This window comes from Nesoenas mayeri, assembly GCF_963082525.1.
Source record: "Nesoenas mayeri genome assembly, chromosome: 3".
In the NCBI taxonomy this organism is placed as follows: Eukaryota; Metazoa; Chordata; class Aves; order Columbiformes; family Columbidae; genus Nesoenas; species Nesoenas mayeri.
This window is the reverse complement of record NC_137544.1, coordinates 69493396-69565484: the sequence shown is the minus strand read 5'-3', so window position 1 is coordinate 69565484 and position 72089 is coordinate 69493396. Positions and strand designations below refer to the sequence as shown.

Here is a 72089-nt window from a genome sequence, read left to right as displayed (position 1 = left end):
CTGGAGGGAAAAATATTTATATGGATTTAAACAATATCAGGAGATATTACTATCTTGCTGCCAGCTCTGTCGGCAGTTTAAAAACCCTGGTAATTATGCATTACTGCATGCCGAAGGCTGGTGTTGACTTTGGATGGCTAATCTTGGTCTGCAAAGTGAAATGAAAGCTATCTTGCTGGTACCAAGGGTACCAAGGCATCAGTCAGGGGTTAAATACATCCCAAGGTTGTCAAGGGAGGTGAGTGGCTTGGAAATATGCAGGGATGCAGACTTATGCCTTGAACAATTTTATAATAAACTACTGAATGCTATAAAGCTCTACAGTAACCCTGCTATACGTTCTCTTCTGGTAGCCACCCCTTCATAGAATAATCTTTCTTCTGCTCCTGCCTCTCTTCTCATTTTCTCTTGCTAATCACTTTCTTCTTTCTTGGAATCAGCAGATTCTTTTCTCTGATTTTAATGTTGAACTGTTTACCTACCTACAGCTGTTTTTCAAAAAGGATAATCACTGCATTTAAATTGAGTATAAATTCACAGGCTTTGATTACATACAGCACTCTGAATTTTACACAGGCAGTAAAATTGGAGACAGTACGTTGTTTTGGAGTTGCAAGTGTGGAAAGAAAATGTTAGGAAGCCTACCTGATCAGAGCTCTTAAAATGCAGCCAAAGCAAGTTTCTTATTGGGCTACCCAACTGGAGACCAACAAAAACAAGACATTTGCACCTAACATTGAGATATCGAGAGACTGGCGTGTTACTAAAAAGGTTAGAAGGAGAGATTTTCCCCTTCCTGCACTGGAGAACATCAAAATAGATGGATATTCAATATAGCAACTTGTCTTGATCACTGTGGTCATTAACCATAGCTGTTCATGAAAATTCTGTGTCCTGAAGGATGAGATAAATGTTTCCTATTACATTTTATCTCGATCACACAAGCCTGGGGGACGTAAACTGTCTTTCGTTGGTTAAAGGACATTGTGGCATACAGTTCTGCCATTACATTATTGATGCCTTTTCACACTTCTGTCAGAATCAGAAAACATAACACAGGAATCGAACAGTTTTGGTAAACTATTTGAAACTTTGGCTATAAGTAAAGGGATATGGAAATTGAAACTTTTTCTTTAATATTTTTAATGTAGCTATAAAAAAGACTGAAGTGGCTTTTGAGTTTAGGTTGGACTAAAAAGTAGGTATTGGCCCTCCCTCCAAGCACAATATCAGATGCAGAGTCCACTTAGTACACTGTCCCAACTCCAGTAATGAAAGGTAGAAAATGCTTAGGGAAAATTTATAAGAAATAGGGTAAATAAAGCATGGATCTTCCCCTTGCAGCTCTTCCAATTCCTTACTGCACACTTTATCTGGTCTTTCATTTAGGATATAACCAGCCAAGTAAGACACCGAAGTTTTGCTGCTCTCAAGGTGTCACATCCAAACAACAGAGTAACCCAGCTTTGGAAGGCTCCTCTTTGCAACTCAGTGCTGTTCATTATTCCCTTATTGTCTGCCCAGCTCAGCACACACAAACTGCAAATAAATGATTATATGAAAAGATGAATTCTGGGACCAAGAAATGCCTTATTTTTCCAGAACTTGTGGGTTTAATCCAACAGCAAACTCTGAGGCTGCATGATCATTGTGTTTTCTTGAAACACTAACACATAATTCTTCACTCCCTGCTTGATTTATTGACTGCAAATATTAGCCTGTATGCAGGTATTGTCATCTGATACATTTGTTTTAGTAGTCAGTATAAAATGAATTGACTTCTAGAAAATGCATATCTGTTTCACAGCCAGGCTGCAATACAAAATATATTCCTAGTTCCTTTATTTATTATTTTTCCTGTTTATTAATATATGACGTTTGAAACTATTAGTCTTACTGAAGCCAGTAGGATTGCCTGGGCTAAGGAGCACTTTAATCTACACAAGGTTACCGAACTGCAGTCTTTGTTACCAGCCTAAATTTAGGAGGAAAATTATTGCAGCAGCCAGAGAGCAAAGCAAGATGTGAAAGACGACAGGGGAGGGTGATGCTGCTGGGTGGCACAGCAGCAGGAGGGGCAGTGCACAGGGCGTGCTAAAGGCTCTTGAAAACTAGTCCTCAGGTATCTCCCCAGGGTCCCTTATCACTCAAATCCTACATGATTACTAGCTATTCTGGTCACTTTGGCTTTAACTGCCTTTTGCTTTGGTATCCTGGTTATAAAATGAGGGTGACATCAGCAGTTAATTCTACTTGGTTGTTATGACAATAAGTATGTTACATGTTCAAAAACTGAGGTGAGTAATCCAAGAAGTCCATAAGAAAAATGACAAATCTGCATTTAGTCCAGTGCTTAAGCAAGGTGCAGGAAACAAATGAAGGAGCATACTGACAAAGAGCTTTCCTTTGGAAAACAGAGTTGGAGGTTACAAAAGTAAATCGGTCATTGCAAGTACAGAAGCGAAGGCAGCTTTACACACATGTATTGCCCCGCAGTGTCTTAATTATTGTGACGTTGTTCTTTAATTTTGTGTCCTGTTTTGGTCAAAATATGCATCTCTACTTCTGTGGCTTCACAGAGATTTAGGAGAATATAGTGTATGTCTCAGTAAAACTGACCTTCAAAGGAACCATTACACCATGGTTTTCAGAAAAGATCTTAATTATCAGTCTACAGCTGTTCAGAACTTGGGCACAATCTGTTGCCCTTTGAAGGGATGTGCCCAGGGTGGCAGCACAGTCCACCTAATCAGCAGTGACAACGGCACATTTAAATCATGCAGAAATTAGAGGTATGATGAGGGGGACAGGAACCTTCTAATGGCATGATTGCTTTAGCACAGGGAACTGATGCTGACACTTGGTGGTGCTTGGACTAGAAATGAAGCCTTGATGTGGTGAAGCAGCAAACAGTGAGAGACAAACTGGTTGCTAGTTTGTGGAAAGTAGAGCTGTCATAGTTGCTGAGTGTAGTAATGACAAAAACATCTTTGTTTCAAAAATTTTGACATGCACAAAAGCAGGAGGGGAAAAAAAAACCCCACTAAATCACCTGCTGTTCAGTCCTTCTGAGGTTTTAATTTTTAATCTATTGCACCAATGTCTCATTGTCAAATGTCTCTGAGATATTGGTATGAATAACACTTTTAACTTCAAGTATCAAACTACTTTTCTATCTGTTTCTGGGTGATGTAAATACCTGCCAGAGAGAGACCACCAGGTAACATAGATTAGCCAAGGTGCTTCTAACAGCTCTGAGATACTGAGGCTGAGATGTAGAAAAGAAAGAGTGATGAGAACGCATGAAAGTGAGTACACATAAAATGAACAGAAGTCTGTAGCTTTAATTTTTAAAGGATACAGTCCTTGTTTCTGGCCACAGCATTTTTGCATTCTTTCCTGGCACAGCCAGGGGTAGTCCTGACACAAGCAAATCAGTCTTAATTGTAGGAGGTGCCTTGCGAAAGAGAGAAATTTGAAGACGTCTGAATCTTTAAAAACTATTTGTACAGAGTGTGTTCTCTCCGAGGAGAAGTCCTGTCTCAGCAATTGCGAAGGAGCTGTTGCAAGACATGTTTAAAGATATTGCATTTGTTTGTTTGTTTGTTTGTTTGTTTTTAATGTCAGATACCTTTAACAAAATCATAAATAACAGTAGGAGATTCCTGCCTGATTTTGTTCTTCTGAGATTTGTTTGTTTTAGCACAGTAGGGGAACCATTTTATCTCCAGGAGTCCTGGACCCTGGCACATATGTCTAATAAGCATTCGTTAGTAACTTAGTGATGCAGGCCAAGTCATTGTGTTGGTTTGAACAAAAAAGATAGAGAAAAAAAAAGTACTTACAAGGTATTTTTACCAAGTGAAGTATTGCATAAAGAAAGGAATTATGTGACCCCTTATCAACATGTAAAAAAAAAAGAAATTATGGATTTGTATATATACATATCTTTATATTTAACAAGGAAAGTGTTATGTACTTGTCAGGGAAATTAAGGTACATTTTCTCCAATAAGAGAACCAAGCTTAAAGCCTACAGGAAGTTTATTTTGTGTAGAGCTTTATGTAGATACTGTTAAATGTAATGTGAGAGTAGAAGAACAGTCAAATTTCACAGGAGGGGTCATAGCCAGGCATTTTATTATTTGTTTACACTATAAATCCCTACATAAGTCTCCACAGTTAAGACATGAAAATGCTATTAAAAACTTGCTAGAGTTTTAAATGCCTTGCTGAATGGAAGTAAGAAAAGCAACAAGCAATCAAGCTCAACCTACAAATGTGTCCTGTAAAATTGTTGATAAAACCCATTTCCTCCCAAAGCAGAAGAAAATTATTCTCCCTGGTTTAGGCAATCCAGAGAGAATTCAATGGTGAAACTGAACTCCAGGGATTCACTTGTGGTCCCATGTTAGCACAGCAGTAGGAAAAGAACATCTTAACGTTGCAAATGGTGTTTGATGCACCGAAAGCATTATCTTGATACCTGGCTGACTGACACAGCTACCACAGCCAGAAATGATGAGGAACCACGTCCTTCTCTGACATTTCCACAGCAAGGGTCAGACTGATCACTGGAAGGGCAAGTAGTAAGAGCTGGGGAGCTCTGGCAAAGAGTTCTCCTTCTCAGAGGAGCTGGCATCATCTCTCAATGCACCCACAAAGCAAACTGACTGCAAGGATGTCATACCTATTAAAATTCAGGTAGTTTTCAAAATCTCAGGTTCACCATCAACCCTGTCTTATATTTTGCTTCTATTACATTTTTTTTCCTCTCTCTCTTTCCCAGTCTTTTAATTGTGTTTTTCCTTTTCCAATTTAAAACAAAGACAGGTCACTTATCCATGTTCCCTGATTAATGCAAGTGCTCACTGGGAAAGACCTTACTGCAGCCTGACAGAGAAGCAGTTGGTAGATTAACAGCCCATCTTTTGACAAACTTTACTGAATACAAAATAAAAGGAAGAAGATAACTTTTCAAAGACATTTTAATTTGTGTATTTAACTTTCCCCAGCATTTAAAAAGGACTCTAACAGCAGAAGTGGGTGAGAGCTGGTTGGTGTCCCTATGGCAGAAAGCCCAGCTAATGGGGTGTGCTCTGTAACTGTTTCATCTGAGCTCCACCACCACCTTTGGATTTGATCTTGCACAGATCAAACTGATCTTCTCTTGAGGTGAGAGGACATTAATTTGTGTTCTTGCTTTTTTTCCCTTATTCTCTGGTGTAAAGAATATAATCTAATATTTTCTTACTTCTTCTTCTAGGTTTCCTTCTTTCTAAGTGTTTCAGTCTGCTTCAGCCTTACATACTTACCTATGGTAATTTGTAATACTGTTATACACTGTGTGGTTTCAGTTCAATTAAATGCCTAAGTGTTTAACCTCTTTCCCATACAGCAATACCTGAATACGCTAATAGCCAAGCACTTGTGTTAGAACTTCCTTCAGTGAACACTGTAAGCCAAACCAGCTAACCCAGAAAAGTAATTTTTGCATAGTTAGGCAACAAAGTGCTTTTACCATGCTATTAAAATACAGCTAAAAAGCGATAATAAAGAATCATAATCCATTTACATTTTCTACAGTATTTCACTACACTGCTACAACATGACAAAAATAGTTTGTGTCATGAAAGACCCGTATAACAGGAAAGTAATCATATATTAGTTTATTTTATAAATAATACACATTCATTCAGCCAAGGACTGCCTGATAGACCTAAATAAGTGGAATACATTTTTCCCCCAGGTTATCCTCCTGTAAATAAATCCCAGTGCCAAGAACAGGACAGACAAGTAGCCCTGATTTCAACTGGCCTACTCACATAAAAGAAAAGTATTTTCTTACACAGCACTTACTGCATTGGTTCTTCAGGTATCAGGCTGTGACAATGATACAGGAAACTGAAAACTTCACTGCCTTTCTCGCACCACTGAGAATGGCTACATACAGAATTTGAAAAATTTTACATATATAAATCCATATACATAATTTGGAAATTTATAAACCAGTTCCATACCTCTGTAGAAATACCTGGCATAGTGGAGATTAATTGTCAAGATAAATGGATATTCCCCTCACATCAGGACTGACAGACCTTGAAAACCCATCTGTCAGCAAACTCTGTGGTGGATTCTTATTGCAGATATTAAGCCAAGATGACCATATCTAGTCCTGTTTAGAGATGAGGAGGAAAATATGATGGCCACTTTCCTGACAGGCAATAACTTTTTGTTAGTAAAGCCATCAGAACCATCAGGTAAATATGTAGTTCAATACATAGCATACTTTCAGGCATGCATATTATTTACTCAATTGCCTGTTAAAAGTCTGGTTTGTTTTAATCTGTTCTATCAGTCAGTGATTTAGAAATTTCATTAGTTTGGTTTGGGTTTTTTTTTTCTGAAAAATAAACCTCATCTCTGTCATACTGACACTTTTATGAACACTATTTTTCAGATTATGTTAAAATCCCCTGAAGTCTCTAGACACTCCGAAGGTGATTACCTAACAAGCCATTTCATATAATCAAGTGTCATACTTCATTCATGTACACAATTTTTTTTTTACTTCCCAGGGAGAACAGCTGCATGGCTGCATGAGAAAAGGCCCTGCATCAGTAAAATATTGCTATTCAAATACTGATTGAAAAACATCTGGTCAACCTGTCATTTTATTTAAGTTCTGAAACTAAATCTTCCACACAGCACAACAGTCTGAATTCCAAGAGAGTGAGTTTATTCCTAATAACATAATCCTTTAGCAGCAGAGAACATAACTCATATTTTTTCTGAAACTGAGCTAAAAAATAACATTATTTCTGAACTGAAACCCCATATGCTGTGTTTCAGCATAGAACAAATGGTTTTCTCTTAGTTTGAGACAGATTAGCATGCAGTTTACAATAAGCAAGAAGGGTCAAAACATATTTTAGATTTAAAAGAATCTCCTTTTCCAATGCAATTTATGTAATATCCTGGCTTCTGAGAATACACCAACTTGTTCTTCTCTGCCACTTATTCTTTAGGAACCTGCTTCCCTGCAGGAGTTTTATAATGATAAATTTTAACTCTGAAATTTAAAAATGCCTTAAAGTTTTCATTAAAATTTAGAAGACTGCCAGTACCATCATTTCTGATTGGAATGGTCAAAATCAGAAACTGTTAATGAAGGGTAACATGTAATTTATTTTCTTCTATGATAAAACTTCATGTGCTCTCATTTTTATACTACAAGAGGACTTCAATTAAAAGTCTGTCTTCTTTCCTAGATGTAAGAACAAAACACTTAAGTGCACAGAGGAAATGCAGCCCTGAGCCCACCTTTTCAGTGACAAGATATGTGGTTTATATTTTTCTAATATTCTCAACATGAATTAGCTGGAGTCAGTTAAATGTGGTGATCAGTGAAATACTGCTCTACACTTGGTGTTGGAGGGATTTAGGATGCGGAAATTAGAATCTAGCAGAAATTCAGAACAAAAAAACAAAACAAAACATAAAACAAACAAGTAAGAAACAAACAAACAAACAAACAAGTCAAATCCCACAGTTCTGTGTTTCAGACTCCCAAACCCACATGGAAAGAAAAGCATCCACAGGGAAATCACCCTGCAAAGTCACATTATCTTGGTTTTATTCTGTGACACTGAACAGATCGATATCTCTCTGCCTCCAGCACAGTTCCTTCATTTTCTGTTTCTAAACTATCCCTTCTGTAGTCAGTAGTCTCACTACATGCCTCCAAAAATAACATCCCCCATCTTCTTTGGCAACTTCCTTCACAAAATAAAAATAGCTCGTAATTAAATACTAAATGAAACACTGCTTAAAGCACCTTGGGGTGCAGAGGACAATGATATGACTCTCCTGTCAGGGGTATGAGTGATGCATAAGAAGTAAATAGCACTCCACCACAGCAAAATAAAGTACCATGGAAGACGTCACAGGCTTACAGTGTTCCCCTGTATGCTGCTCTTGGCATTTATCAGCTAGTGATACACCCAAACCCCCATTTCTCCCTTCCTAAGAGGGATATAAATCTAAAGGCTCTCATGAGAGTTCCCACTAGACCTGCTTATAAGTGTTGCAGAAGAGCTGGACATTTTGGGTAGTTCTTGCTTGATTTATTAAGAAGTAAGAATTTAAAATAGTTTGACTTTTTTTTCTTACATTGAATTTTCTTTGAAAGGTGCTAAGGACTACAGTCTCATTTGTTCCCTTTACCAAGCAGAGTACCTGAATTCACTTGCAGTCCACTCACTTGAAGCAAAATGCCAGGTTCTTTTCGTAGTTCTTGATCTTGTTTTAAATGCAATTGTTTGCTTCTGCCAACTCATAATTGCACAGAAAGGTTGATGCCTGTGACTGTGAAAGGAGGTTTTCTATCATTACGTCTAATGGCTGTTCTGCTCTGTTGGTGATTACTCATTTACCTCTTATGTTTGCAGCTCTTGGCAGCAGTTGCTAGAAGACTTGCAGCAGTTCAGTGTTATTTCCTATATGTCTTTCACAGAATCATTTGTTTACTGTTCCAGGAAAACATCAACATCATAATGCAATTTATTTCTCTGATTAATGAGAGAAGTAAATCCACCCATTTTTCTAGCTTACATTCATTGTATTCAATAAGCTACAGTTGTAGGTATTCAAGAATATTTGAATTGATAACACACCTTGAAATTTTTATCCCGATGTGGAAAAGAAAACATATTTACATTATTAGTCTCACTTTTACCTACCACCTGCTACAGGAAACAGAAATATTAGGGAAAAATAATTTTGCAACAATAAAATATGTTTGGCAAAGTGATGTTTTGTCTCTGTGTGTTCACTGTGACCCATGAGGAGGCAGCCAGCTTCTGTCTGCCATGGGCAATAGGTCTGTCATTGGGGAATATAAATTACAACACTCTCTTTGTGGATCCCAAAGCTGTGCCCAAAACACTGTCATCCACTTCAGAGAATAAAATTTGCATTCCCTGACTAGTCCATTTTGAAAGTCCATTTAGTCAAACAGTCTTTCTCTATAAGGGCTGTAGAATTAAATGATTACTTAGGAAATGTGAAATTGCCCAAAATGAGTCCTGGTATTTCTGAAGGCAGTGCCATGGACATAATTGGAAAGATATGTCTTTGCAGAATATACATTTGATCCAATCAGTACTGGTGTAAAGTATGAGACCCTAAATACTTGGATGACAGTCTGCAGCCATAAGAGGCACCCATACCCCTGCCTTTGTTTTTACCAGACAGTTTTACACTTAAAAAGAAGTTAATTTAAGCCTTAAAGATAAAGCTTTTTCTTGAATTTTTAGAAGGAAGAACTTAACTGCCTCTTACTGAATAAGTAATGATTCAATACATCTTAATCAGAGTATGTGTCCTTCAGAGAGTGAAGGTCTTGTGAAATTTTACCTGCAACCCATTTGTAATGTCAGTTTGACGAAGTTCAGCACTTGTTTGGTACCATCAAAAATGCAGACTCATTTCATCATCTTCTCCCTTATGCTTTCGCTGAAGGACATAAAGTTACTAGCCCAGATCTCTTGTCTATTTTGAATAGATATCAAATATATAATTTCTCACAGCACTTATACTCATTATTTACTACCTCCTTTCTTAAATGGTCTGATATGGTACTCAGTCACTGTTGATCAGTGGGACTGTTTTTATACTGTTGTCCTATATAATTTACATGGAGCTTGGCATCTTTGGCCCCAGTTTTCCATGACAATGGAAATACCTGTTCAAGTACAAACTCTACTGCAAAGTGGTTTAAAACACAGTTGTTGAAAGATAACTCGGTTTTCATTGTTTAGTTTGCTCTGCCTAAAGAACTTTAGTTTTCTTCTTCAATGAGTTAATCTGTTAATTAGTTCAGCCACCTGTTCTTCAATGAAAAATAATTGATTCCCCAAAAGCATTACCTCACAACATTGAAAGATTTTATGAGATCTTTGCCATTATTATGGGGTCTTTTGGTGAAAGTCTTGTGACCTTGGCAGCATACCATGGATGTGGTCAGGAGCAAATCCTGAATCCAAAGTGCTGCAACAGAAGCTGAGAGCTCGGCAGCCCAAAACCTTCCCTGAAAAATAGCCAGTTCTGTATAGCAAACAAAAACCCAGGATTTTTATTAGGAAAAAGTACTAGATTTACTTCTCAATGAATATTATCGTCCTGTAAAATGTCTCTCAGGACTGATTTCATGGGTGTGAAGAGAAGGCTCAAAAAGACAAATTCTGCAATGCAAGTGAATAATCGGACACTCACCCTTCCTCAGTTTTACTGTTCCTAGTGGGCCTCATATGGGTTTTGCTGGCATGTGATGTAAGGTTCTAGTAATTTTAAGTAGATTTTTTAAAAGGCTGGATAATTTCAGGCAATCATTAACCACCTCTGGCTGCTTGGCATGCTGAAATAATAAGAGTAATTGAATATCATGCTTCTGGGTGTAAGCTAATTGCCTGCAGGACTCTGGAAGGATATTTCTTTCCTGTACACCACATAGTATAATTGGATAGGTAATAGGCCGTATGGGAGCCTTCCACCTTCCTCAAGAATATCAGTGCAGAAGGTAAAATGTCAGTTTAGATGAACAAATGATTTCATCCAGTATGGTGAGCCCCTTGCTCCTATGGTGCCATGGCGAACAACAGTTTGGATTGCAGGATATACACCTGCCATTGTGTAATGAGGTCCTGAGTAACCTGGGTTATTATTTTTAACCTGGAACACCAGTAAAACCACCAAACTTCTCAAAATTTTCATCTCTATGGCAGCCTCCATACAAAGTATTGTTCATTTGTGAATTAATATGTATTTATGCTTAAATGAGAACCAAGAGTGACTATTCCTGGTTTTATAAACATACCATCCCCTGAATCCCTTTAATCTTCTCTATGTGCTGTTAAATATCAGGTAATGGAGAGGCACAGTGTGAGCTCAATTAGGTTAAAATCTTATCGGTGTAATTGGGCAGGATGAGCTGTATTAGCTTGCCAAATAGGACTCACCACTGAAGTTATTTACTCAGTTTTATATTCTTCCAAATGCAATTAATTGCATAACTACTAGCAACTAATATTTATTAATTAATGGGGTTCCAACATAATTGCATGTGATAGACATCACCAAATGAGTCCTTTGAGGTGACTGGAAGGTAGGGAAGGGGATCATTACCATGAATACCAAATCTCCTCAGCAGACTGACTCACCTACAAATCACATTCAGGAGCAACTGGAAAAATGGCCAGTGCTAAAGAGGACTCCAAACCACACACTGCTATACACATGACCTCAGCATGGGATGCTGGGTCTTATTAAATCTCAATAACCTCGGAAAAAAACAAGACTCTCAAAAAGCTGTCTACAAGAATGACCTTTTTTCTGCCTTAAACAAACAAAATTTCACTGACTTCAACAAATTTCTGTTCCTTCCAACTCTTTTTTACTAGCTAAATACTCTTCCCTACAATTTTAGCTAATTGGAGTTGAAATCCCTCTGTGTAACAAGCCCTTTACTCTGGCGGTTGTTTGCCAAGAAACCCTGGCCATGCTTTTCAACACATCACTGCTCTGTTTTCCTCCATTCACCACTGGAACAGCCTCTATCTGAGAGAAGCAGGTACATGGAAGGCACACTCTGCACTGCCGTGCTTGCTGCACTGTTTTCTTGCAGACAGAAATGCAGAAGCTACACAAGATCATATAATTAACAATCCAGTTACTGAATTAGAGTCTCAGGATACTGTTGCTATTATGCCATTAGAAGCGGCATCTTTTATAGCAGCTGTAACTCTGGAATGCCTGTGGTTATCTCGGGTCCTGAACAGCCTTACTAGTTAGAAACAGACTGTTATGATCCTGACTAATATCCTAATGTGTCTATTGTGCATTAGCAGGGTACTGTTGTTATGATCAAAATTTTCAGCAGCAAGGATTCATTTGGCATTCCTGACTTGGGCTATCTAGGGAGCCTGTGTTTTGGTGGAACGAGTATGTGAGCTGGGCACCTTGCTTTTATGCAAGGACATGAGCACCTCTGAGCCTCAGAAAGAATCTTCTACTTAAGAAAATTCAGAAGCAACTAGGAATTAGTGGATTTTGATCAAAATACTAACTACAGGTTGTGACAGGTAGACCAGACACCTTCCACATGATATCTCTAATACAAATAGGCATAAAACAGGTAAAGGATGAGATGAAATGAGATGTATTTTCAGAAAATCATAGTAATTGAATATTCTTTTTTATCTACACTTTATGTAAAGGTCTCCTGCTGTTTCTACTAGATTCTACTTTGCTTCTGTCCTTCACTATGAGACAGTGCTGTTATACACAATTAAACACATTTCCAATTTGTGCTCCTGAGACTGTGGCAGCTGTACTTCAATAGAGAGTGAAGGCAGACCAGATGGATAGAAGGTGAAGTGCTGTCAGTCCTTTGAGACTGAAGATGCCACAGAAGCAAACAGAACCAATGGCTTATAAGGTAAAATAATATCCTGACAGTTTGATGAAAGACTAATTCAGAAACTCCTAGTCCTCTGAAAAATTAAAATCTCCAGCACCATCAAGGGCTCAGATGAGAAAGGTTTGGAGGGAGCAATGTAGGTGCAGTGTCGTGCTCCCCTTGGCATGCCTTTTGCAGCCCCAGTGGCCCTGGAGCTGTCGGCTTTGTGGCTCTTGGAACCCTAACCATGATGGCGGTTTGGTCCTGATCCCAACAGTAAGCAGCTCTTCACCTCTCCACTTCTAGCCAAGGCAAAAGCAGTAACATTTTTTGAATATCTGCTCCTCTGTCAGGTTTACAGATCTGCCCTTTCTGTATATATTACAGCAAAGATTTCCAGTCAGTCAGCTTGACATTATTCTATGAACTGACCATGAAATGATACAAATAAAGGGCAGTGTGCCCTGGAATGCCCAATTCAAGCGTGATGAATATTGACTGAAACAGAATATTTTAGATTATGAGGGGCTTGCTTGGATTTTTGCATAAGAACCTGAGACATACTCAGTGTTTACATTCCCAACATCCCCACCTGCTTTATAGACACGCTGCCCATCCCCAACAGCAAGGGGAACCCATTGCTGTAGATAGCTGAAAAAATTGCTGTTGCCCAAAACCATACAAAGAAATCTATGCTTTTACAGGTACATATTTTTACCCCATTTTGGAGAAGTAAAAGGAACAAAGGAAATAAAAATTATGTGGCTGAGGTCGGTGACCGGAAATCTCCAGAGAGAGAGGATGAGCAATGATGAAGGAAACCTGCTCGCACACAATGTGGTGCCCCAGGACACATAACCCTGGCAGTCAACTGAGATCAAGATGAAGACACTTTTTGGTGGGTCTCTCAGGAACTTTCTTTTTCCACAGTGGAGTGTTTTCCCTGCAAAATGTTACCTGAGTTCCCTGGGGTCTCTGGTCAATATGTCCCCATTAGAGAGTTAATCACAGGAATTATGTAAAAAGGAATTAGGTAAACTGTAGGGGAAGTTCATCCTTCCTCCCTTTCACAGTAACGTACAGACGTTATAACATGAAATGTTATAATACAAGAATGCATTATTCTCCTCAGGAATGTCTTGGGGGGAAGTAGAAGATAATATAGCTGAATTTAAGGAAATTTGCCTGTTACAATATGGCTACTTGCAGGGTAAATGGCTGCCCTTTGCCAAGTGCAAAAACATTATGATAGAGTATAGAAGAACAAACCCCATGGCAAAGGCAAATTGTAATCACCACAGAGGTAGTATTAAAAAAAAAGGGATCTTCTGTGGTTTTTTATATTTCACCTATATGAGAATAAAATTTAAAAAAAAAAAAAAAAAAAAAAGAAGAAGAAATGGCATTTGTGTTTGGGCCCATATGTGGGCAGCAGGCTTCAATGAGTATGTGGGTGGCAGACTTTTTAGTTAGGATCCCACAAACATCAGGATCTGTAAAGCTAGAGCTTTTTTTCCCTACTTCTTGGGGATGCTGGGAACATTTTGACAGAGTTGCTACACCACACACGCACACACACAGGTGTTTGCATAGTTTCTTCTCCTGGTGTACTTGGCCTCACTTCTTTTTCAGGCTGGTTTCTCCAGCTATCACATTTTTATAAAATTAAATAACAATTTTCCTTCGCATTTCTCATTGACGGTCTGCCTAGATGGGCAGTGGGTTGGCTTGGTGGGCAAGCGGGAGATTTGGGCTCCCCATTCGCATCCAAAATGCACTGGCAGGAGGCTGACCAGGATTTAATTGTGATATCCCAAACATTTTGTGACTACTCTCAAAACCTTGCTTATATAAGAAGGCTCATCCAGGTTTTTTTAAGCCTTTATCTGTCTCTAGTTTTGTGCCAGACTGCAACAGCTGGCATTTCTCTAAACTCTGCCTAAGGCTAATCCCTGCAGAGGGATGCAGGGGCATGCCATGGGAAGCAAGAGGCTCTGTTTTTCTCCCCTCCATTCTCCCCAAGGAGAAGAGGTGCTCCAGATGAGGAGTCCAGACCACCAGTGCTCACAACACTGCTACAGCCACCACTCACTATCTTGGTCTCAGGGTATTTAGAGATTGTTTATCGCTCTCAGGTGAGGGGCCAGTCCCAGCTGTAAGGCTGCCATCACATTTTCTTCTCTGGCACATGCGTACTTGCCACCAAAGGGCACAGTCCGTCTGTGCATGATGGAGCTCTCCCAGATTGCAATGAACTCCCACAACAACGGGAAAAAACATCCTTCACCTTGACATCCACTTTTGGGTCATGATTTCGTATGTCCTATTTTTCATTAATGTATCTCCTGAGGGGCTTCAGCCTAGTTCAGAATTCTCCTACTGCGGCACAAGCTGTTTCAGGGCAGCAAAGAGTGTTGGAATGGTTGCAAAGCCACATGCCCTTTCCTTATTCTTCTTTTCCCCATAGCTACCATTTTTAAAAAAACACCAGTAAACTGCAGCTGAAGATATTGTTTTCCCCTTTAAATTTTTATTTAAATGGTTTGGTCATTCGAGGAAAAGGAAAAAAAAAATGCAACAGGAAAATAAAATTATTTACATTATAAACCTACAATGTTTCTCCATTCTGAACTATAGTTTTTGCTGGCCCTATTTGAGTATCTTGTATGGGCTAAGAAAGGCAAGAAAGAAAATATTTCCCATTTGGTGAGGTGGCACCCAACCGTAGTTTCCCTCTTCTTCTTTTTCTTTTCCAGCAAATGTTTGCAAGCTGTTGAATAAAACAGTGATTGCACATACACTTTTTCATCTCTCACAACAGATGACAGCCTAAAAATGAGCTGAAATAAGAAAAATGCCTTAGGTTCTGAGGCTCCAACAGTGTCAGCACCAGAGCACTTCCACACCTTGTATATATCAGCCACTGGAGATGGGATTCACAATACTGTAGATACCACAGAAAGTTTAGGCTTCAGAGCACAAATATCCCCTACTGGCTGTGGATATCTTAAATGCTGGTGTGAGCATATGCCCCCACTTCTTTCATTTCCTCTATGCGTATATGCATCAGGACTTTTATAAAGAAAATAATCCACCAGAATTACAGTAGTGCAAGTGCCAGAGGATCTGCACAGCAATGCTAATGTAATGATTGGTTTCACTTGGTTGTTTAATCACTCAGAAGCACCATTTGGTGACTGTAGGATTTTTGCATCTTCAGGCCCCCGTGGGATGGCCAGATGAGTGAGGGTGCTCACTTCCCACCTCGTGCTGGTTGGTTCTGACCAGAGGCAGTGAACAAATGGAAATCAGAGGTAAGCAATAGTTAAAAGAATGAAAGCTATGTGGAAATGGCATGCCTACTTTACTTAATACCTTAATAAACCAGAAGGTTTTTGAGGTAGCAGGTAACAAACAGGAATAGAGGGAAAATGGTTGCCTCAAAGAAAGCAGAGTTTTAGAAGTGACCTTCTAAATGTCTACACCTAAATGAAGGCTCTGAGTAGGTAGTTTCACTTTAAAGCGGAACAAAATGAGTTTACCTCTGCAGCAATGCTGTTGGAGCCCTGATGCTCAGCAAAGCATTTGCAGATGAGCTTGTGTTTAGGTTCGGGCTAAGATTTTGTTTATTCCCATTGGACTTCATCAAGCACTTAATATTCTGCTATGTGTGTGCCTACGAGAGCACATGATTCTCTGATGGAGAAAGTGGAGAGGAGATTAATTACACGCTGAATCTTCCAGTAAAAAAAAAAAAAACCTAGGGGATATGAAGTGCACCGCAAAACAAACAAAATAATGTGGTTATTCCAGTGTGTGGCAGACTTGAGGAATTTCTTGCCAGAGGCCACTGCGAATGCTTGAAGCTTACACCCATAAGAGACAGTGCAAGCACTTGAATTATACATTATAGATTACTAAACAGAGAAATTACACTAGCTATAGAAATCCCTCGAGCTCCAAATGGTCAGAGCCTGGGGGCAGTGTAGTACCCTTTGTGTTTGCCTTGGTCTAACTCTGCCCTCGGCTTCTGCTTGCAGCCACTGTCCAAGTCAGGGTGTTGGGTTGGATGAACCCTCAGTGTGACCTTGTGCAGCTGCTCTATAAGTGAACTGCTCTGTGCAGGTATGGTCATTGGGAAAACAACTTTATTAGCCTTGCTTTAGAAACACAGAAGCCAAGATTAAGTCTCAGACCCTGTTTCTAGGATATCCCCAGCCTACAACTCACGTTTTCAAGCTGAGCAAACAAGGTAGGCATAAGGATAGTCTCAGAAATTAGAAAATAAATACTATTCTTACAGACTCCTGGGAGACACCAAATATAAATACAGGTAATCTCAAACTATCGGTGATCCGTTTTTGTTGACTGTTCTCGTTCAGCCACCCACTGCTCTGCCAAATATCCACTGCCAAACAGAGATCCTTGGTCTTCTGCCACTTCACCCCCAGGACAGATAACTGGAGTACAGAGCAAACTCAAGATAGTTCCCTCACTGTGCAGCATTTTGAAATGACTCTCAGAAGTTTCTAGGTTCTAAAATGCCAATGTACCTGTGGTAAAGGAGACTGCTTGTCTTAGCATTTGTTATATTAACTGTTAAAAATCTAAGTTAACATTTTATTAAATTAAACAGCAGAATAACCCGGAGCTCAATTCCATCAGGCTCAGGTACTCAGTTACACCTCTACTTGTCAGCAGCAGGGAGAATCCACTCCTGCACTGCCGAGGCATTCTGCTTGTCACCAAACTTCTGCTGGCAACAGCCATGAACACCAGCTGAAGGAACTGTATTACAGGCCATGAGCACAGGGGAATAATAACTAATGGTAATCAGTGAACAGCTTCAACACATCTGTGCCAAAAGATAGGCAATGAGAGAACTAGATGTAGAAAAATACAAAAAGAAGCAAAGATTCATTCATAGAAAACTGCTGTAGCTCTGGTACCTACTATGCAGCTCTGAAGGGCTCTGTTTGAGGCACACATCAGAATTTGGTAGTATTTTTTTTGCTGAAGAGACCAAAAGACCATTCACAACCACTGCAAGTTGCCAAGTGTTCTTCAAGACCAGTTCTCTTCAGTGAAGGAAACACATAAGGGTTTCCTGAGAAGCAACTGATATGGGAAAAAAACCAACATATTAGTTGAAATTATTTCTAGAAGCACTGATGGAAAAATCATGCTCAACTGTAGTTTTCAGATTCTTCAGCAGGGAAATTTCTGTCTATCTATCTGCTACAATTTCTCCATATCTCTTGGAAGTAACCCAGAGCCATGCAGAACCATTACATGGTTTTGTGCTTCTCCTCACTGGGTTCAAGAACTACAAAGGAACAGGTGAAAAGAAGGAGCTGTGGCACTGAAGCAGGTACAGCATTACTCTGTTATTTGGCAAGTCTGGAACGAGCAGTTACCAAGATAAGGGTAAGGAAGCCCACAGAGAATAAAAATTCCACAAGTCAAATAATTTTCCTCAAAATTTCTGTAGTATTTGAGTCTGTTTCAAATGGAAGGAAAAGCAGAGGCAGAGACCAAGAAGAAGATTTCAGGAGCAAATGTGTACAGGCTAGAGAAAACCACAGTCATACATAACACAACAGAAATACTGCAAAAAACTGCAGGCTGTCCCCAGGACACTGCAGTGCTCATTTGCGTTTCCAGCCACTACATATCTGACACGTACACATTCTTTCTTTTAATTTGCAGTCTTGAAAACTCTGATCTCTGGTAGTCTTCCTCCTAATTTTATTTCCTTTCCAGGCAGGTGTGCGGCACATGAACACAGATGCTCAGACAACTCCGCTGATGTGCACAACATAATTGTCAGATCCTGTATTTGAAATGAAGTTCCAAGACCTATTATCACCCATTCCCTTGAAAAATGAAGTGATTTCACTTTACCACCTTACATAGCCTGTTTGAGTCACAGAGACATGTAACAAGTGAGTGCCCTTATCCTTTCCTAAGGGCACACAACTTGTGGCATTTGCTGCAGGCATTTTGGTTGCAGCAATCCACCAATTTAGAACTTGTCTCATCAAAAATCAAGGTGAAGAATGTAGCAAAGCACTAAGGCACCAAGTGTGAAGTTTACAACTTGAAATGCCCAGGACTACTCTTGTACTTAGATTTCCACAAGCTGTAAGTGCTTTGTTAGATCAGTTTCTGTCTAAAGAAGGTGTCCCCTGAGCAGAGCCTTTCAGAGCACAGAAGACAATCAGCAGATTGTCTGTCCAAACCCATTGCTAGAAAAAGGGAGGAAAGGTATGTTGATGGACACAATCATGTCTTCTGTTGGACTTTAATAACTTTTTCCAAATCATTTTCTCTCCTACTATGTCAAATGAAATGCAGATAACAGCGGGATAAACATTCTGGTAACTATTGCACTACTCAACAATGTTTGTTTTACTGGTGTGGGGTTTTTAACACAAATTTTAACACTTCACAGCAGCACAAAAACATAACAGTTTCAGAAACAGTTTCAAACCCAGCCATTTTTTATATCTTCTGTGTTACCCAACATATATTTTAGTCTGGAATGTAAGACAGTAGTTGCATAAAAGGAAGATAACAGCATATTTTAAGCTCAGTAATAACCAGACAAACTAGGATTATCATTGCCCTATATATATATATGTATATTTAAATCAATTTCTGATGTGATTCTTTGGGTGTTTGTTTTTTGTTTTAGGTCTTTTTGTTTTGTTTTGGTTTTTTGCTTTTTAAATCAGGGTGTCATTGAAAGACACCTTGAAATTGCTGTTACTCAGGAAAGCAAAATAAAATCATGCGTACAGCTAAAATTAAGTTATTGATTTTAGTTCCATAAGCAGAAATGCAGAAATACGCAAATGGCAGAGCTCAGCATTTTCCCAAGTGTACTCAAGTCATGTTCCCAGCAATCAAAAGAGACCTAATCAAATTTTTTTTCTCTCAAAAATAATGATCCTGGCAGATTTTGTTAAATAGCTCATCAGGCTTTGCTGTTCCTGTGGATATTGTGTGCTTTCGGTGATTGCTGGGTGCTGAGATGCATTTGTGTCCCACTGCCACGTTTCCTCAGTCCCTGTGCTTGTGTCTGCCAACTGCTGAATGGGGTATTTCCAAGTCAACTGACATAAGATTGACGATGTGGCTGTGGCGGTCACACTCCTGCCTCAGGGAGCAAGTCCCACTCACATCTCATCTCTGAGACTTTGCCCCAGCTCCTGGCTGTTTCCCAGCAGCTCTTAGTTCACACGGCTCTGCCCGTGAACCTCCCTGTCCTCAGCCTGCATCACAAGCCTCCACTTTCTCCTCTGCTTCTTTCCATGTGACATGAGACCACTGGAAGGAAGGCCACCATTTGCTCTGCCTCATCGCAGCAGACCACTCTCTTCTGCAGTTCATGTAGTTTCCTATTCCTGCTTCTAAATCTTTTGTTGGTGGTCTAGTATATCTAGTTATTGCATTACAAAATGTTTTGTACTCCTTCGTGCATGAAAATTGCTGTAGAATAATGTGTTTATTTTGCCATTTAGGAAGAGTGGAAAATGTCAAAAATTAAGAACAGCATATTCTATTTTAGTTGCACATATTTTGGTATCTAAATTAAGTTAAATTTTAAAAGTACACACTATCATGATTGCTCTTTTTATTTTCTGAAGAGGGAACTTGGACAGAAAGTACCATATAGCCATATAAGACACCAGGAAATCTACAAGAATCTGACTGAAGATTATGACATCTGTTCATGCATCCTTATTTCCAGGTGAAATCCCCAGTTGGAATGAAGGTCAGATCAGAGTCCTGGTTCTTATTGCTAGACCACGTGGTGCCTGTGAGTGCCATCAACTGCAATATTCACATGCGTGCCAGGAAATTATGTTGGGGTCATGGACAAGTAACTCCCAGTTAAATTTAAGCTGATAACTTAGACCATTATAACATGCAGTTGCAAAGCACTTAAAATAATGTCTGATCAAGTGCTGACACAGCCAGTGTGGATGGAGGCACTGAGAATAGGAGTTGTCCCATCCAATTACTGGTAAGGGACCAAAGTTAAGCATCCTTTATGTCATGTTAAGAAACAGAATAACTCAAGTGTAGAAATTAAATAAACTATTTCGCTTGCAGAGTCTAACTGGTGTCAAGGCCACTGCTACTCACAGTTAAAATTGCCTTGTCTGGTGCTGTGGCTGTAAGCACAGGTGTTGTGGGGCAGAAGACCTCCAAGAGGCTTTACTGTTTCAGCAAGACACAAGAGACAAGAAAGACTCCATCAAGACATCTGTTTGTTTAGACTTCCATCTGGAGCTACCATTTAAGCATATTTTAAGAGATGCCCTCCCCATTAATTCATCTAAAGCATAGACTTATTGGTGTTATTTCAGAACAATACATCACTATGCAAGGGACTTATTTGACTGCCAAGCCATAGTGCATCAGCAACCACTTTTGTGCTCATAAAGCTTCACTGACCTGAGAACACTCCATGAGTTAGTTGCTCAAGAAAGGGTAGCCAACTGGTCTGTGATCTTGAGAGCTTACCTGTCCATATTTCTTTCTTTATACAGCTAAATATTGTAACTGCATTTTAAGCCTAAATAGTTTGGTGGTATCCCTTTAACCAGTTGGTGAACTTTACCTACCAGCTGTACTTTGTCTAACACACGGATTACATTTTAAAGTGAGTTGTGGTGTGTGCTACCCCACTGCAAAATATTTTTCCTTTGGACATTAGTTAGGATTGTATTTTATATACTTTATATATTTTTGCCTTTCTTACAATCTTTATATTCATTTCTTAACCTCTGTGTTTATGTATTTTATTGAATTTTTGAAGATTGGATTCATTTTCAGCATTTGATTTGTTGCAGTGGCTTCGGGCTGGCTGCCCAACTTAACCATGGCCGCTGCACTTGGATGATGGCCTGACTGTTAATTATTTCCCTGCTGAAACTGCATTACCACAAAACAAATTTTGTTTTAATGACATTAAGCAAAGACCACAGAAACCTGCCAGGCATTAGAAATTTTTTCTTGGCAGCTGTTTTGTGCTTTTTCCTCACATCATCTAAATCAAGACTGAGATATCATTTCATATTTTACCAGTTCATGAATAAACAGGCCTTCTGTTTTCCTTGATGTTAATATAAGAACATAAGCATTGAAGTAATTATCAAATCACAGACATTATCCTGCAATCTTTATAAATTCAGTCTCCTAAAAAAGACAACATATTTAAGCACAAAAAGGTTGAATTATATATGGCTAAGGTTCACAGTGTCACCATTCTTGGTTTACAGCTATAACAGTTCTTAGTTCCTTATCTCCAGACAAGCCTTAATATGTAAAAAAGGTTAAATAAAATACTTATTACTCATCTTTAAAAATATGGCAATTTTTAGTCACAAAACCATTTCTAAACCAGTCAAGACTGGAAGGAAGGATCTTGAGGTGAAAGGGCAAACTAAGAAGAAATTATGTCTAATTAAGAATGAATAACCTATAGGTTCACTGGTAGCATAACTGAAGGGCCAACAACATGTGTGTTGGTTGCCTATATCAAGAACATGCAATTATGTTAATATCTGGTAATGTCATTGCCCTTGAAAAATTGCTTTCTTCTGTTAATTTAGGAAGAAGATCAGTTATGAAGTCATACAGCTTGGTTTTGCTGTTGGTGATGTTGTTGTGTTGCCAAGCAACAGAAAAAGCATTAATTCCTTTATATTTCCACCATTCCAAAGTCTGCTCCCTCAAAGCAGCCCCTTTCCCTTTAAGCTATACACATGTGAAAAATGAAACTATTTTTTTTTTGCAGAAGAATATTTTTAAAGAAATAACTGCAGAGGTGCTGATTTACCACTACAAATGTAAACAGAGTTGGAGACAGTAATCCATATCCTGTCCTCTGCTACATTAATCCAATTCCATTTCAGCTAAGGGCAGCCTGATGCTCATTATCTTTCAAGAAGGCAGGGCTTGCTTGCCAAATATATGCTTTTGTGGTACTTATTATGCTTCCAAATATTTCTTCATAGTTTCCTGTTGCACAGTCTCAGTGTATTTTTTTTTTAAACTTTTTCATTGCTTTGAAACCTCTTACTGCAATTTAATGATGAAGAATAAAAGAAGCAACAAGGTAATACAGTTATGGCAAATGTCTTTGACTCCTTTAAATAATTTTTGTTTTTCTTGATTACAGTCAGTGGGTTTTATAAATTAGAATTGAAAAAGGCCATCATATTAGGTCATGAAGTAAGTCTGACTTTTTGCATTCTTGTTTTATATAGGGATTTTACTACATGCTCCTGTGCATGTCTCTTTCTTTCCTTTATCTTTGCCCAAGAGGGCTTGGCTGGCAGGCTCAAATATTAATTCCACCTGGAGCAGAGACACTGTTTTGCACATTTTTGTGCAGCGCACACAACTCCGCCGCCAGGTGTGAGACTCTCCAACTATTCTGGAGTACAGCCTGGTATAAAACCTGCAGTCCCAGCCACATCCAGAGCTTCACGGTGCTTTATAAACAGAGAGTGAGGACCATAAACTTACAATCTAATCAACTAGAGCAGACAAGTGCCAAAGGGACCACAGTTCAAAGTGTGAAATAACAAAGTGAGGAGCAAGGGAGAAAGAAAGGTATTCAACAGTCATGCCAGCCAGCCCAGTCTCCTTCCACCAGGCTGCTTTGCCCAGATAAAAATGTCATGCAGAAGATTCTCGTTAGTACTTTTCTGATGTCCAAAGAAAAAATATTAATGAAAATATACCATTCAAAGCCTGAACCATCCCTCGAGTGGCTGTGTTTGTTACAAAATCACTGAGTTATCAAAATATTTCTTCCTGCTTCTCATTATTGTGTGTGTATTAGTTTGCTTCTTGGGCCCACTTTAAAATAACCATTACTGTTTATCTAATTCTTTCTATAGTTGTTGTTCTTGTCTAAATTTTGTAGCACTTTTATAACTAAAGCAGCAAGGAAATATATAAGTTTATAAACAACAGGCTGTCTTCATCCTTTCATCCAAACTGCGTCTAGAGGCTAGTCTGTGGAAAGAGCTAATGATCTAATCAGCATAAGAACATACTACAAATTGGAATTCTAATAGATAATCTCTAGATGCAGACTTATGTAATTATACAGTTGGAAAAATTGAATATTTTTATATGATTGCTTTTTCAGTTGCTGTAGCCTCCTGCAACAATCTCTTTAGCATTTAAATCCCTAGTTGCATTCATCAGAGAAGGCTTTGAATGAACATTCCTTGACAAGGTGGCCTTCAACGAGGCAGGCAGGAAGGTTGCAATGAAGAAAAAGAGTATGCTACAAACAGGTACAAATGGACTGCAAGCTATGTGATTTCTTTGTGTTTTTTGTTAACATGATTTTAGCAAGTTGTTTTCATGCAGTTCATCGGCTAATGCAATCTGTGTATGATACAGTCCCCTAGCAGTTCAGTAGACAAGCAAACTGAAATAGCAATAAGCAATGAATCAATAACTGCCTGCTGAAATTACAATAAACAACAAATTAACGACCTCTTCTTAGGGCTTCCTTGAATTTGTGGCTTCTATATCATTTTAATTTCTGCCCTACAAATGAAGCACCAATCTGCTTTCATTGCTGATAAAATCAGAATTAGGAAATATCTGGTGCAGCATTACTATATTTAGTCATACACTTATTCGTTTGTGCCATGTTAAGCACTGCTCAGTCCCAAGAGCCCTAAAAAAGAAATACAGTTAGCTGTAAAACATGAACAAAACCCACAAGTACTTGTCCCAACAATCATTACAAGTTGCATCTGATGGAAACGCCTGTATGTTGGGGGTGCTTGGAAACACATTTTAAGCCTGAGGTTTCAAATATATCTTAACAGAAATGTAAAACTAAAGCAAGTTCTTCTCTCTACTTCTTAAGCTATCCTCCTCCTCTCAGCACTTAATTTTGAGAGCCGCACAGTAATAAAAGCTCACCATTTTTACTCTAAACTCCATCAAAACAAGATCAGCTGTAGTTCTGTACATTTGCAACAGCCAGACAGAAGCATTGACACACTCCCTCTGCTCTCTGCATTGAGCCAGGAGAAGAAACCCCTTTTTTGTCTTTGGAGGTACCAGACATGCTGTATCTTCCACACACCTTTGCTGGGCTGCTTTTTGAGATTTCATCTTCAATAGCCCATCAAAACTGACACAGCATAGCAGATAAGAAATGGGCTGGTCCCACCTTTATATTTTATATACCAGTCATGACTCTTTTTGCTACTCATGAAATTGGGCAGCAAAGACATAAGACGAAATGGGCTGCTGGAATTGTCATTACGTTTTTATTCGATAGAGAATTTTTCTTGTCCATTTTCTAAACAGGTTGTGTTATTTCAAAGAATCAGAAACAAAGTCATGATCAAACCCACACATATAGAATAACTTAAATAAACATTTTTCCTTTCAAACAAGATTGAAGTAGAGGATAAATAAAATGTATTATTCTGGAAATTCTCCATGAACAGTTCATATCTAATAGTTTCTCCATTAACTATTCAGATAATCAATATTTATCACCTAAACTACTCTGGCACTGACTGGGTCTTTAGAGGAACAAGTCACCTGGAAAAAATGAGATTTCACTTGAGAATAAATTTATATAAATTAGGTTTCTTAATATTTACACATCTTTAATCCTCTGTTCCTTAGGAAGAGGTTTTTCTCCTTTCTCTCTTGGACTACAGTGAATTGGTTTTACCTGAGCAGGGCTGGAAGCTGTTAGTGCCACCACCTAGTTTAGCTAAGAAACTAAGCAGCTCTGGAAAACATTAGGGATCATCCACAGAGCCAACATTATCCTACTGAGGCTAAGCTTCTGAGAAACCCTCCTCAGAGTTGCTCTTTGCTCCTATAGAGAAAATTATTCACTTCATTCACCCCAGAGATAGCCCAGTATTAGCTTCAATTGGCTAAGTCTAGCATCTGTGTACATCCATGCACTGCTTGCACAAGGAGGGACCTTCGCTATAGTGAAAGAATTAATCTAGGTCAGCAACACAGAGGCTGTGGTGTCAATCATGTGCAGAGGCTTATCACGCACTTTCTACAGGTCCTGTTTTAGCCCAGTGGTTACAGCTGAGGTTGCCTTGGCAGCCAGGGAGCCCTCTGTACAGCACTGCACAGACCAGACGAGCAAAATGTGACTTGGAGATCTCACAGCCTGGGATAATGTAATAAGTAGCAGTCCTTCCCCACAACATAAGTAGAGTTGTTTCCTCTCTTCATGCCACATCTCTGTATAACCCCAATGTCATAAAAAAGTACAGCTGTAGCTCATGATATTTAACATTAACAAGTTAGGCAAAGAGAGAGAATTTTAGTTCAGTGCACCAGACATTAGCTTTTTGTTCAAGAAACTGAGTTGAAAAATCAGTTTCCTTCTGTTTTTTCCTCATTAATACCCGTTGTCTACAGAATTAATAGAAAATATTTAAATAATGTACACTCCACCTAAAATAACTGAGCAGCTGACAATGATCAGCCTCATCCTAACCTGAACCTTAATTCAGTTAACCTTTGTATCTGTTTTTCTGAGAATGCTTTCTCTTTCTTGTCACTGAAGTATTGCCAACTCTAACTATTTCACCTCATATCTTATTTAGTGTCTGCCCTAAAACCTCAGCTCCTGTAGGCAAGCAGTTAAAAGAAAATTTTAGTTTCCCTTTGCAGAGTTTCTAGGTCTCCTGCTTGCAGCAAAAGGCTTGAAAACATGAACTATATCAGCTTAACAAAAGAGAATAAAAACCCTCAAAGGCACTTTTTAAACAAAATTCTCACGACTTTTATGACAAGTTTATAATCTGAATAATAGAGGCAGGCATCTGACTCATGATTTCTACGTTCTTGAGGTGCAAATGTAAGGATTCCTCTCCAATTTCCCTGTCCTCTTCTGCTTTTCTACTCTTGTATTTTGCATGAGGAACGGAGATGCCCAAATTTCTGGTAGAAATCAGGTTCAGCACAATTCAGAGCTTCCTCATCTATGTAGACAGCTGGTCTCCGGGAAGCCAAAAAGTACTGCACTTTCCGCAGGCTCCATCCCATCACGTACTTCAGCCAGCCACTGACAGCAGCTGTAGACCTGCCAACGCCAGCGTTGCAATGAACGTAGACAGTGTGTCCATTCTCCAGCAGCCCGTGCAAGAGGAAGACAGCTTGTGGCAACATCTGTATTCTTCCTAAGGTTAAAAACAAGGCACGTTCATTTGCATTTGAGAAAGCTAGGTTCACGGATGAAATTGTCTGTACAGCTTGATGAACTGTAAATCATAATGGCAAACCTGACATATCTGGAATTTTTTCTTTTTTTTTCTTTTTTTTTTTTTTTTTTAATGGCCTTCTACCCTAACTTTGTTTTTTCTTGCAACATAGATTCAGATCACACAAAATCTGTAAAATTCACCAAGTCTTCTCCAAATATACATTCTGATTAACACTGGATGTGTGTGGTATATTCATTTTCAAAGGGACTGAGACAAGGCAGCAAATCACATCAGAGCACATCTTACATAGCATTTAAGTTAGTAAGCTAAATATGAAATGTTTTTAGTACTGGAGGTTTGTGAAGCTAGCTATATACTGCTGCTTTCAAAAACATTGTAATGAAAACCGTTAGGGCAATAATAAGTGAGAGAGGGAGATCAGAAGAGTATTCTCCTGTACAACTTAATAGTGTTATGATTAAATTGTGTACTACGCATATGGTTCAACAACACGGAATAGTCTTTGTCGCTCCCAAAGGGATGAATACACCTTATTTCCTGATGCCCTTCTCCCTGTTACCTCTGTTACCCTGGGAACTAAGCTGCATCAGAGCCTAACTTTTCCTCATGGCACAGATGAGGACTGACATTAAGCCCTTTCAAATCCCGGTTTTAAGGTGTCCTATTTTCCCTGATGTCCTGTTACTGATATGACAGTTCTCTATTTGTGGCAGCAGTATTTCACTCTATGGAAAGCACTTTCTTCTGCTGGTAGGAAGGTAGCAAATCATATCCTGGGCTACATTCAAAAGAAGCACGATCAGCAGGTGGAAGGAGATGATTCTTCCCCTCTACTCCACTCTTGTGAGACCCCACCTGGAGTACTGCATCCAGCTCTGGGGCTCCCAACATAAGAAAGACATGGACCTGTTGGAAAGGGTCCAGAGGAGGCCACAAAGATGATCAGAGGGCTGGAGCAGCTCTCTTATGAAGACAGGCTGAGGAAGCTGGGGTTGTTCAGCCTGGAGAAGAGAAGGCTCTCAGAAGACCTTGTAACAGCCTTCCAGTACCTAAAGGAGACCTGCAAGAAAGCTGGAGAGGGACTTTCTACAAGAGCAAGTAGTGATAGAACAAGGGGTAATGGCTTTAAACTGAAAGAGTGTAGATTTAGATTAGATATAAGGAAGAAATTCTTCACCATGAGGGTGGTGAGGCACTGGAACGGGATGCCCAGAAAAGCTGTGGATGCCCCATCCCTGGCAGTGTTCCAGGCCAGGTTGGATGGGGCTTTGAGCAACCTGGTCTAGTGGAAGGTGTCACTGCTTATGGCAGAGGTGTTGGAACTAGAGGAAATTTAAGGTCCCTTCCAACCCAAATAATTCTATGACTCTATCACATTCACTTGAAAAAACGCACACTTTCTAACCTACTGGTTGGGAACAAGATTTTGAACTGAGCATTCCAATGGAGGAATTAAAAATAATAATGATTTATGTTCCATATCAGGTGCTACAGGCATTCCAAATTAATTAAAAATAAATATATAAAAGAATCTATGGAGATTTATCAGCCTGGGATACTACAGTCACAGAAAAAATATTTGTTGGGGGAAGAGGATAGCAGACAGACACACGGCACTGTCTCTCCATTTATAACCAGCAAGGCTGGCAAGCTGTCCTGCTGTGCAAGCTTGCAGTCTTCCACCTACACGACATATTTTCATTATATAGGCTGAATTCAAGCTGAAAGAAAAACCAGCCAAGCAGTTATCAATGTGGATGGCTTTAAACTCAAATACACATATACTGCCAGACACAAAGTACTTTTTATGGCTTCTCCGCCTACAAGAAAATGCGAGTAATTTGTTAGAGACAACACATAGAGAAATTATACCTTCTGTGTTAGCTATATTTTTAAGCAAAATTTACACAGGGGAAAAAAAAAAAGCCATGAAAGTGGCAGATAAGTAACTCAAAGTGTTTGTTACTATTAATTTACTGCAAGATTGACCTAAGCATTACCTTCAGTGCTCATGTCTGGGGTTGGCATCCAGACATAGGCAAGACCTTCCTCTTTATACAGTTTAATGAGAATTTCAGGGCTCATGGGTTCCGGGTAGCGGTTGCAGCCCCAAGAATTCTGAACAATGTCCCATTCGGTCTGGAAGTTCATCACAGCCGTAACACCCAGCTCGTGCTTCAGCTTCACGGTGACGTGCTCCAGCTGCCGAGGACAACTTCCCAGCCAGATGTTTGGCAGAATTCTAGTATTGAGAAAACATCGTAGTGGGATTGATTAAAATACCTTAACAAGGAAATGGCCAACTTCCAGCTCCAAACCTGCTTAGCATCATCACACAAACACTGCTAAGAGCAGCTTCTTCATGTCATGCAGTAAGCAGCTTCTTATTTCATTACAGTTGAGTTAGTAATGTTTGATGGTGGGGATCAAGTTCCTAACCCACCACAAAGAGCCAGACACTCTGAGAAAAAACTCAGAGCATAATTACTATCACAGGTCTCCAAGGCATCCATCATTAGGCCTGCAGTAGAAGCTTACTAACATCACAGATTAGAAAACTCTGAAGATTCAAGCAATTTGCACAAAAAAGGACCTAAAAGATTCACATCTAGATCTGAATTATTCTACTAATTAGTCAAACACATAGAACTCTTCCAGCTTTGTAGCTACCTCTATAATAAGGAAACCAGACAGAACAAAAACCTCAACTTAAACTCCTCTGTGAGGAAACTCAAAAATGAATGAGTAATTTTCTTCTCATTTTTCTCTGTTCTTATGGAGTCTAGTGGGAACCAAGTACAGAATTACAATACATGTCCAGCTTCCCTTAAGGCCTGAAGAACCAGCAATTTTGCAAGAACACTAGAGAGATATGCGTAGCATGGATAAACATCTATATTCCTGGTACTTATCTAAATCAAACTTCAAGACTTCTATGGTTTTCCCACTGTTAATTATCAAAAAACTATTGTATGTCTCAAAAGATTTTGACATGAATATAAACTGAATATTAAGATGCTTGTTTTCAAATGAGGATTTTTAATCTGCATATGCAATTAAACTGATGGTATGTACAATGGATTATTTATATACAAAAATTGTCAGTGATCTACTTTAATTTTTTTGTTTGCATCAACTTTTATTTTTAACATGCAATCACATATTACACAAAATATCCCTACAGTTGAACATACAACTGTAAACATTATTAACTACAAACATTGCAAACATTATTAACTCCAAAAAAATTGAAGCCAATCTATAATAAAAGCAAGATCCTCAAAAATAAAACATCTGCCATGCATTTCTTATGGTCTTTTCCAATTTGAATCTCAGAGACAAATAAGAAAAGTTTTATGTTTATTCAGGAGCAGTTGCTCCTATAAACAGCCCTTAAATCATCATGTAGCTATTCCCATTCCACTATCACAGTAGTAAGTGATTACTAGCACTTAATTAAGACCTACAATTGACGATTATTAAATCTTGCTATGTCACTACTGAAAGATTGTCAAAAAGAAAAATTCAACTCCAGGTAGCATGTGTTGTTTCCTGTATTTTAGCTGTATCTACAGTGAGTTACATACCAGCCACACAGTCTTTGCCCTTAATAGCCCATTTTAATGAGACAGCAGACTTGATCTCAGTTTATGATAAGTGAGTCAAATTTAGACAAATATATTATATTGCTATTATATAGCAAATAAACATTTCAACCATGTTTCAACAGTGAGATTGTTTGAAGATATTTTACTTGGTTTTTCTTTCACATCCATGTTCTGGTTTAGATTGCAGTGAGAGTATTTCCTACTGCTAACAGAAAATGCATTTGTTCCTGTGCAGTGAGCAAGCTTTAACCCAAAATTTCAGAAATTAAGATTTACACCTTGAAGTTGTGTCCTTTGTCACTTTTCACACACTCCTGAACACTACCTATATGAAGAAGAGCACATATGGAAAGAAAGAAGTTCTAATACACAGGTTCTGGATTTCTTAAGCTACAAATTAAATCCCGTTTGCATGTTGAGAAATATCACTACTCAGTCAACGGTGGACTCCACGGCCACGTAAAAGAGATACAATGAAGCACTACAATTGTGTATTACCATTATGTTCAAGGCACAATCCCACACACTGGTATAGGAATGGAGCTCCTCAAAATTGCCCAAAATCCAGCATAATCAGCTCGAGCAGTCTGACCAACCAGAGGGGTTAGCAAAGGTCCACTGTAAAAACTGCTTCACTGCCTCTCTTTCCCCACACCAGCCCCACAGCAAACCCCAGCCTAACTTGAAAGAGTGATCGCTGTCAGGCTTCTGCCAGAGAAATTCGTTGAATATAAGTTAAAGTGCCCGAAGAGACGCAGATGAATGACTGCAGATGAGCAATGCGCGCAAAACTCCATAGCCAGGAAAGACAAATGGCAACATCACTAATACCGTGTGACAATATGAGGATATTCTTTCAAGAACAAGAACATTAGTAGCCTTCCTTCAAAGGCTTTCCTGGAGACTTATACATATGTAACTCTCTCAATATTTTGGGAAACATCTAATACAGTAAGTTACCTTGACAGGAGAGCAAAAGGGTGTTTTCTAGCATTTGACTGAATCAGGAGTGACTGAAGTGTTCCTGAGATAAATAAAATTCTGGGTAGCATGCTTTATAATTTTTCCCCAATGATTATTCAGCGGGTGAACATAATTGCTGTGCTATCTACAAAACCACTGGGACATACACCATTTGTTTATTTTCTTCTTATAGCCTAAAGAATCTTGTTCATGACAAGACCTCCTGTACTGCACAATAATAATTGCATTTACTGAACAATCTGATGGGTTTACCGTGTTTTTATCACTGTCTTTCCCTGTAATTAACCAAACTAGTGGTGGCATTCAGAGAATGACCAAAATAAAGTATTTAGGACAGTCAGTTCTTGTGAATTATTTTTTTTCTGATAAGGTCCTAGAGTTTAGCCTTCGAGACAATCAAGATGCAGCCTCAACCTTAGTCTTCAAGCCGCTTATTTACCCACCTCCAAATAACTGTAAAGTCTTGTCTTGCTGAACAAAGCTTAACCACCGTTTTACCAGGAAAACAGTCCATGCAGAAAACAGTACTGCAGAGTTGTCTTATCAGCCAATTTATGTAAAAGTTCTGGGATTATCCTACTACATAGTACCTATATGTCCATTTGGCTTTGTCTGCTTCACGCCTTGACTTTGTCTTATATCAGAAGGAAAGAATAAAAAAGGTCAGTGCACATGTGAGTACAGAAACTGATGGAGAGTTTAGCAGCTGTATTTTATATATTGATTTTGGATAGCTCTACTGAGGGCTTAATTACACTGAGAAGCAGGGAAACATACAAATTAAACATAAAAAGAATGTGGCAAGTTCATTTTCACATCTCTTTCCTTAATAATATGACTTTCAGTTTCCCTTTTCCAATGTGGCCTTTCTTCTTTAAGTTGCTACTGTACTTCAGTAGGTAGTTAGATTCTCGACTCAAGAGATTTTGGCAAGGGAAAGAGACCTCTTTTACCTTTCCCTCTCAACTGTCACGTAATCATGCTCGGAGCTCTCTGACAGCTGCTGTCTTCCAGCTCACATGTAGTTGTTTTCCAGCAGCAGATTAAGCGATTCCTATGTGCAGTTCAAAAAACATTTAGGGATTATGTGTGATCAATAAACCTATAATCTTTTCAGCCATTAACCCATGTTATATACTCCAAATATCACAACAGGGTTGTTTTTAAACAAAATTCCACTTAGAATTATGGTTTAATATAAATATAGGACTTTGCCACTGTACATGTTAACTCCCTGTGTTACTAAGGATAGTAAACCATGCTGGGTCCCAGAGGAAAAAGTAAATTCAGTTAGAGACACTTTGTCAATGAAGCTACCACTTAGAGTAACATGAAAAATATTTGATTAAATTCTGAGATTAAGACTTGTAGATTGTCTGGAAGACCTTTCTTCAATGCTACTTTCTGTAAAGCTACTTTCAGCCTGCCCTACACTTCAGTTCTCCATCAGTAATATGGAGCTAATATTTACCTACCTTAAGAGGACTTTTGCAAATTAAATGAACAAATTAATGTGAGAAGCTTGAATTTGTGGTAACAAGGACTAAATATTAGGCAGGTGTTTGCTCAGTTTACTGGACTTACAGAGCCCAGACTGAAGGCTGACATGTTAAAAACCTGCTTTTTGACTTGTCAGCTGGGAAAACTAGCAACGATTTATCATTACTGGGGAATAAATATGGTATACCCTGAAATCATTTGTACAGTTATTTTCCATCTACCATCACGCTTAAATTATTTTTAATGATGCAAACATACACTGTCCTTAGTTGCTTCCCCCCCAGGACCCTGCACAGCCTAGATTAAATTATACCAATTCACTACGAATGCATCTGAAACAACAAATGCATTCTGTTTAACCAAAGCAAATGCAAACAGTCTTCCTATCCTTAAGGAGAAAATAAGTCCGAGGCAAAGAAAGACTAGCATTCTGACACATTTTTAATGGTGCAGACTGTAATTTTTAGGCTGGAGGAAATGTTCCCAAAATCTGAGGCACTGTACCTTTCAATCTTAGACTGCCACGGGTAGTAAAAAAACAATCCAGCAATTTTAAGTGCAGGGATCTGGTTGACAGGGAGGGCAACCTGCCCTAGGAGAAGATACCAGGTTACTGCATCAGGTGGTCAGCTCCTCCTTCACAGCTTCTTAAGCAGCTCCTGTGTTACTTTTGTTTTTAATGGTTTAAGGCAAATGGGAGCCAAATTCAAATTTCCTTAAAATGTTGAGCTGTAAGCTGGGATGACCCAGGTACTGTTTCCAGATCTCTTCAGTCATTAGTGTACTAGTAGCTGGCATCTACATCCTCTCCTAAAATCTGTCTTCCCTTCGAAGGAGTCACAGTTCTTATAGATAAGGGTAGGATTCAAGCCTTTGGGGAACACATTTCATCAGAACATCTATCAGGTACAATATTTTAGATGTTCTTTTATCCCTACAGTTGCCAGCTTTAATCAAGAAAGAGGACTTTGCCAAACTAAGGAAAAATCCTAAGGTATTCTTCACTGGTTATTAGCAACAGAGTGATCCATCCACCACACCATTTGTTTATATTGGTAATATTTTTTACCAAGGTCCAGCATATTATTTTAAATGAAAAGTGATGGATTGATACATCCTTCAGCACCAGGCCAAGATGCAGCCTGATGTTAAAGCTTGCAATTCACTTCAGTTGTCTGCACCAGCCTTCCTTAGATCCCACTATGCATCTGCAGGCTGAGCACTAATATATACATATAACAAGACAGGGCAATTTAGCTGAAAAAACAAACAAAATAATGATTAAATCAGCTGTGTCCTCCCTTAAGGCTTTTATTTCCTAAAGGTGTAGCATGCAACTACAGCTACATGTAACCTGCAGCAAAACTTATTCTGCATTCCCAGAAGACCAACATATATAATTCAGTGACTTTACCCCCAGCATTTTGTGATGCTTGCATGCATGCGGAGCACTTTTTGCATTGATGTATTGCTATTACCCTGACACCACTATGAGCAAGCAGCCCAAGGGGCATGTAGGCTTGAAGCACAACTCAGAGATGTTTTTTGCAGCACTGTAAATATCAGAGACTGCTTCCAATTGCAGTGCATTCCTATTTCCTCCCCTGATGGCACTGGAGTCAGAACTGGTTCCGAATTTTTTTTTAAGGTGGATTTTCAATGGAAAATTATGATCTGTCTGAATCAAAAGCCTGCAGTGACACTTTATACTTTTAACCGAATTTAAAGTAGTTCAAAGGCCAAATGTCTGATAAGAAATAAAGGGAGATAGCAGGATGGCAGCAAAAAACTCCCACCTCTCTCTCATTTGACACAAAAGAGATTTCCAAAAGTATTGCTTTGGGCATATTCAAAATGAGAACAGAGGAAATCCTGCCAGCTGTAGCTAAGATGCTCTTTTGTCTTTTCTCTACCCTCTACAAGGCACATCACTTTAAATGGTGATACCACTCAATTTTGATGACCCAGAACTATCATCTTGTATGTTCTCCTTCTTTTGCCACTGGCATTCTTTTAACAACATATAGCGGCTTATTCTTAGATACATGGATGTCTTCCTTTTAGTACCAAATTAGACATCTCTCTTCTGGGCCTTCCTTGTTTTTAATCCTGAACTTGAGACAATGAAAATAGTAAGAGCACTTGCTAGAAATCAGATGAGGTTCCTATATCTTTGTCAAAGCAATCTAGAGACACTACTTAGATTGCTATCTAATGTTCTGAAATGCATTTACAAACAGAGAAGGATTTTCAAATGACCAAATTCTGCTCTCCAGTGTAAGATCTGAACACTTTCAAATATTGCTTGATATATAGAAAGCACACTGATGACCATCCTCACCTTCAGAAATATTTTCCTAATATCCAATATGAATAGTGCAGTCTCAGGTCACAGCAACATCTTTTTGTCTCCATAATGGACACAAAGAAGACATTATTCCCTTCCATTCTGCAAAATGCTTTTACCTATCTGAAAATTACTAACACACACACCCACATGCGTATTCCCATATGCATGCGCGCGTGCACAGACACACACTTGCTTGTCATATATTAAAAGCATCTGATGATTCTTCTTTGTCTTTGGACTCTCCAGCTGGTCAACATCTTTCTTAAGATGTTATGCCCAGTACCATTTCTGAGAACTGAAGATTAGTTCCTTCTTGTGGTTCAAAGGCTATAACCCTCCTCATGGTTCCCTGACTGTTCTTTTACAGTCTGACATTGTTGAGCTATATTCAACATGGAATTCTGTTTTCAAGTTAAGATCTCTTACAAGAGATGAGCCTACTCAAGGAGAGAGTAAAATCTGCCCAAACCGGGATTATTTAAGATTTTATTAGTTACAACTACTACTGATATCAAATAAAACTAAACAATCATGCAGCAAAGGAGCAGATAAGATTCACAGCTGATGAATACATCTCAGTAATATATCTTGGAAAAACCTCAGCCACTCACACAAACCACTGGTTTTTAAGCTAACTACAATCAATAAGAAAGGGAAACAGTACATGCTTGGAGTGATGCTTGGTGAAAGTGTTGCTTTATAGTAAAGTCCAAGTAGTAATATTAGCCTATACAAAAAAGTGAACTGAAAATAACATAAAATGTATAGTAACATTCTAAAAATCAATGATGCCATTCTATATACTCAAACTTTGAACTTTCTATTAAAAATTCATTGTAACAAAAAACATATAGAAAAAATTAAAGCATTCAAAATACAGTAGATGCCAGCTATTTCTTCTGAAAATACTTTCATATAAGGGCAGATTAAGAATCTGGCTTTTTTAAGAGGTCATTGGAGGATTGCTTAAAGCTAAAATACTTGGGAGGGACAAATCAGCTGTCTCTATCTACATAAAAGAAATAAAGAAACTCAACTTCTGTACAGTTTCACCTATAAAGCAACTACCAAGAGATGAAAAAGAAATGGAAGATTTTTTAATTATTTTTTTTTAAATTCTTGCATCTTCCTCCAAAATACTAACACAGGCAGATATCAAAACAGAGGAGTCCCTGGTTTGATCTTGTACAAGAATTCTGGTTTCATTACATTCCCTTTAATACAGGACAGAGAGATCTCATAACAAAATGCCTCCTTACCACTGAAATAATGAAGTAGAACTGAGGGGTTACGACACTGACATTTCATTGCACATTACACAGGGCACGTGGGTAAATGGCTGTGGTCTTAATCCCTTCACCTGCTGACTTACTGATAAAGTCTCCTTGCAGAAGACAAGCTGATGGAGCCTTTGTGATGAGAGGCTTGACTTAAGCAGGATTGACAGAACACAGTCTGATGCACTCAATTGCCCAGCACGCAGATAAAGCACTACTGGCCAGAGCAGGAGAGCAAGGTTTAATGATACTATGGCCTAACTCACGGAACACCAAGATCTAATAGCTAGGCTTAATAAGATCACTCTTACCAATGAAGATGGAATAAATGGACATAACCTTAGCAGAAGTCATCAGAAAAAATAGCTGATTAATGATTAAACGATATCCTACTGAAACAACACAACTGCAGACCTGGTAAAAACTACTTATATTTTTGAACAAAAAATTGCTTTTACCTAAATACCAAATATAGAAGAAGCACAAGTCATTGCCTATAAATTTGTTCTGCTTTATCACTGAAAGAGTACAGTTTATTGTGAAGTTAAGAATTCTGCCTCAGGGCTTTAAATGAGGAGAAATAAACAGACTACAGTGTAGTTCCAAGGTGGTTTTTTTCTTCTTTTTCTTTGGCACTGTGATGAAAAGCAATTAAGCTCTGGCAAATTTTCTTCTTAGATGTAATTTGGACTACTTATCTAGCCTCTCACATGGGAGCAGACTTGGCAACTAAAAAGAAGCACCTGCTTTTATCACTTTAGAACAACACTTTGTCGGCTTAGCAATATGCAAAGTTTCTCAAACCCTTGAATTCTGAGGGTTATGCTTAATAGTATCTTGTTTATTCCATGTTCACAAATTTATGCATGAATGTGGCATCAAACTACCTCATTTGCTGCTATGCAGAGCAAATAAGCCATTAAGATTTGACCTCAAGCTGACAATGCGCTAAAATGAAAACAGGTAAGAATAATATCAAACCAACAACTGAAATATAAGGTTACCTAGACAGGCAGCTAAAAAGCAGTTCCAGTGGTACAGTGCCCTCAGGTTCTGCTGTCTTAGGCGGGGATTTCTGAAGCACCAGGTTGATGGCACAAATCTTCACACACCAATCTGCATCTACAGCAGGAGGTATAGGTTACGAGACAAGGAGCAACCATGCTACTGCCTAAGCACACCACAGCTCTCTTCCTCATCCATAATCTTCTGGTGGATTCTAACGCTGGGGAGGTTTGTAGCCTATGTCTGCTTTATGGATTGTCCTAGCTTTGAATCCAGCAGAGGTACAGGATAAGTGGGATCCACATGAGTAGAATTAAAGTCATTCATATAAGAGAAGTTTAGTCTAGATAAATCTACAAAGCTTTCTGTTTATGGCCCATTTTCCCCTTCCACAGCAATGCCAAGCATTCCCTTGCAAGGAGCATTAAGAACTTCTAATAAAGAAGAAACTCAAAAAAACTCCCATTTCATAAGGGGAGCTGCAGAGATAAAGGGCAGTTCTAATATCCTATACTCTGCAAAAGCAGGGAATGTATTTGATTAAAACACCTAAACAACTGGGAAGTAAACCACATTCCATACTGCAAAAATGACAATAATACTTGGATAAATAAGCAGTAGTGCTATGCATGAGAGTCACGAAATAATTCTTCTATTGTATTCAGTACTGGAAGATCATCACCAGAAGGAGTGGGAAGAAGGAAGAGAAACACATAGAGAGCCCAGCAGTGAGAACCAGAACAATCAGAAGAATTTTCAGAGAAATGCCTGAAAGAACCAAGGGTTAATATTAAAAGGAAATACTCGGATGTTCCAACCTCAACTACTCCGTGATTCTGTGAAAAAGGACAAGAGTTTCTAAGCATATGAGAGACAGCTATAAAGGGGTAGGGATACTAATTCATTCTCCAAGTCTGCTGCGAAGAGGACAAGAAAAAAATGAAGTTAAATTGCACTAGGAAGACTTAAGTTGAGATTAAGGAAAGCTTTTTAGTGGTAGGAATAGTGAGGTAATTGAATGGAAGAGTAACGGGCTGTAGAGTCTCATCCCTGAGATGCAATCTGATTTAAGATCAGGCTGGATAAACCTGGAGTGATTTAAATATAATAGCAACTAAGTTGGAACAAGGAAATGGACTGGATGCTTTCTGAGGTCTCTTTGAGCCTATGATCTATGATACTATAATCATAAGCTTTAATTTCCACCTCTGGCATCACTACCTATAATAATTTATCAAGATCCATCTTGAAATAATTTAGGTTCCATGTCCTCTCTGCCCTATTTGAAAGGTCATGCCAGAATTCAGACACCGTTCCTTTCATGTCAGAAGCCTTGCTCTAATTTACACTCTAAATTCATTCAGAAGCAATTAATATCTATTTGATCTTAAAGCAGGTTCAATTTCAATAATTCTTCTTCCTCCTTTGTGCTAATTCCTGAATGTCTTTTACAAATAGCAATTTATCTTATTTCTCAGTCTTCACTTAACTATCCTGCCTGTCTCAGTCACCAGAAGTAGTCAAGCTATAGTAGCACAGAATTCATTGCAAGCCTATTTATTTTGCTCCAACTCTAGTGTAATAAAAGCAACAAAGCCTGCAGAAAATGCCCTCATGCATTCCAACTTACTTCAGGTATCTCTGCTTTTCACTGTGGTTTATGTTGAAAGCTTATCTTGTGTCAGGGAACCTCTGACACAGAAATAAAAAAGATTGCTACATCTTTTTGTAACCAAATTTGCTATTCCCATTCTGCTCATGATGCGAAGAGGATGTAAAGTTCTCCTAACAAGAAACCTTGGTGATTCTTTTTGTGGGATATCTCCTGACCACAAAGTTCATGTGAAAAAGGCAACACAAAAGAGGCATTCTGTCCCCATCAACAGGGTTTGTACCATTACCTCAAGGTCAATTACTAATAAATGAGATAAACCAGCCTGATAAAGCTGAACTCTTCCATGCCAGGACTAGAACATATTCCAGTCTTGTCCCTGCTTTGGGAAATGGAAGTCCAAAAGGGATTGTAAACCATCTTTGTTCTTCTGACACAATAACAGATCAAATTTATCTAATTTTGTCTCTATGAGAAGTGTGCATGCTGCAATAAATTCAATGGAATTGCTCTCATTAAGTTTGCAGTATATTTAAACCTAGACAGGGAAAAAGAAAAAAAAACCCATATAAACTCTTATCCCTTTCATTCATTTCACTCCATTTAAAAGTTTAAAGCAAATTAATTTATATCTTAGAAATTTTTAATAATCTATTTTATCTCTGCTTTAGATACAATCTAAAATAACTTCGTCACACAAGACTTCAAGAACATGGCCAAAACCAAATTGTGGAAGATAAAATGTTATCCTCCCTGTAATCAAATGAATATCTTCTGTCATATTTCACTATGTATTTGTACTATGAAGATAAGAAAATAATCATTCATAAGTAGATCAATGCCTTATGAGGCAGGGTGTCGAGATCTAGCCTTATACAACTTAGTCAGACTTTATTTTCAAACATACCTGCAAGGTTTCTACTGATGCCTAAGGAGCACATTTCACGCAGCAGAAAGCAGGATTTGCCTTTGTAGAGAATTACTCTTCTTGCACTTTCATTTGTATAAACATTATCTGAAGCAAACAACGTGCCAATTACAAAAATACAGCCTGAGAAAAGAATCAGGTTCCAAGGCTTGTATGGAACAACCTGGAAAGGACTCCTCTGTTGGCTTGTGAGGATGAATACTTAAATGCTCCAATTATAGAATCTTGTCTCATGCAACCATGGTTGCCAATGGTTACTCCCTACATATGTCTCTGTTAGGTTGCCAACATTCCCATTTGTTTTGAATTAGAACAAATACTCGGAAACACAAGAACAACAGGCTACTAAACTAAGTCAGATCGGAACGAGCCGTGAATCTCTTGGCATTAGGAATGAGAATTTCTAACATTAATGCTTAGCAATGGGAATGATGCCACTGCTGGCACCTTTAAGTTAAAGCATCTTAACAAAATTGTCTTAAACCATTACAGAAGAACTTCAGGTTAGTGCCCAAGAAGTTTCAGGAATCGTTGGTAAAAATATCTTTTCTCTTCTTTCAGAGTTTACTTGTTAGCTTAGAAATCTGGAGTGCAAAAATAATAAAAGATAAATTCACTTTTCAAAATACAGCATTTCAGATCCAATGGAAATGCTTTCCAATGCTTCAGAAACAAGCACATATTCATGAAAATTACTTAATTGCAAAGCACAGTTTATTGCAAGGTAGCCTTGTGATCCACGTGGCAGCATATGCACACATGCAAAATGCTGGAATCCCCTCAGAACTACAACAGTCAGAGGAAGAAGCACATCCAACCCTTGTGGTATCATTCAAATACAACAGCTCTGTCTGGGCTCTGTATCAGTGTTCATTCCAGTTAAGATATTTATCCAGAATTTCTAAACCCACGTCAGTTCATTTACACTAATTTTGAAGAGGGACAGACACATTCTGTCCCCGCTAGGCTGGGGAACAATATCTTTGCAATGCTGAGAAAAACTGATTTAATGCATTCACCACAGTCAGCTACATAAATACCTAAAATAATATGTTCCCACAACAAAGTCAAAACAAAGGGACAACAGCTGCATGCTGCTATCATAATAAAATTGTGAGGAAACTTCATTTTGCCAACATACCTGGTTACTAGATTATAAACATAAAATTAATGACCCTGGTGGATGAGTTGACAACCTCAAAGGCAGAAGCTGACGCTGTAATGGAGCTGCTGAGAAGCCCCAGAAGGACCTTTTTAACTCTTCCCAGCACAAAACTGCAAAGTAGAGTGGGATCTCTTGAAGAAGTCTTGGATGTCAAAAGGGTAAAAATTATTTTACTTAACTTTCACGAATGAGCAATGCTGCATGTTTTATTGAACCCCAAGGACTGAAAGAAATTACCAAGGGTTGCCTATTTTCTTTAAACTGCCTTTTTTTTTTTTTTCAGATTTCTTTCTTTTTCTAGCAATATCATCTGCTTGGAAATTGGTATTGCAGGCATTTGAACAAATGTATTAAAGAGATCTACTGTGCTAAAGTTTATGTAGATGTGTTTACATTCTCGGCTGAAGCTTGACTTTGTAAATTTGTAAAACATTACTCATACTAGATAGCCTTATTATCTAGACTGAAAATATATTTGAGAAGCTTTTTCCACCTTTCATCTCACCAGATTGAAGCAACTCAGTATTACAGAAAGCTGAGCAATTTGGCCTTCTGCAATGAAAGTAGTAGTTAATGCTGTGTTTAGGAATGATCTGCTCACAGCAAACCCTTCAAGCTGGCAGCCAGACTGCAGAAAGAAGGAGCTCTAAAGAAATTATTTTACTGGGGAAGCTGCAAATTCTCCTTACCAGACCTTCACCTTAGGAAAGTGAAGGCACTGGATATAACTGTTAGGAACAGAATTGAAAAAGCAATCCTGGAGAAGCCAGATAAAATTTTAAAATAGTTTAAAAAGGAGGGGAAAAAAAGGTCTAGAAGCCCACCGACATATATACTAGCACCCAGCATCCAGCCCCTGAACTGAAAGACAGAGTCAGGGAGAGTCTTGCTGCTGACCCATGGCTGATGAATGGACTTTCTGCATGATGCTACTGTCCTATTCCTGCTGCTCTTCACTCAAGGAAAGAAAGCAAGCTTCTAGTTCATTATTGATTTCATCTGTATTCTACATTTTCTTGTCTCTGTATTAAAACTGAAATGCATATTTACCCTTTTTCCTCTTCTTGCATGTTTTCTATTACTAGGTTTTTACACAGCAAAGAAAAAAGACATTTCATTTAAACTCACAAACCATGTTGTCTATTGAGCTAATAAAGAGGAAATCCACATTTTTTATACCTTGGCGACACCTATGACACTTGACTCAATTTTTATCATAGTTCACAAGAGGACAGGCATTAAACCACTGAACAATAGCACGGATTATGTATCTGACTCCCTGAAATTAAATTTCCCAAAGTACAAGCATTAAAAGAGGGAACAAGAGGCTTTCAGTTCAGCCTCTTAATATGCTCCCTGGGAAGACAAACACAGTGCATTTCTTTGTTTTTTGTTTTTCTTGCAGAGAGAAAATTATATATGGGAAGATACAGCAGCAATTTGATAATCTCTATTTACTCTTGGGAAATAAAATACTTACGTTCCTGAGATAAACTTCAAAGAAACTAGAGCTACAGTCAATTTTCCTTTCTAATAAATCATTTTTTTATCCTTTATATAGGATTCTCCATATTTTTATATGGAGGAACTTTTTTATTATAAAATTATCCTGTAAATATCTAGAGCATTAAGCATGAAAACTTGCATTTATCTCTCTCAGCATTTATAAGAGGTAGAATACATAACTTACTAGCTTCAGCTTGCTGCTGTTTTAAATGAACTACCTTTTACACTTTTCCCGTTTCATTTGAGTTGAAACAACTAGGCAGTTGTTTATTTCAGATTTTCCTGATTTACAGCTTACGTGTTTCAGAAATAAAGTATACACTGAGCAAGTGAACACCAAACCAGCTGGTGGTTATAAACTATCTGATGGTCTCACCTTTAACATTTGGGGTCTGAAAACTCTCTTGCTTTAAGGCTTTTTCTCTTTAAGAGTCAGCTGCAGGCTGGCTGGGCTAACCTGCCCCAGGAGTTGTGCCTGCGAAAAACCAAGGGAAGGGTGGGTAGACTGGGTCTACACTGCAAACACAAGCACCTGCTTCTACAGTTTCACCAGTTGAAAATTACGGAGTTCTCTTATTGAAGTTCTTCTGATAATGACCCAACATCTGAATTCACTCCCTCCTGGTAAACTAAATAGCAATAAGGTTGAGTGCACAATCTCTGCTTTTGAAAAAAAAGCTTGTTATCTTTAGATAAACTATTTTAAGAAATGCCAGTGATTACAGGGCACCTAATAAATGCATGTAAAAGCTAACAGGAAATAAATATCTGCAAGATAACTGGAACATCATCTTCAGTGAAAAAGTGATGCTGCCCCTTCCCCGTAGTCCCAGCTGTGAGCTAAATTGCCCAGGATTTCACAATCTCAGTCAATTTTGTTCACAGCCAGCAGTGCGGGCAAATTGCTTTCCAATGGAGACAGAACTTTACTCTCTCGCTGACAGCCTGAATGTTAAAGAGTAAAGAGACAGGAAAAAGGGCTGAAGACTTCCAGAACAAATACGGACAAGGAACAGGGAGGCCTGGTAAAAGAAGAAAGAGAAATTAGAAGCAACAATAGTTTTTGCTCCCTAACTGTGATACCCCACATAAAATTCATATTTACTAGACTATCAACATTTGTCTGTTATATCCCACAGAGAAAAACAGAACAAAGACGTATGTTTACTCCTCAAGGTTTTCTCATTAAGGGTTCCCAGTCTTCCTTCTGATTTTTGCTCCCAGAATGATTCAGAACTGTAACTTTTTCTCAAGAAATAAGGAAATCATTGTCTGCAGTGACAAACCTATTAAAATACCTATTTTAAAGAGCAGCAGTGGTTTTAAGTAAATATTACCCATTACCACACAGCTGACAAAAGGTGTTCATCTTGTCATCAACAGCCACTCTGATTGCTGCAACTTTAATAACAAAATACTCATTCTTCAACAATCATGTCTCCAAGTAACTAGTTCTGAATCAAATTCCCTTTCCAAATGACACATATGAATGGCAGAATGATAAACAAAAATTCAGAAAAAGTCCAGATAAAACTCACAAGACTATCCAGACAGCATGCTAAACTCTCCTTTAGCTTGTTGTGTCACGTTGCCCATTTTGAGTATGATTCAGATTGTGATTAGGAGGAAAAAACAAGATGTAATGAAGGTGCCATGGAAGCCATTTCTTTCTAGTACAGATGAGTGTTGGGCATCACTTTGGGGGATTCAGAAACTTCTGAACTGTGAAAATATTCTGTGTTTCATTAGAAATAAATGGGTTTTCATCAAAAGTGAAATCCACACATCAGTGTGATGTGCTCTTATTGTGCTCTCAAGAATTATTCTAACTGTTCTAATAAATAATTTATAAAATGTTATGCTATTTAGACTATATATAGGAACTGTTCAAAGTGAATATCAAAGCTGGTGAATATTAACGATGCCTGCCATTTGAAAAATACCTGACATAAAAATATTAATAGTTCGCAAGTTTGCTAGTTCTCAGTCCTGTTTGCTGCCAAAATTACTTCCTCCCACTTACCATTCATCAGCCATTATTTCAACAGTGTAGTCCCAATGTCTAAATGATATTTCGTGTCCCTCAGCCACTGCAGTACATAACAAACCTGGCAGCAAGCTGGTCAGCAGCCAGTCATCAGATTTAACAGACCAGTCACTGCAGGTAGAAGTAGCACTGAGAATTCAAGCACTGATGACAGCTATACAAAAATTTTTAATCTAAAGGCCCTGTGATTTTTTTCTTCTGGCAAAATTTACATCACCCGTTTAAATGCCAGATTTTGCTTGTTATAATGGCTCATACAAGAAAAGCAATTAGAAACGAATAACTGAGATCCAGGAGTTCCAGGAGTTCCCATTTCAAGCTTCTTTTGAGTGCTCAGTTGACAGGTCATGGGAACAAATAGCAGCAGCTATTTGCCAACACTCAGAAAAACAAAATGTGAAAAGTTCCCTCGATCCAGTTTATCCACAGTATTACATAGGTACCACAGCTTGATACCGCACTGCTGGCACATCCTGACTGTATTCCTGTTCAAGGTACTGGGATTTGCAGTAAATCTCTTATAGCATGGCTTAGGTTATCCCAGCCAGGAGCCATCCTGCCCATGCAGAATCACAAAACTTAGAAAATGAGAACCAGTTTTCGAGATTTTTGCCATTGTTAGGGAGGGCACAGCATGGGAATTTCATGAAAGGAGAAATTTTTGTTTGGATGGGCAAAAAATGTGGAAGAAAAATGCATTTGTTACCCAAGACAGAGATATATCCAAATTCAATGAATGTAAGCAAATAAGGACTTTAAAAACAGATAAAATTCTGACCTCATAATATGTTTATCTTCTCACTCTTGCTCCTGTTTCCTCACATTCTCTCTTCATTTGCAAGAACTTAAATAAAAAATTGCTCAAAAGTCACCTCTTACACTGATTGAAACCCATATTCTTTAGAGTAGACACTAGTAAAAGCATTTCACAGCTCCAGTTGAGGGTACTATAGAAAGAAAAAGAAAAAAGATATTCAAGAGACAAAAACCAATTACTCTTTAAACCATTTTATAAAAGACAATTCCCATTGGTAAGGAAACAATCACTCTAATTTAGACAAGTTTAAGACTATAGCTCAGTATAATAAAACTATATTCATATGCGCGGTCAAATGTCCCAGTTTATGGGATAAGCGTATGACAAAATGTGGCTTAGAATATTTTCATTACTTAATGTATAAAATGGCCAGATAACTTTACAGTTAGAGCCCTAAGTACTGAGATCAAAGGCCAAACTGCTATTCATGTTAAGTATTTTTAATCAGGATTATTTTACTAGAACACAATCAAAGACGTTTATTAAAGAGCTCATTATTTCTTATTCTTTTACTCTAATACCACAAGTATTCTTCAGGCACAGGGGACAGCTAGCTCTCAGTTTTTAATGTTAATTATGGTAATCTCCAAAGACATCATCACCTCTTCTCTTAATTCATAACACAGGCATAAAGCATCAGTTCAGTTTTCTACTACAGTAGCACAGCTCACTGCACTCTAGGGGGTTTTTGTGACAGCTTCCTCTTTAAAGCTTTTTTTGTAACCTAGTAATAAAATTTAAAAAAAAAAAAAAAAAAAAAAAGAAGGGTATTTTATTTTGTGAACAAATTAGAAACAGTAAGTCAGAAGAGAAGAGCAAAAATAAAGTGCGCTCTCTTGTATTTTTCCCAGTCATGTAATGCAAAGGTAATTTTGCCATCATACTGGACTGAGATGAACATTATTCATTAATACAGGCTACGGATGTGATATAAGGTCAAGATGAAGACACCTAGCCCTGGTTATCTACAAACAGGTGTCTTCAGGCACAGCAACACTCAATGCATTGCCAAGGACAGCTTCCCACCGACTTCTGAGACATCCTATAGCATCTGGAACATCTGGATGGGGTGAAAAAGATATGGTCAAAGAGCTATAAAAAAACCATGTTCTTGTAGTGCATCAGATGGAGGCCAGACAGTAAACTCTAGAGCATGTCAAATGACACTAGACATCAACAGCCAAGCAAGCAGACAGGATGTTTAAAGTGTCATTATAAATCAATAGAGATCTCATCAGCATCATCAGTGGAGTTTGGAGACCAATTCAATTCTTCAATTTGCTCTAAAGCAGACATCTAGTTGCCAGTGAGCTGAATTGCTGTAAACAGACATATGAATTTAGTGGTCTTAATCTCAAGCTGAGGCCTACCACAGATGTCTTTAAGTATATCTTTTAAATTCATCAGTCCCAGCAGAGCTCTAACGTTCAAATAGCAATAACTGTGATTCGTTGACCCAAATAAGTTAAAAGACGTTACATTATTTCCCTTCTCCGCTGATTCTCATGCAAAAATATACTCAACCAGCTTCTTGTTTTCCACCCTGATGAAAGATGCATGTCAATCAAGTAAACGCTCTTTTTCTTCACAGGAGAATTACTACAGACAAAAGGAAACTCTGTGCTCATCAGCAGAATACTTACTACGTTAGTGCCTTGAGAAGGTAAATAAGGAGCATCTGGATTTTGCCCTGGATGATACCTCATCCACTCACCTAATCTGCATTAACATTTTAGTACAAGTCAGGAGCACACTTTCTATGTGCCTGTCCTGATCATCTCCACTTAACACTTAATTTGGGTTGTAACCTACATTACTATGACAGTGCTGAAGGAAACTGTCTTACCAACAATCTACAAAGCATTTGTAAAGACTACATCATAAATTAAGTTTAATTTGTAACCATCAAGAAACAAACAAACAAAAAGAGTATGTCCAAGCACAAGGGTTTATTTTTTTTTATCTTTTGCTTTATTTTGTCTTATAGAATAAATTAGGGACATAAACACTGATGACAGCAACACATTCATCAACTTCACAATTTCTTGGATTATATCCAGTTACAGGAACATACCACTCACTCCATAAACATTGAATATTAATATTTAATGTCCTTAAAATCTTAGTGCAAAAAGCTACCACAAAAATTGTAGCTCAAAAAGTTGTTGTCAGGACCCATGGCTACTCTCAAGTAGTGACTCCACTGTCACATTATATTACATTTAAAATTTATTGTGTATTTTCCTCTAAAATGTTTAGCAGCCATAACAATACTTCAGCTAGATATTAGCTATCATATAATTCAGTTTAGCTGCATTTTACATGCAAAGCATGTAAAAATATATTTTTCATCATATTTAGTGGATATGACCCACAAAAAGCACTGCCCCCAATTGTCCTAAAATGAAGAGGTGGTGGTCATACAATATATTCTAATGAGTTGGTAAAACTATGGGAACTCACTACTTATCAGGGGTGGATTTGAGAACCGAAAATCAGTCTGAAAACAGAAAACTATAATTACATAGCTTTTATTCTCAGTGATATTCATTCCCATTGCACCTAATTCTGCCATCAAGCATCATTGTCTCAAACATATTATTTAAGGGTTTTGTCATTTCAGGTGTCACTCCCTCTCTTGCTCTTATACAATGCCTTTCTTCTGAGAATTGCAGAGGTTTTTAATATAAATAATAAGGTATATAACACCTATGAATTAGGAAGTTCCACCTTTCATGGATGAACTGAATACAGCTAACAAGCCCCAGATTTACAAATTTTCTGAAGTCATCTTCTCCTCGAAAATATTACAATAACTCTAATTTGCTTTGGAAAATTATTGTGTCCTAAGTGAGCTCTCCTGCAATTTGGAGGCATCTTACCACAGTAATATCTCACACAAAGGAGAAAGGAACTGTAATTTTTTTTCCCAAATAGATTTTCGTGATATGTGTCATTATATGTCCAAAACAAGTGAACACTAACATCATGGAGGTATCAGTCATGACTGTGTCACTGTCTGTTAGCTCAATTTCACACTTTAAAAAGTGAATTGAAATCCTGCTGCGCTTAAAAACGCATCATATACTCTCCAATCTTAATGATCAACACAAAGTGAGTTCTGTAAATATATGTTTAAACATAAATTCACTGATTCATGAGCAAATACATCCATACTGAGTAAGAAAAATCTGATTCCTCAGAGCATTGCCATCAGCCTCAGCATGACTCAAAATGATTTTTGGCAACAGCAGGAAGCAGGTTCTTCTTATCCTGCTGCAGCCCATTTAAAATTTAAGCACATGTTTTATGAAGGTGGTAGCGAAGCTTAGAATAACTATTTCTAATTTTTGTGATTAGACAGATGACAGTCAAGTAAAACGTGTCCAAGGGCTCATGTGGGAGCCCGTTTTGACAGAGATAAATTTTCCTCTCCAGCTAATTTGCGCATGGCACCCCTATTAAGTGGAGCAACTCGAAGTAAGGGGCTCACATCAAAAGTTTTCACTGACAAATCACTTTCTTCCAGCTGCCACCATTCTGTAAGGATCCTACGGCTGGTGACAGGACTCAGAATTTGTGCTCATACAGTTCCCTGTGGTACTGCTTCCTCCGTTACAACATGGAAATAAGTAATCTTAGCTGGATAACTACAAATAAATCCTACACTGAGCTTTCAACCATATAGGCAGGGGGACTTGCTCTTTGCTTCTGTTTTGGGGGTTTTTTTGTGTTGTTGCTTTTTCTTTTTTTTTTTGGTGACATTAATCTCCATAATACTCTTCTGAATCAATAAATCCACTACAAAATAAAGGCATTTTCATCAGATCCCTTCAGCTGCCCTGCCAAAAAATAAAATAAAATAAAATTTTAATTAGCCAGTATTTTTGGGCTGCTGTGTTATAACCAGTAGAATGGTGAATCTGCCCCCAACTGTTAATAATTAAAAAGTCATTTAAGTCTGCATATCTTCAAAGTATTAAAAATAATTATGCAACAGGACTGATATGGGATATGCTCACTTAATATAGCTCAAAGAAATGAGATAAGAATTACTTGCTGAAGATGTACATATAAGGTTACCTTGCAATGAAGGTATGTGTGTGTGTGTGAGGGGAACGGAGGAGGCGATCCTCATCTGGAAAAGACTACACAGCTCAGAAAATTTTCTCCAACTATTCTTTAGCAGAATCTGTGCTTTTTACCTAATCTTAGAAACATACAGTCACACAGATAAGGCAATATTAAATGGATCACTGCTGCCTCTGGAAAGGAAGATAAGTTAGCCTTTGGTGCTTTGATATTCACTTTCTGACAGCTGTTCTTTCTCACAGACTTCCTCTGCCAAGCAAAATGATTTGCGATTGACAAGTCTGTACTTTGGAATAAACAAGATCTTTTCTCTGATAGGGTGTTGGAAATGTATGCTTAAGACACAGAAAACAGTACAGTCTGTCAGGAATATTATATAGCTTAAGGCAGTCTCAGAGAAAAGGTACGAAAATCTTTCCCTCATACACTGCAAGTCTGATGAGAAAAAGACAAGTCTGCTTCTTACTCCGTGAGAGAGTGGAGACAAAAGGGTAGGAAGAGGAAACAGGATGGTGAGGTTGCAGTGCCTGAAACAGTAATCCGGAGAAATTCACACAAAGCAATGCTAAGACCTAATGAAAGTATGAGGTGCTTTGATTTCCTAAAAAAAACCCATATCCCTGTGGGATCACTAACCGCTGGGTAACCAACACCAGCTGCACATGGCATATTGGGGCTGCAGCATCCATGCAACAGTTATCAATTAACAAATTTGCTGCCACATCCAGGACTGGAGATGAGGAAAAAGTTACAAGTGGTCCCAAATTCCTCAGTGCCACTTCGTTAACCACCAGTGCTAAAGGTGTATCTCTAAATACAGCCCGTGCTCTATCGGCAGCCCTAATTGGTGGGTGCTGTCTTTAAGCTTCACTGTCTCCTAAGTCAGGCCAGGATGCTTCACTGGTGTGGCAGTGGACTCAAGTGAAAACCACATCAGTACAAACATTTTAAGACTCGCTTAAGTTTTAGTACGTTTTTAAAATGCATGCACAGAAGCAGAATTAATCTCTAACAGCTGTCATTAATTGCAGTTGCTGCCACACATAAGCAATAATGTCATGCCCTAAAGTTCTGGTGCTGGAATATGTTCTTTTTGTTTCCAAGGAGATGTTCTTCAGTAAAATAATCCCAAACCAGACACATTACATACATGTTTATTTACATGTATATGTGGACAAGAATTTGAAAATGACAGTTCCTCATACATTTATCCATAAATTACCACTAGTCATTTTCAGATGTGGTGCAGCTTAACACATTTCTACATGCTGCAGGTATCCGTAAACTCAGAATCTCTCCTCCTTATTGCCAAAACTGACATTTAATTGCAAAGAGGTGTGAACCATTTCTTAAACTTTACTGTTACATACATACTACCATTCACCACTTCAAACTCAAACTTTGCTGACATCGTGTCAGTACAGATTTTCTCTTTGAATACTTGACAACAGCCAAGCCCTGAACTTTTCTTTTACCTGGAGTAATGGATAGCTTGATGTCCTGCAATATTAAAATAGAAGTCAGTTGTATGTTTCATCTCATCAGTATGTCCAGAGACTTCAATCCAGTGTGCTATTGGGAGGCAGTAAACTCCATCTACTACGTTGCTCTGGTTATAAACACAAATTCGATCATGATGGGGCCCGTTACCTAGAACAGAAGAAAGGACTGTTGCGGGCTGTACATTTGGAAAATCTTCCAAAAGATTTGCAGGAGCTGTGAACTGAGTATTTAAGGCCAGGAGTGGTGTTTGCTGCCTGTTCAAACTGCATTTCTCATAACACATTATTAACATCTGAAATAGCTGTAACAGAAGCACTGACAGAGAGCAAATGTTCAACATTAAAATAAATTTTTGCAAATTATTTTAAAAAAAAAAAAAACATTAAAGCTGTGTAAGTCTCCCAAATCATCAACTGTGGCACTTAGAATTTCAAGAATAATGAACTTCATTTAAGTCCCTCATTTGATGTCTGATAATCTGTGACCTCAGCATTTAATGTTTCTGGTGCATGACCTCCCTCTTGGGGGCCCCAGCGTGCTGTGGCCTGAGGCCCAGCTCTGACAGGGCACAGCAGTGTCACTGTCCCTCAGGCTCACACTAAGGAAATTGCCCAGCTACGAGAAAGACCTCGGAGAAAGCACAGAGTACGGCTGCGCAAGATCAGAAAGGTCAAACTCCAAAGAAAGACTGGACTGGCAACACTGGAGTTGTTACCAGCTTAAGGGTTCAAAAACACCGATGTGGAAAGGCACCAGATCCTGAAAAAGAAAAGCAAGCAGGTGACAGGCAGCAACCTGGCAGCAATGAAGACCTGTTTCTGGGAGAAGGATGGTCCTCCTCCACCTCACCCACAGCTGCCTGGCCAGCAAAGACTCTCTGGGTGTTCTGCTGGGGACGGGATGCACGCTAATGCCCAGCCTGGGAGCTCATGAAATCCCACCTGTCTTTTATGTTTGCTAACCAATAAACAAGCACTTTGTACCCTTCAGATGCACATGTCTTGCTTAGAAGGTCTGCTCGTACACAGTGAAGTTGCCCAAAGTCACCCAGAGAGACACAGTCATATCTGCAATGCCATGCAGTCATGATTACCTAAAATAGCTTTGTCTAAAGTAAGAATTTTTTCTTATATTTTCCGTTATTTATTATCCATTACCCCTTCTTCTCTTACAGCAATAGTGTGAGCTTTAGTACAGAAAACCGATTTTTAGTACCATGCCAGAGTAAGCAATTTGGATTGAACCAGGTCACGTCATCAGTCAAAAGGTTATCTAGCCTCCAAAAATTCAGTACATGTATATTCTCTACCCCCATCATTTTTACATACTTATTGTAATACTAATTGCCATGTAGGAATTATTGTGCAGATTAGAAGTGACCTGGTCTATGCCTTGCTTTTAATGTAAACCTGTTATACATTATTAATGATATTAGAACATTTCTGAGTAAAATTATACCCGAAGGAATACCCTCAGTTTCACACTGCACGTAAATGCATGAGCAGCTTCTAGGCACCACATTTAGAGAAACTTGCTAGAGCAAGAGCATTCTGGGAGATGTATTAATGCAATGATTAGAGAATAAGATTAATAGTAAAGCTCAAATCATCTCCTTATTTCCAGATGACATGCAGTACTTTCTATCACAATTATGAAATACTACTATTTACCAAAAAGAAAAAGAAAATATGAGGCAGAAAACTACTTCCTCCTATATTGCTGAACCATGATGCATCAGATGCAATGGTATGACACAGCTTTTGATAAAGTGAGCAAGATCAGCTCCTGAAGTTACAAATATCACCACTGTATTTTTACCTCACATTTCTAATTGTTTACACATTCTTACCACTTTTTAAAAATATTTGAAGATAGCAGTACACATCAACAAAGAAGACAGCATAACAAAACCTATGGATGTTTATGACACTTAACTGACTTCATGTATTTAGCAAAATGTTTACAATTACAAATAACACATCTTGCCTCCCCCATCTTACCCCGTGACAACTGTCCAGAGCGATGCACGTCACCATGGCCCTGCCCAGCCATCACAAAGCTGTATCTGATCCTGACTACCACCCACCCATGGACTGACATCCCATCCCAGTCTGAGCCTGTTCCCATCCCCAGGGAAGTACCCAATGCCCAGGGCTGGGACTGCCCCAGTGCCCCAAGCTGCTCCTGGCTGCCACCCCATGGGGTGTCCCTGCAGCGCCCAGCACCCCAGTGCTCAGGGAGTCACCAGCCCTCACTGCACCCTGGTGGTTTTGGGCCATATTCTCAGGATCTCTAGCTCTTTTGCTTCTCCCAGCCCCATGCTTCCTTGTACATGGGCACCCTTGTGTGATGGGCACCCTGTGGTCCTGACCCTTGCTAATACCATCATTCTGCCAAGGATCCCTATAAGAACCTGTCTTTCCCCTTAGTGCTGGGTGACACCTTACACACACACTGGCTCCCTCAAACGCTGTCCCTCCATTGCTCACAGTTCTTCCTCCTCTCCTATCAGGGATCGTAGAATCACAGAATCGACTGGGTTGGAAAAGACCTCAGAGATCATCAAGTCCAACTCTTGGTCCAGCTTCAGTCCATTTACTAGATCATGGCACTAAGCGCCATGTCCAATCTCAGTTTAAAAACCTCCAGGGATGGCGAGTCCACCACCTCCCTGGGCAGGCCATTCCAATGCCTGATCACTCTCTCCGTAAATAATTTCTTTCTAATATGCAGCCTAAATTTCCCCTGGCGGAGTTTAAGCCCATGCCCCCTTGTCCTATTGCTGACTGCCTGGGAGAAGGGACCAATCCCCACCTGGCTATAACTTCCCTTCAGGTAGTTATAGAGAGTGATGAGGTCACCTCTGAGCCTCCTCTTCTCCAGACTAAACAACCCCAGCTCCCTCAGCCTCTCCCCATAGGTCTTGTGCTCAAGTCCCTTCACCAGTCTTGTTGCTCTTCTCTGGACCATTCCAATGGCAGGCAAAGTAGGTATTAAGTACCTCAGCTTTCTCCTCATCTTTGTTAACTATATTTCCCTCAAAGTCCAATAGAGAATGGAGGACTCCTCCATTGTCCTGCCTTCCTCTGGGGCCCCAGGGGTACAGGGCTCCCCAGGACAGCCTCGGGCAGAGTAGACAGAGACAAAGAAGGCATTCAGTAACTCTGCCTTCTCTGTACCTTCTGTCACCAGGGCACCCACCTCGTTCATCAGTGGGCCTACATTGCCTTTGGTGTTAGTTTTACCTGCCATGTATTTGAAAAAGCTCTTCCTGTTGTCCTTGACTCCTCTCGCCAGGTTTAATTCTAAGGAGGCCTTAGCTTTCCTAGTTGCCTCCCTACACCCTCTGACAACAGCCTTATATTCTCCCCAAGTGGCCAGCCCCTCCTTCCATGATCTATGAACTCTTCTCTTCCACTTGAGCTTACCCAGCAGCTCTCTGTTTAACCATGCAGGTCTCTTGGCTCCCTTCCTTGACTTCCTACGTGTCGGGATGCTCTGATCTTGTGCCCGGTAGAAACCAGGAGAGGTGCCTGAGGACTGGAGGAAAGCAAATGTTACTCCAGTCTTCCAAAAGGGCAAGAAGGAGGACCCGGGTAACTATAGACCGGTCAGCCTCACCTCCATCCCTGGGAAACTGATGGAACGACTTATTCTTGGTGCCATCTCAAGTCATATCAAGGATAAGAGGGTCATTAGGGGCAGTCAGCATGGCTTCACCAAAGCGAAGTCGTGCTTGACCAACCTCATTGACTTTTATGAGGACATAACAAGATGGATGGATGATGGCAGAGCGGTGGACGTGGTCTACCTTGACTTGAGTAAGGCATTTGACACAGTCTTTCACAGCATCCTCACAGCTAAACTGAGGGAGTGTGGTCTAGATGATCAGGTAGTGAGGTGGACTGCAAACTGGCTGAAGGGAAGAAGTCAGAGAGTCGTGGTCAATGGGGCAGAGTCCAGTTGGAGGCCTGTATCTAGTGGAGTGCCTCAAGGGTCAGTACTTGGGCCTATATTATTCAGTATATTCATCAATGATTTGGATGAGGGAATAGAATGTGCTATCAGCAAGCTTGCTGATGACATGAAGCTGGGAGGAGTGGCTGACACGCCAGAAGGCTGTGCTGCCATCCAGCGAGACCTGGACAGGCTGGAGAGTTGGGCAGGGAAAAATTTAATGAAATATAACAATGGAAAGTGTAGAGTTTTGCATCTGGGTAGGAACAACCCCAGGTTCCAGTATAAGTTGGGGAATGACCTATTAGAGAGCAGCGTAGGGGAAATGGACCTGGGGGTCCTGGTGGACAGCAGGATGACCATGAGCCAGCACTGTGCCCTTGTGGCCAGGAAGGCCAAGGGCATCCTGGGGTGTATTAGGAGGGGGGTGGTTAGTAGGTCAAGAGAGGTTCTCCTTCCCCTCTACTCTGCCCTGGTGAGACCCTATCTAGAATATTGTGTCCGGTTCTGGGCCCCTCAGTTCAAGAAGGACAGGGAACTGCTGGAGAGAGTCCAGCATAGGACAACCAAGATGATTAAGGGAGTGGAGCATCTCCCTTATGAGGAAAGGCTGAGGGAGCTGGGGCTCTTTAGCTTGGAGGAGACTGAGGGGTGACCTCATTAATGTTTACAGATATATAAAAGGTGTCAGGAGGATGGAGCCAGGCTCTTCTCGGTGACAACCGATGATAGGACAAGGGGTAATGGGTACAAACTGGAACACAAGATGTTCCACTTAAATTTGAGAATATACTTCTCAGTGAGGGTGACAGAGCACTGGAACAGGCTGTCCAGGGGGCTTGTGGAGTCTCCTACTCTGGAGGCATTCAAGACCTGCCTGGACACCTTCCTGTGTAACCTCATCTAGGTGTTCCTGCTCCGGCAGGGGGATTGGACTAGATGATCTTTCGAGGTCCCTTCCAATCCCAAACATTCTGTGATTCTGTGTGATTCTGCTTGAATTTTTGCTATCACCATCTATGATATCCCTCTCTTGCTTAATTTCTCCTTTCTCCGAGCCAACGATCAGCCCTATAAGACAACAAAGCCTCACTCTTGCCTTCATGATCTCAGTTGCATACCTCCTGCTTTCCCATTTCCAGCTGCTGCTGCTTGAGGTGCATGTCCCATCATTCACTGGTTTTACTGTCCATTCTCTTCTCCTCCAGCTTTAATTCTTGGCTCTTTTTCTCCTTCCTTTTCTATCATCTGGCTTCTTAAACGGCAGTAACCCCCTTGCCTGGTAACCTTTACACATTCACCATCATTCATTCCCTTACCTGGCCTGCAACACACATGAAAGCAGGGCCAAGTGTAAATTGCCATGAGACATTTGTTTCATTTGCTCCCTCAAACAGGTTTTGTCAAATCTCATTCTGAAAAACTTCCTTCTCTAATTGTTATTTATCTCTGTTGATTTTTCTGCACCACTCAACCTCACCTTCCCGCTGTGGCCTACAGTCAAAATGGAATCTCAAAAGGAATGTTTCCATTTTGGCTGTAATTCTCAGGTAAACAATAACAGCCTGCATTCATAACATTTTTCATGAGAATTGCACAGCTCTTTACTACTCCTCACATTTTATAATGGCCTTTGAATTCAGAACCTTCTCATTGAAATATGAAGTCTGTGTAACAGAATGCATATGAATATACCTTCAACATAGATATATATTCATGTGTGTATATATATATTAATGTATTTTTTGTTCAACAAATACAGTGATATAATTTCAGACAGGAAGGGAGAGTGCTACCATCTCTAAGAAATACTAATTTAGAGAACAATGTGATCATATTGAGCTGTTCAGGAAGCTGAATTCTCCATTCACCTTGCAGGAGTTATGAAACAAGCAGGATCTCACTACCCAAACAGTATCCAAATGATACACAAGTGCTTCTCACCACAGTTTGCTTCACAAGAGACATTTAACAAATAACGTTTTCAGAGAGTTTTTCTATCAGTTCACATCATGCTTCTGCTACCGCAGTATGTCACAAGAAAACCATAATATTTTTGATTCCATGAAGCAACAACGCAAAAATGTTTTAGAAGTAGAGGCAGATGACAAATTGGAGGAGCAATGTAGAACTCATCTATAATTTAAAGTTGCTATAAAAGAACTAAAGACTGGATTCTTTGAACTTTTATCTTTCAGAGTCATTTAATACAAAAATAAGTCAGCCAATTAAACCAGTTTTCATTCAAGGTAACTGTTCATAAACTGTTTTAAATAGAAAAGAATTTGCATATATAACATGTTCTGTTATATATTTGCAGAACGTATAGGAGTAGGAAAACAGGCATAGCTTGGGTGATGAGCAGAAATCATTAACTGTATAACCTTCAGTTTTTCTTTTTCTACCCCTGTCTTTTTAAACCTTTTCTCATGAGTTTCTTCTGTCTGAAGTAAGGTGCATCAGCCTCATGGTATGAGGTAAATGCAGCCAAAACATGCCTTAGTCTCATCTTAGCCCCTTTATCTCTGCTGGTGGAGCAGGCTCCTTGCATCTCCTTTGTGGTAGTCATAAACCTCTGCCAGACTCAGCTGAGCTGGCCCAAGGCTTCCCACAGGTACGGGAAGAGTTCACACCAAGAACGAAAATGCTTCCAGTCAGAGCCAGATAAAGATCTGGCACACCAAGTGAAACACTCACCCTTCCCTCCCTTGCCACAACAGGCCAAGCAAAGTCCTTTCTGAACTTGGATCCCCAGAGCACAGAGACTTTCCCACGCCCAGCATGCGGCAGGTTGTTAGCTACAGGCAGCCACCAACAGCATCATAGATCAAAGACCAGCACTTCTTTGGCCACTTTCCAGTCCAGGGCTGCTGATATGGTGCAGCTGGTTAGTCTGTGAGGAAACTGAGCACCTAAGGAAGACAGTGGGATCAAGCTCATCAGAATCCGATCCCTCTCAGTGCACCAGAAATGTGATGCAGCCCTTTCTACTTTATTATCTTCTGCTCAGGCACCACAGACAAAAAAATAGAGTCCAGTGCAGAGAGACATGCCATGAGACTGCATGTATGCAGAGCGTGGACATGTCTGCTCATGACTGAAGCTGCTCATACCCTCACAACATCCTACTCCACTTGGATTTCCCTCACGGGTTATAGTTATCTGCTTTATCTAGGAGGCTACCGCACCTTTGGATCTTGTAATTGACTTCCTAAGAAGTTAGACTCAGCAGCCCTTCCCCACAGAAACTCAGCTTTATTAGCCACTTCTTAAATGAACAAAGCATTCCAGAAAGTAAATTACCAAAGTGGAAGGTCTAACACTGAAGTTTAGTTTCCATATCTGAAGCTCAGCAAGGTCCTATCTACAGCTGTCAACCACAGCTGTCAGGATGCCTCAGTATCACCACCTGGTGTGGCACAGAGAATGTCCAGGGTTTCAGTTGCTGCAATCCAACATGCTTCCAAGCCCACAAAGTGCACATCACATCTTTACCAGCAACAATGTGTGCACCACCAGCCAGCTCCCTGCACACACCACTCACACAGAGATGGAACAGCTGGAGGACTTCGCATCCCTGTGACAAGGTGGGTGCTCCAGACTTGATGAGGAGGGAAGCAGCTCACAGCACACCAGTGCTGAGCTGCGAGGCAAATTCTCACCAAAAGGAACTCTTCAGGGCAGAAATTGTTCATGTAAATGTATCTGTCCCCTTATACTAGTCTCCCCAAGTTTACCCAAACCTTGTATGAACACTTCGAGGTGTTTTGAATCATTTCCCCTGATTCCACCAGCCTTCAGAGTGATGGAGTTACCACAGCTTCCATGTAAGCACCTTGCTCAGACAGCAGCTGGGTGTCCTGTCACCAGCATTTGCAAGGCAGCAAGAGCAGAACTCCCATGTTGCTCCCAGCACACAGCACCAGACCACTAGGTAGGCTTCCAGGTACTTATCATATGAAATATACAATTATTTGAGTGAATTTTTTTATAGTCATGAAAACATAGTGCAGCCTTAAAGATTTGGGGGATTTTAATAGCATTTCAACATTTCTGTTCCTAGAGACAGTAGCAGAGCAAAGAAAATCAAATCTGTTTTCCACTCGCCTGTTTGTCTTTGCAGAAAAGAAAACAAGCACAAATGCCCTCTGAGACAGGGCAACACACAACAGGAAACACATTTTTACAGCCCAAACCACTTCTAAATTAATATTTTTCTTAACCTTGTTTTTATTCATATTGTGCCAAGTGGCAGAAGATTGGTTTAATTATTTATTTTGGGGATGCAAATATGCAATCATGTGAAAAATGTAAAATTCAACCATAACAAAGTTAAGTTAAATATCTGAACAGTACTGATCTTCCTGTTAATCGATCATGTAGAATTTCCTAATTACAGAACAAAAGGAAGAGTTTATTAGAAGATATAGGTCCTATTTTAACCAATAGGGTAGCACTCTTTTCCCTTCAATAAGGTCCAGAATAATTTTAATTAAATTCCATCTTTGTGCCTCTTCACAGCAAAAATGCTTATCTGAAACAGAAAAGTAAAAATAATTTTCTAGGCATTAAATTACAAAGTTAACCATTGCTTTTGCAACCCAGCTGTTGCTCTCTCTACTTTGGATGGTTGTGCAGCGGAATCCACTGAGGCAGGTAGGGAACTGCTGGAGAACAGAGCCAGCAGCATCCCTGCTTACAGCTCAAGCCTCACAGAAGGCTCTCAAAATCTGCATGACTGTACATATGGCTCCTGGTTTAATGCACATAAAGGATGATCAAAGTGGAATACAAAGGAACCTGGCTGCACAACCTACCAAAAAAAAAATATATGAAAACCAAAGATCTCCACATAACTGATAAATGGCACTGGCAAAAGACAGGTACAAGAATGAAAAAAAGGAAAAACAGATGAAGATACAGTAAGCGAGAAAAAGACATCCAAAGATCAAGGACTGGAAGAAGATAAGCAGAGACCAGAAGATGACCTCCTGCAATTTGATCTAATTACATGCGGTAACAGGATACAAAGAAAAACCTTCAGTTACTATTCCAGCTGTATTGAAGAGATTAAAGTAGTATAATCCAACAGTCTGCCAACAGCACAGAATCATCTTGACATGGAGGACAACTGCACACATTGCATAATGTTCTGAAAGAGTCACACTGGTGAAATTATCAGCTCGATCTTAAAAGATAATAAGCAAAATCTGGGTCAATGAAATTTCTCAGTGCTATTAAGTGTGGTGAACAAAAAAGCCATGAATGAATGAAAAATAATAAAATCACCTCTTCCACTGTCTCTGCAGAGTTCTTTGCAGCAAAGCCACGTAGTGTACTGCTCAGCCACAGCTCTCCCAGCTACCAGGTGACTGCACGGCTGGTTGGAAGTTTTCATTTTGTTTCTGTTTTTCCCTGTGTGAGGGAAGGTATGTAGAAACTCCAGGGTACGGCAGCAGCTGTCAAGGTGCTGTGTGTCTCATCCCTGCTTTACCCAGACCCTACACCACAGGCGTGCAACTTTCAAACCTCCAAACCCCAGCAAGGTCAGCATGTTTCTCAGTTTGCTGCTGCCTTTGAAGAACCACAGGACTGCTTAGACGACCTTAGATACACACATTAGCTTCAACAGCAACAAATAAATCCAAACAGCGAGCAGCCAGATTACCTACTTACAAATCAGTAAGGGCGAAGACTTTTTTAATCTTTGTCATAAATTTTGCATGAACCAGCAGGCTTTACATGTCAAGTCAAAATTTTGAGTATGCCTAAATATTATAAGTAATTACATTTGAAATATTAAACAAGGTCCTTTAACAAGGTAAATGAACATCTTCCCCTGGACGATTTTAATAACATCATAAGCGCTATAAACACGCTAGAGGCAGAGGAATGGGAATGGTTTGAGGAATAAAAGATTTTTTTCCAAATAGTAATAGAACAATATGAACCAAAGGAAAACATGAGGGAAAAAAAAAATCTCCAAAATGAAGCATTTAAAAGATTAAGTACTTGCTCACTTCCTAATCTGTCATACCAACATCACAATAAAGAAAAGTCTCAAGTCCTGGTTTGGATCTGATTCTCACAGGTAACTGAATTTGCTATCACATTATGTCATTATCAGACATTACTCTAACTGGACTTCCATCACTACATTTATAATTTTCAAATTTACTTACCCTTTACATCAGATTTTATCATGAAAGTTTCCCTGATGCCTAACTGGCTAAATGAAATTCAATCTCTGATGCCTTGAAATAGTCTCTCAGTCCCACCAAGCCTGAATTGCTATTGATTGTTAAAAAACAGAGGTAGGTAAGGCTGAATTCCCCTCACTGGAGCTGAGCGAGGTCAGGTATTTTGGCAGTTTTAATCTGCCACAGGCTCTTAGACTGGAGTCCCGCCTTTCTGAAGTCTCAACAAAACTGCTGAAAAACTGCTCTTTGTTTTTACACCTCTGACAAATAGTGCCAAATAATGCATTTGAATTCTGTATGTCATGTATTTACCCCTACCAGCATGCTCAAAAAAAAAAAATATACTCTGCTTTTTAATGCTGCTTTTTTTGCTGTCCACAAACCATCTCCCCTGTAGATTCTGAAAACAGTAGATTAATTTATTGTATTATTTAAATACCTAATGTAATAAAAAATAGTTAATTTACCACACCTAGTTCACTAACTCCTTCATAACTGCTCTGATTTTTCAGAAACGTTTCCTCACATTTGCCAGATCAAAAGAGATATCCAAGAAGCAGAAGACCATTTGTATCATACACTGCACGTTTATTTTCTGACACTTAAACCAGCCCATTCCAACTTCTCATTTGGTAGGGCTGATATATATAACCAAGGAAATAAGTTTTAATTCTATTTAAATTCAGGTTGGATTTACCATTTGTTAGTATATTAGTCTATTTCTAAGAGAATTCTTTTTTTTTATTTTTTTAATTACAACAGAATTAGAACTAAATGGTTTACAAGAAAGCCCTCCTCAGCACCTAATGCTGCTAATGAACAAAGCTTTTTTCAATTTTTTTAAATCAGAGATGAGAAAATAAGAATTTTCAAAGGCAACACTAAAAAATGTGTTTTCTTTCTCTCTCCAGGTCTGCTTAGGCACAGGTGTTTCTCAGTGGGACCTGCTACTGTACTAAGAGTTTTTAACCAAATGCCCAGTCTAATGGTGTAGATTAAACCACAGAAAAGCAACTAAAAGGGAATTCAGCTTATGTAAAAAAGAGGTTCTTCTCAGACAGATGGTGGAAATAAAAACAAAGGAAATGCAGATGATAGAATAATGGCTGATAGCAACAAAATGTATAATGTAATAGTCTTCCTGACTGCTTTGAAACTGCATTGTACCGTGTATTATCAACTGTTACTTTCTACCACACCAGAAAAGACTACTGAACTACAGGCAGGAAACAAATTACACCAAAACAGTAACCATGGAAAATACTTAACCAAATTATCATCCCAATTGCTTCTCACCATTGAAAATAAATTCTTGACCCATACTGCATGCTGCTGTCACTTGGAGGTGAGAGCAGGGAATGAAGTAGGGGATGGGAAAACAGCAAATCAAGTATTTGCATAAACAATGCATTTCTTGTAACTTAACCGTTATAACCACAAATGCTTTAATTAGGCTCTCACAGCAGCCAGAGCTGGTCCCTGATTATCTCTGTGGGTTGGAAATGACACATGTTAATACCTGCCAAATCCAGAAGATCACATGTGTAGCTATGTGGTTTTATTCTTCTAATTTTGCGGCTTCATGGGCAACTCTCTGTTGGTTTATTGATCTCCAGTAGTCTGCTCTGTATAAGTTAGTTAATGCTGACATATAGATAGAAATAATGAAAAACTTGCTACTAATTACTTATACCATAATTCATGCTAATTATTGTCTTGTGGGGGTTGAAGAACAAAATGCCAGGAGCTATTGCACAGAAGTTTCTCTCCATTCCTTAAACAGCTGTAGATTTCAAAGTTATCACCTTTTACTTGTAAAGATTCCTCACATCTGAAAGGAGTTACGGTATCTAGCGTCATCCAGAAAGTAAGAGCATTGCATGAACAAATTCATATTATGCACAATTATTCAACTAACAACATCCAGTTGTGCTTTATTTTCCTTCCTAGTTCCTACGTACTTCAGAACAAGACTGGGATGGGGGGAAGCAAGTAAAGCCCGGGATTGTTTTCAAAAGCAGAAGAGACTACTGTAAATACTGATAAAATGTGCAAGTAGCTGTAAGAAACTCAGCAGCTGCTGACCGTTCACAGGTAAAATGGCGACACCCAGTGGGAACAATCCTACATAAAACAGCTGCATTAAAAGAGATACGAAGAAATGTTATCCTCTCCAGGTTTGGTTGTTTGTTTTTTTGTTTGGTCAGTTGTTTTTTGTTTTTTAATAATAGAACCGCTACCTAATTTGGGAATCTGTAGATTAGCTTTGGGAAAAAATGAAAATTAAATTAATCTCAGTTGCAGAAAAATAATGTTGCATACAACTGTACTTCTGAATGGCCTCAAAGAATGTTTACTTTGCTTTATCTTGCTATGGCTTAGCCCCAAGTATTTTCTATTCTGTTACAACCTCTCCAGCACAAACAGCAACTAGATATTAACTTCCCATACAGCCTTTAAAGGATCTTCCCCTTTAAACCAAGAAATTAAATCCATTTTGTTCCAAGGAATTGAGTCTAAGAAGTGAGATTGTTTTAGGTTTCAATGCACTCCCACTTTAAAAACAAAATTTAAATGTGCCTTACTATCATCAGTGTTTTCAGTCAATCAAGTGCTTAACCTTTGAAAGCTATGATCAAGTTTTACTTTTGATATTTTCATTAATTATATTACAATATTATGAAAGCCTTTATTACTCCATAAATGTACCAGTCTTTTAAAACTATCATCAGAAGTGTATCTTCTCCAACAGAAGGCTTAAACTGTAACTAACAAGTTCACAGGAGCACGAACTGGAAATACTGAAAGGCCAGTACACCGACCAAACTCTGTTGTATGGGTCCCCAAGAAACTGCAGAGAACAGCAGCAGGTAAGTGCAAACAAGACACCTCCTTTTCTCTCTTCTGCTCTCTCGAAGACTAGAGATGGGATTTTGTTGGAAGGAATAAAGCTCTGCTCACCTGTGCAAATTACTAGAAAGTAGGCTGATGTGCTTTTCAGCTTTAACAGGCAATATTGTATCTATCAAGCTTCAAGCAAGCACCAACTACATCTAACTAATGGTTATGTGAAAATGGATCAACATCGCAGAATATAAGCTTATACTGTATATATATGTGTGTATATATATATATATATATATATGTATTTTTCCCCCTCCTTCTCAAAATGTGTCAACAGACTGTATTCTATTATCTCAAAATACGGTGTGGGGCATGCCCTTAGTAACTCCTCTATGCTGTTATGGAACACATATCTTGTACAGTACCTACAGTTTATTTAGACCAGAGCAAAACAGATAAAGGTGTAGATGAGTGTTCAAGCATAAACTCACAAAAACAAATCAAAGCATTAAGTTTCATCTTGTATTTATTCAGTTTTGACAGCAGGCACAATATACTTCTTCTCCCCGAGCTGAAAGAGAGACATAAACCCAGTTCTGAAGAATCTACATCAAAAACAAAGTACATTGAAAGACACACAGGATGCAGTTGATTTTTTTTTTTAAAAAAAGTATCTATGTTATTTTTTTTTTTAAATGGGTAAACCTATTCCTAGGTTCTAAAGGTCAACATAACCAACCTGTTTTCCACATATACAGCAGGACAGTTAAAAACTCTCCTGGATAGCAGACTTTTCAGCGGAGCTCACAGCAGGTAAGCAAAGTATCAACCCTGACAAAACTTCACTTAGGCTAGAGCATGTACAGAAATCCCATGATTTGAGCCAGAGGAGTCCTATAGCTTTAACTGACAAGCCCTGGATGCAGACCAGCATCATCACCCCAGGACAGTAGAGGTAAGCATCTGACCCTTCAGAAGCACAAGAGTCTCCTCTCCCACCTCATCCTGCAGAGAGGGGAACTAGCTCCCTCCAGACACAAGCAACAAGCCAGCAACCCTCCTGCTGGCCAAACCTGGCCCGAAGGCTTCACTTCCTACCAGACCACCTGGCAGAACCCAAAGGCCACAGAACACTGGCCCGTGACTTTGTCTCTTCTAGCCCACAGAAACAAACAACCTCACTTTATCTTTCAGTTTCTCCATTGCATTGGAATTGCTGCAAGGATGAACTCAACCTATACTCAAAACATATGATGCAACATGCACTGTGGTATTATAAAGATAATATGTATCACTAGGGAAATTCTCACATGAAGTATACTAATAAAAAAATAAGGAGTGATTTTTTTTAAATATGGCACATTATTTCCTATCCAAAATATGTAAACATCTGACATCCGTAATTGGACAGGAGTTTCTCTGACTACAGATGAATGCCTCAACTCAAACTTAGAGCAAATATCATTCTGCACCTTCCTCTATCCCTTATAATCATGTCATCAAAACTGCAGATGTTCTCCAACAGCTAAATGTCTCCCAAAGCACATTTTAATTCTAAACACATAGGATACTGAAGAGCCATAGTACAGCATTTACTTATCACAAAAAAAACCCTTTGTTCTTTTTTTTAAAAAGGTAGTTGTTTATTCCAGCTGTGATTTTTACAAGAATAAACAGATGACAGACAAAACTTTAATTAATCTACAATTGAAAAAAAAAATCATTAAAAAAATGACATAAAAAAGGACTGCAAGATATTGCTTAATTATTGGATAGAAAAACATCTTTACACTCCCTTCATGTAACACACGAAGAACAATAATTTTCAGGGTTTAAGCAAATTTAGTTCTTTCCTGTAAATAACAACTTAGAAAAAAATGGTTGATATGAATGACTAATCAAAAAAAAAAAACAAAACTCTGCATTTGGATGATATGCCTGGTTGTTTTTTTATCATTCTAGCTAAGCAATAAGCTCAAACTGCTGAGCATTCACAATGACCAGAATGAAATCCCATGCAGGTTAATCCTAAATCCAGTAGCACTACTGCCAAAACAGAAGATGTTTATTACTCAACAGACTACATTTACTAAATGTGCTCCCATGTATGGACAAATACCTTGAGATATCATTACTTCCAAACTAGATAGTAACCATCACCTTACAACTGCAGATTTTCTGTAGACTGAAGCACTCTACTATTATTTCTATATTCACTGTGATGAGGACCTCTTTATATACCAATATCATTGGCATATTATCTAAATTTGGCACCTTCAAAAGAGACCCATTTCTGCTTCCTTGGACAGCTGCAAAGATTTTTATTCCATAAATTCACTTTTCCTGCATTTCTGCAAAAGAAAAACATGGTTAAAACAGGCAGAATATACTACTTATTTCAGCTATTAAATAAAACAATTACTACTAAATGGTGTAAATAGTATTCCATAACACAAATTTCAGTGAACGTACTTTTAACATGTAGGCTTTTATTAGTGTAAAGAAGAAAAAACAAATGCAACAGTTATGACAACATGCATGTTTTCGTCTGTATGACAGTTGTCGAATGGCAGTTTAAAAGTGTAATACGTCTTCTTGAAATAGGTGAAGAGCAACTGCTTTACAATGTGTTATTTCAGTATATGGATTATGAAACTATTCCATAAGTTAAAAAAACCCTCGCAAATTACCTAGTCATCTGTCTTCCTTTCACTGAGTCAGATCCATTCCTCAGTAACAAGAGGTATATTTAGAGCTTTGACTCAGCACACAATTGTATGAGTGTTCTCTTTCATTTAAGATACTTAAATTAAACATACTGGAACTGCACATGGAAACTGACTGAAGCTACTGAATATTTGACAACATGGGAGAAAATTGGGGTGGAAGTACTACAGCAAGAAAACGGGAAAAGCTCTAATAGAACTTTTCCTTATTTTTTTCAGCAATACCATTGGTAAAATTTACCAGCCTGAAAATGCCATCGTGACATTTCATCTTACTGAAATAAAGAAACAAATCACACCTTAATGCATAAGTAGGAAATTCTGAGTTCTTTACTTCAGGGGAAAGAGAGAAAACAAAACAAAATATCATGACAACTGATGCCTAAAGTAAGAAAAAAATAATGAAAGTGTTTCAAATAACTTTTACCAACCTAGAAGAGCAGCCTCCTTCTGCATTCACTCTCCTCTACCACATGGTTACATGTTTTTGCTAGCAAGTGCTCCTGTCATGTCACGACAGCCTAGGAGGTTCTACCTGCAAGCACAGTTCAGGCCACCCCTGCACAGGAGGCGGCCGACACCGGCAGCGCCTAGTTCAGGGTACGGCCCGTTTGACGGTCACACCTCCCCCTGTCCCCGGGCGATGCTCCCGGGCACCGGCCAAGCGTCGGAGCTGCCGGAGCCGGAAGAAGAGCTCCCAGCGCTGCTCTGCCCCCAGAGCAGCACCCAGAGCCGCCCCTCGACAGCCCCGCGCCTGCTGAGAGCCGGGCGGGCGGCGCCGGGGCGACCGGCTCCTACCGACCTCACTGCAGCCCCTCACCCAGGCGGCTGACCGGTGCCTGCCCCACGGCGCGGGGCAACGGCCGAAGACGCCCCCACCCGCCGCTAACGGCCGCCCCTCTGTCCCTCCCGCCGTCCCTGTCACCCAAGGGGGGCGGGGCAAGGCGGCAGCCCCGCCACCGCCGCGCGGGCACGTCCTGGCGGCCCCAGCGCCGGGGGGTGCGAGGGGGGGGCCTGGCCGCCGCGCGCCCGTCCATTACCTTCCCAGAGAAGGTCGCCGCCCCGCCGCCGGAGAAACTTGTACCAGAAAGGGCTGGAGGCGTCCTCGTCCTGCAGCACCACCTCCGCCAGCCACAGCGCGGGCTCCTGGGCGGGCAGCGGGGCGGCTGGCCGCGCCGGCTTCATGGGCACGGCGCGCTGAGGGTCCCACTGGCCCAGTTCCGGCCGCGAGCCGGCCACCAGGAGCCCGCCGCTCTCCGTCATGCGGCCCGGCAGCACCACGCCGAAACGGAACAACATGGCGGGCAGCGGCCTCCGTCTGACGGCGGCTTTGCTCCGGAGGCCGCGCCGCCGCTAGGGGGCCGCGCCTGGCCCGCACTTCCGGCCGGGGGCCGGGTCACCGCCCCCCGGGGTCCGCTGGGGCCGCGGCCGGGCGGAGAGACGGTCCGGCGGGGAGGGGGCCGTGCGGGTGTTCTGGTGCTAGAGTACCAGCACCCACGAATCGGAGGCGATTTCCCTCTCAAAATGCCATCTAGGAGTTAATACCCACCCCAGAGAGCCGTTGAAAATTGGGACTGGAACAATTACCTCTGCTGGAAAAGACTTGGTTTGCAGGTTGCAAAAGAGTACGTGTCTTGTGTACTGACTGTAGCAAATGAGTATTATTGCTTGATTAAATGAAGCTACTGCAGTTACTCCTGAGAGCCCGGACTTAATTTAGTGCAGCAAACGCATCATTAAATAACTGCCATACATGCAGCATTACAAAATAAGGTTTAGCATCAACAGAAGTGTCCACGATGGTTTAATCTTCCCCTGAGAGGCAGACAGTTATGGCAAGACCAGAAATGTGAAATACTGAGCGAGGTTAAAAAGTTTTTTAAAAAATTCTGTGGCTCCTGAAAGCATGTGTTCTGTTTTGCACTTCTGGCTGTAATTTGGCAACTTCTGCATGTAGCAACATTCAGGACTTGCAAAGAATGACTGAGAAAGAGGATGCAATCCAACCATTTATAGCACAGTCCTTGTCTGAATAGACCCATTTCAGAAGCATTTAAGGACAGAAAACAGAGGAGTGGTCACTTTATTTAGGTCAAGTTCTGGGAACAGGATGAAGGCCTTTCAATGAGTCAAAAGAAATCCTGCCTTAAAAGATGGCTGCTTGTTTCCTGTGTTCGGGGTGATGACACGCTGCAGTGTATGTACTGCCAAATTTGTTTTTAAGAGTGCTTTAGTTCATTTCAGCTGATCCACATTGAGCTTGTGTAAGTGATATGCCTCCACTTTTCCAGACGACCAAAGCTAATGGAATTCTGGCTATCCTTGCATGTCTGGTAGCACCAGCCCTTGCTGCAGCGCTGCTGCCTTTGTGGAACAAAGCATTACGGTTTAATCTTTGCTTTTGTTCAGCCTTAGACAAGTTACCAAAATGTCTTTCAAATATCTACCCCTTTCCAATACACATTCATTTAATATTATGGGCAATACAGAATGTGACAATGAACTTTGGGGTTTTATCCCAAAGTACAAGCTAGAGAATAGCCCTAAAGGCACCCCAGCATCTTATGTCTACATAAAACCATATGCTTCTGTTCATTCCAGTCACAGTCTCAGCTAAGAAATTGCAGGATCCAGCAATACATCTGATGGATAGTTTAGTTCCTGGCCGTTGTCTATGCCTCAATATAAAGAAGAACCAGCAACAAACCGCAACTTTTTGGTGGCCTGGAAATAGCGAGTCCTCATCTTAGACATGTAAGCCATGTGGAGCAATTTAAAAAAAAAATGTTTCTAGACTCTGATGTGCCAAATACTAGCTTTAAAAATAATTCAGTCCGTTCCTTCTCCAGGTTCTGCCATTGTGTGCCTGTCAATACTGGGTGTTAGATTCACGCTAAAGATGACAGAAAGTTACAAGGTTGACTTCCTGCTTTTTCCTCAAAAACCCAAGTTCAGATTAGGGTTAGCTCTGAGAGGTCAAGAAAGGCTGAAAAACTGGATTTATTGCTGGATCCTGCAAGACTGGGATAAAAACTAGAACTGGAGATTGGCTTGGGCCTCTGAAGTCCCATGGCTTGGAGAGAGTGGGACTAGAAGAGGAATTTTTATTGATGAATAGTACCATATTGTGGACTCAGGGCTGTAGTCAGGATAAAATGGACTCTCATTAGATCTGAAACTGGTGAGCTATAGGTACCATAATGTTTGGGTTCAAGTTCAGAAGCAGAAGTAAATGTGTGTTTTGCCATTGTTAGGTTTGTGTTGTCTGTGGATTTGTCATCTCTAAACTGGAGTTCTAGCTGGAGTAAAGGCAGGGAGGGGAACAGATGTTACATTTGCTGTTATTGTTTGGGATTGCAGGAGTTGAAGAAGTACTTCAACTGCTGGGCCATTGCCACAACCCTAAATTTAGTTTTAAGTGTCAACTTGAGCCTCCTAAAGAATTAACAATAGATTATTGTCCTGTGCCAAAACGACTCCTTATTCTAGTACTGCCTGACCAGTGCTCTTCCCCTGCAGTCCTCAATGCTATTCTCAAACCTAAAAGCCTGTCCTGTAATCCAGTCATCTTTTAAACACAGGATAATTTCGTTTTTTTCCCTATATTAAGTCCTCATTCCAACTTGTCAACCTTACAGGTCCCATCAAAAAGGGGTCAAAACTCTAATAATCAAGTTGCTTTTACCTGTCCCTGAAACTGCTGTTAACTGTTCATTCCCATGGGAACAAACTGCCATCCTAGTAGTCTGTCTGAAATGTAATAATAAATGCTAAGCCTTCGTGCCCTTACCAGCTCTCTAGGATCTAGCAATAAACTTAACCTACAGCGTATTCTGAGCAGAAGCCTTGTTCTACCTCAAATCTAACAGTAAGCTAGCAACACAGTGATGCTTAGTGCCAAATTCATTTTAAAGCTTTCAGCTTATTGTAACTGGTACCATTAAAGGTGTTTGTCAATGCTGACTGGTTTTCTAAGTGGGAAGAACTGTATGAAAAAGAATGACTATTTTTTCTACAGCATTAATATCCAAAAAGGGGTTCTGGGGATCAGAGTTTCTGCAATAACCAATTGCTTTGTGGGATTTCTCTGAAATTGTACTGATAGGTCTAACATTATGTAATTTCCAGGCAATTAGCCTATATGTCTGATTTATTATGCAAAATATGTGCAGGTGGTGGAGATTTCACAGGAGGAATCACCAGGGCTGTGTACAGCTTATTATCAACAGCTATGTCTTCAGTTTCTGCCTAATTGCTGTAGCTAAAAGGGTTCTAAGGAAAAGTTTGTATGTCCAGAAACTGGAGCTATTATTATATTTATGTACATGTAAAACACATTTAAAGGCATTTTCTGTTGCTGTGCACTAAACTTTTGCAGAATCACAAATCTTCCTATGTAGGGCCCTACTGATATACTAATGCTGAAATTCTGTGTTTATGTAAATCCCATTGTTGTGGATGATTAAACAGTCAGGAAATATATGTTTATGGTTTTCTTATGATACAGAAGTCTCTCTAATTTCTTATACTGTCTCTTCCTGGCATAAAATTGTTCTGGTATTTTTGTGATCTCAGAGTTTTGAACCATTTATTACATTCAGGAAACTTGGACAAAACATTACTGGCTGAAATTATAACAAAGACACTAATGAAGAAGTTTGACAGTATACAGCAGTCCAAATTTCAACTTTCAAAGTGGAAAGTCCTCTTTTTCTTCACCGTTTTCGTATTTGAAAAGTGTCTGCTAGGTATAGAAATAGCACAGAGCTATCTGAAAAATGTGAACACTACTAAACTGACGGATAACTTAGTTCCACATTGGGGTAGTTCTTTACTGATTGCAGACTTTTACACTATGGTCCAGTTTGCTGCTTGGCACAGCTTTATCTGCTGCTGCTGTACAGTGCTCTCAAATGATAATATTACCAAGTAGGGAAATCTGTAGTGAAGACAGAGGCTGAAAAACAAAAACAAAGCACAAACACTGAAAGGATCTGGTTGGAGAAGGCAGGGCGGGGGGGGTGTCCCTAACTGCAAGTTGTAGGTGATGTTTAGATTAGCTCTGCTCCTTCCTAGACTAGACTTTCTTCCCTTTTTAGGTCATTTTCTTTCTTGTAAAGATGTGGATAAAGTGCTATTGCAATTTTGAAATGTTTGTGCTAATTATAGAAAAGAGAAAGGCAGCACACTGTACAGTCTTGCTTGTAAAAGGGAAAACTTTTATATTATGTGGTAAGCTGATTTAAAT

General features: G+C 39.4%; 1 protein-coding gene across 1 annotated transcript; it reads right to left on the bottom strand.

Annotated features, from left to right (window-relative positions):
- Window positions 1-26394: 26394 nt before the first annotated feature.
- Window positions 26395-68154, bottom strand: EPM2A (EPM2A glucan phosphatase, laforin; the record flags this gene model as incomplete). The annotated part of the gene is made up of 4 exons (XM_080342807.1): window positions 67882-68154; window positions 51087-51261; window positions 28721-28962; window positions 26395-26675 (listed from the first exon to the last, which is right to left on the bottom strand). Exons 1-4 carry the CDS (start codon window positions 68138-68140, stop codon window positions 26395-26397), a joined length of 957 nt encoding a protein of 318 aa, XP_080198933.1. The 5' UTR covers window positions 68141-68154.
- Between the last annotated feature and the right edge of the window lie 3935 nt (window positions 68155-72089).